Source organism: Azolla caroliniana, unplaced genomic scaffold (genome assembly GCF_043228905.1).
Source record: "Azolla caroliniana isolate FFs.n. ecotype wild unplaced genomic scaffold, voAzoCaro1.0.p SCAF_2, whole genome shotgun sequence".
Classification (NCBI taxonomy): domain Eukaryota; kingdom Viridiplantae; phylum Streptophyta; class Polypodiopsida; order Salviniales; family Salviniaceae; genus Azolla; species Azolla caroliniana.
The window spans coordinates 26,332,715-26,389,496 of NW_028230437.1; the positions used below are offsets into that span (position 1 = coordinate 26,332,715).

At 38.2% G+C, this 56,782-nt stretch overlaps 8 protein-coding genes across 14 annotated transcripts in view; 3 read left to right on the forward strand and 5 right to left on the reverse strand.

Moving 5' to 3' along the window:
* LOC147867889 (uncharacterized) overlaps positions 1-3,675 on the reverse strand; it is a 16,152-nt gene extending 12,477 nt beyond the window's left edge. The window contains exons 1-5 of one of the 2 annotated variants that reach the window (XM_087315792.1): positions 3,442-3,675; positions 2,141-2,250; positions 1,489-1,561; positions 1,285-1,346; positions 210-351 (exon numbers count right to left, since the gene is read on the reverse strand). In XM_087315792.1, the coding sequence (XP_087171918.1) occupies positions 210-351; positions 1,285-1,346; positions 1,489-1,561; positions 2,141-2,250; positions 3,442-3,582 (528 nt within the window). In that variant the 5' untranslated portion in view covers positions 3,583-3,675. The remainder of the gene's footprint in view (positions 1-209; positions 352-1,284; positions 1,347-1,488; positions 1,562-2,140; positions 2,251-3,441) is intronic. The other variant, XM_087315793.1, reaches the window with a different exon arrangement.
* An 11,384-nt stretch (positions 3,676-15,059) lies between these two features.
* On the forward strand, positions 15,060-18,487 carry LOC147867890 (nudix hydrolase 11-like). The gene is made up of 4 exons (XM_087315795.1): positions 15,060-15,539; positions 16,613-16,755; positions 16,848-16,967; positions 17,797-18,487. The coding sequence occupies exons 1-4, from the start codon at positions 15,077-15,079 to the stop codon at positions 18,019-18,021; spliced, it is 951 nt and encodes a 316-aa protein (XP_087171921.1). The 5' UTR covers positions 15,060-15,076; the 3' UTR covers positions 18,022-18,487.
* A 5,406-nt stretch (positions 18,488-23,893) lies between these two features.
* LOC147867891 (uncharacterized) lies at positions 23,894-25,743 on the reverse strand. Its single transcript, XM_087315796.1, has 2 exons — positions 25,598-25,743; positions 23,894-24,973 (listed from the first exon to the last, which is right to left on the reverse strand). The coding sequence occupies exon 2, from the start codon at positions 24,730-24,732 to the stop codon at positions 24,031-24,033; it is 702 nt and encodes a 233-aa protein (XP_087171922.1). The 5' UTR covers positions 24,733-24,973; positions 25,598-25,743; the 3' UTR covers positions 23,894-24,030.
* A 5,052-nt stretch (positions 25,744-30,795) lies between these two features.
* Positions 30,796-32,511, reverse strand: LOC147867892 (uncharacterized). The gene has a single exon (XM_087315797.1). It carries the CDS (start codon positions 32,435-32,437, stop codon positions 31,106-31,108), a length of 1,332 nt encoding a protein of 443 aa, XP_087171923.1. The 5' UTR covers positions 32,438-32,511; the 3' UTR covers positions 30,796-31,105.
* A 1,703-nt stretch (positions 32,512-34,214) lies between these two features.
* On the reverse strand, positions 34,215-38,000 carry LOC147867893 (pentatricopeptide repeat-containing protein At2g03380, mitochondrial-like). The gene has a single exon (XM_087315798.1). The coding sequence runs from the start codon at positions 37,840-37,842 to the stop codon at positions 35,170-35,172; it is 2,673 nt and encodes an 890-aa protein (XP_087171924.1). The 5' UTR covers positions 37,843-38,000; the 3' UTR covers positions 34,215-35,169.
* Positions 38,001-41,819: 3,819 nt separating this feature from the next.
* LOC147867894 (O-fucosyltransferase 19-like) lies at positions 41,820-48,057 on the forward strand. The gene is made up of 9 exons (XM_087315799.1): positions 41,820-42,539; positions 42,695-42,763; positions 42,943-43,027; positions 43,113-43,183; positions 43,841-43,929; positions 44,271-44,403; positions 44,561-44,793; positions 44,926-45,402; positions 47,621-48,057. The coding sequence occupies exons 1-9, from the start codon at positions 41,877-41,879 to the stop codon at positions 47,826-47,828; spliced, it is 2,028 nt and encodes a 675-aa protein (XP_087171925.1). The 5' UTR covers positions 41,820-41,876; the 3' UTR covers positions 47,829-48,057.
* An 818-nt stretch (positions 48,058-48,875) lies between these two features.
* Positions 48,876-49,978, forward strand: LOC147867895 (plant viral-response family protein (DUF716)). Its single transcript, XM_087315805.1, has one exon. It carries the CDS (start codon positions 48,967-48,969, stop codon positions 49,837-49,839), a length of 873 nt encoding a protein of 290 aa, XP_087171931.1. The 5' UTR covers positions 48,876-48,966; the 3' UTR covers positions 49,840-49,978.
* Positions 49,979-51,458: 1,480 nt separating this feature from the next.
* LOC147867896 (uncharacterized) lies at positions 51,459-55,951 on the reverse strand. 6 transcript variants are annotated; one of them, XR_015529388.1, is made up of 9 exons: positions 54,170-54,705; positions 53,694-53,848; positions 52,895-53,364; positions 52,728-52,812; positions 52,314-52,434; positions 52,156-52,233; positions 52,002-52,036; positions 51,837-51,903; positions 51,459-51,760 (listed from the first exon to the last, which is right to left on the reverse strand). XR_015529388.1 is itself a non-coding variant. In XM_087315801.1 (9 exons), the coding sequence occupies exons 2-9, from the start codon at positions 54,426-54,428 to the stop codon at positions 51,892-51,894; spliced, it is 1,215 nt and encodes a 404-aa protein (XP_087171927.1). In that variant the 5' UTR covers positions 54,429-54,682; positions 55,782-55,951; the 3' UTR covers positions 51,459-51,891. The 6 variants fall into 6 exon arrangements, 5 of the variants coding, with proteins under 5 accessions (XP_087171927.1, XP_087171928.1, XP_087171929.1 ...); XM_087315801.1 differs by adding an exon at positions 55,782-55,951 and having other exon boundaries at positions 51,459-51,903; positions 54,170-54,682; XM_087315802.1 differs by having other exon boundaries at positions 51,459-51,903; positions 54,170-54,432; positions 54,514-54,705.
* Between the last annotated feature and the right edge of the window lie 831 nt (positions 55,952-56,782).

Sequence of the window (56,782 nt, forward strand, 5' to 3'; positions counted from 1 at the left end):
ATGTCCTCCCAAGCTTTCATCAATACATAACTTAACAGTCATGTTCCAAATTATTATTATCCACATGAACATTTGGAAAATAAATTAAATAGATCACACAGTCAAAGAAATCATAAGTACAATCACAAACAGAGTGTAATAGAGTACTCCAAAGTCATGGCAAGCAGAACCTCATTTCTTTCTAGGAAGAAAAACCCATCAATATTCACCTCCATAAGATTTTTCTGATCTGCAATCAATCTTTTGGTAGACAATTCTTTCAAAACTTGGTTCAGCACCATATACACCCTTTCACTCAGAAGAACATCTCCCGACTGAAGCTTTTGTACCAATACTGCAAATATGTCTGGCCTGAAGAAATAACTCCACAGATGTAGTAGATAAATAAAGGAAAAAGAGAAATAAATAGCTCATTTACATCATTTCAAAAATGAAATTGATAGTCATGTGATCATCATCCAAAGATTTTACATCAAGCCAGTCCTTGTTTCATGTAATAACATCATTGACATGTCACGACATAGACAAGTGTCATCACAATCTTGTAAAAACTGCCTCTCTAAGTAGACAAGAAGGTGACCTTGAAAAGTATGTGATGAAAAACAGGTTCTGGTGTCCTGGTTTTTGTAAACGGTGTTGGAATTAAATATGAGTCAAAGAAAGAAGACAAAGGACATTGCTCCTTGTCATTAGAAGCTCTTACGAAGAAGTTTTGCAAGAAAAGATGCATTATGGAAAGAACTTTGATGCACCCTTTCTTGCGAAAATTCTTCATAAGAGCTTCTAGTGACAAGGAGCAATATTCTTTGTCTTCAAGTGGAGCACACAGCCCAGGTGTATAAGAAATGTATGGTAACTACATCACAAAGTTTAAAGAAATTTCAATAGATCAAACCTCTCAAGAATGAAGCAGAAGATCAAGAAATTAAAACTTTGAAGCTGCTCGAGAAAATGCTATGACATTTGGGAGATCCATTCAAAATTTCAGTGTCATCAATTGGTCAAGCTTTCATACATCAGCATTACATTAATTCTATCCAGCCGTTTGGTGATAATGTCTTATAAATTCAGTAGACATCACTTCAAATTTATTACCAGCATGTTTGGCTATTCCAATTTTCTCCTAGATACATGAATGTCAGTCATTGCAATGCCATAGCTCTCTATATGGAACAAACATAGTCAAATTCAAAACAAATTGCTCTTCAGCTCAGTATGTAATATGCTATTGCAAAGGTTTCAGTCAAGAATAATTCATATTTAAGGATTTATTTGGGATTTTACCATTCTTTTGGATAGTCGATGCGTGCAATCTTAGATATCACTAATGCCAGCTGTAAGGCAATCTGAGATCAATGAGCAATACAATGCATTCAGAACTTTAAAGCTGATATTGATATGCCATAAATGTTTATAAAGTAATCTCTTTTATGTACAGAATAGAGGAAAATGCCATAATGCTAAACAAGGATGGATTGTTGATGTGACCTGATTGTCTTCTTCTCTAATGAGTTCCAACAGCTTATTTCGCACATAAGACCTCTCGGAATCACTTAATGCCCTGGAAATCAAGCCCATACATCACAGATCAGTTGTACATTCACTAAAACAGTTTCTCAGCATACAGCATCATCATCTAACAAGATCCATGTCAGAGTCAAGAACGTCTCATATATACAGCATAAATTTTGATAAGCATACTGGATTCAGAAGTGCTGGGGAAAGACTTGATGATAGTATACAAGTTTAATAAGTAATTTCTCCTTGTAAATCTTCATAAGTCTGGCTGAATCTTGTAAAGGTACAAAGGGAATCTCCAGTGTTCAAGAAACAATGGATGTGTTCACTAAAACAGAAGTTCAAACATATTTGAGTTTCCAAGTGGAATAACTCATTAAGAGAACGAAATTCAACGTAATTATATAACTCTTCTACTAGTTCCCTTGGTTTTGTGGCATTTTCTATAAATTTCCTCTAAATTAATAAAGACAAAGTTTCCCAAACACCATCTCGTACTCATAAAACATTTGCTCTTCCCATTTCGTGGCTATTACGAGAAATTGGATATAGAAAAAGTACTCCATGGCCAGCCAATAATTGAAAAACAGATTTAGAAGGTGAAAAGGTTTCATGAACTTACGAAGAATCTCTCCGAAACCTCCAATATCGATTGATGCTATTCTTGAGATAAACAGATGCTAACCACCTGGCACTGCGTTGAACACTGGAATCTCTGGAAGCTATGATCTCCTGAGTATAGACCAAATGCAAGGCTGGGTAAATAATCAATTAGCACCTTTCAACTTTCATCAGGAAACATCTAAATTCTATTCTAGATAATATTTCCAAGACAATCATATCAACTTGCTTACCAACAAGATAGAGTAGGCACAGTATACTGTCCAGATCTTGGTTACAAGAAATCAAGATCCAAAAGTATACCTATCACATCTTGATTTGATAAAACTTGAAAAAATTAAGTTTCATACTTTCATTAGAAAATATGTCACATTAGAAGCTTGCTTGGTTGTCTGATATCTTACATCCATAGCCTACTTTAGATCATCTTTCCGTACAAATCATATCAGCTTACTTACCAGCAAGATAGAGTTGGAACGGTGTTACACATCTTGATTATACCAAGCAGTATATCTTTAATTATTTATTAGAAAACACATCAAACTAATATAGGAGCTACTGTTGATGCATTAACAGCCTACTTGAGTTCATCATTGCAAGAAAATCACATAGAATTAATTACAAACATGACAGAGCTGAAACAGTATACCTTTAGTATCTTCATTACTAAACATCTTTTACTCTTTTGAGTGGAAAACACATACAATTAACAGTTTCCTTCATCTTCTGAAGACTAATGTAGGTCATGTTCACCAGACAAATCATAGCAAAGCTTACTTAGAAGCAGGATAGGGAAAACATGGTATAACTTCTGCTCTTTTGAAAAGAAGACACATTAAACATGCAGTCTTCTTCAATTTCCATGGCCTAATTTAGGCCATCTTTACTAGAGATTTCAATATCACTAACCAGCAAGATAGAGAAGAAATCAAAAAACGTCAAACAGTACACTTTTCACTCTTCTGACAATAAAATACATCAAAAAATATGTCTGATTCTTCTTCCATAACCTAATTTACATCATACTTCCGAGAGAATCACACCAAACGTACCTACAATCAAGATAGAGCAAGATAGCATACAACTAATGCGACTAACAGTCTGGTTCTTCTGCCATGACTAATTTAGGTCGTCATCTTTACGATATAAATCACATCAAAGCTCAGTTACCAGAAATATAGAGAAAGTAGCAGTATAATTTTCCAGTCTTTTGAATAGAAAACATAACAAACTAGCTTTCATGTACATATCAAACAAATCTAGGTCATTTTTGCGCGAGGAATCATACCAAATGTTACTTACCAGCAAGATAGAGCAGAAACCCGGTCTGCATTCACAGGCCACCATGGCAGCTTCAGCAGGCTTACGCAAGGACTCGTCCTGGCTCAATGCATTCTCGAGTAGGGTGTAGATCGCTACGAGGTCTGTAGAGGAGAGCGCCATAGCTGAGCTCCGATCGTCTGAGAGAATCAGAAGAAGAAAGGAGGAGGAATGGCTTTCGCTTTCTTCACTCTCTTTCTCATGAGAATTTGGTTTGTTCGATGAAAAATACATATATGTATGTATAATGTACATAATACATATATATGTGCCTTCCTTCTCAACGAAAAAAGATGTTCCAAACTCATTCTCCTTCTTTAAGCGAGTTGTAGTGTGTTTCTTCGCACTCCGTAGGAGAAGGAGAAGGAGAAGTGTCATTTTCTGATGTAGTGCATGATCATCTCAGTTGGTTGGGGCCCCGTTGTCACACGAAAGAGATTGGCTTGTATCGTCGACACAGAAATGGCCGGAAAGATGGGGGGATGGATGTTGATGTGATCTAGAATCACCCCCCATCAAATATGCTAACTACATGATCTCTCCGGCCCGAGAATAGTGCGATGAGATATTCTCCATGTATGGATTGCTTAGGGATATGTGTGCTTAAGAGGTTGGGGTGGGTGTCTTCAACTTATGGAGAAAGACATTGATAGATAGATAGATAGATAGATTATATTATCATCTTCGGAGGTCAAATATGACCTATGAGACCAAAAATATTACATTTCACGTGATACGTGTGAAAGTGAGTAGCGACTCTCGATGTTCAAGAACTTTACGAATGAATGCTGCAATCGAGAGTGCACATTGTAGTTGTGAGAGAAATTCGTGCAAGGATTGGGCTCGATCAAAGAGATGTGGAAAGCATGGTCGAATATGATCAAAGGCAGAGCATTGTATCCCAACGTGTGATACTAAGACTCGCGAACTTGTTTAGGGCAATGTGTGCATAGTCGGCCATTCTCATCACTTGTGTCCCAACGCCCCATCTCACATTGCAATGCATGTGAGCTAAGTCGCATGGAAGCAATGGTTTGAATGGCAGATAACGGGATGGGCTCTAACATGTATCTATCTGTATGGTTTCCCTGTTCCGCGAAGAATATGGTTTTGTAGTTAGGTGCAACATGTGTAGTATAATGCGTGAAGCGTGAGCTCCCACATTTGTCCCATGTCATGATACATTGGCATTGCAAAAACGCCTCATTTACTAAGGAATCTAGTGATGCATCATGAAACAAGTGTCTTCCATCCCATCTACCAAACCATTCTTCTATATATTGCATCAAACCGGAACACAAAAAATTGCTTTTATGCACCTTTTGGATATTTTTTCTTGCTTCCCATGCAATTCTAGGAAGTTGATGTGAGGAACTTTTTTGAACCTTAAGCATGTATTCAACAACCCTTTCCATGGCCATGATATCAATGGGAAGCAATCTCGTCTCAAGGAGGAGGGTGTAGGGCATTTGTTTCTCAACTTGTCAATACTTTGTAAGAAAAAGTTTTTTGACATTTTCAAACTCGTTCCACGTAGATTTAGGGATGCTACTGTCAGGAACTCTATTAAGGCAGAGAAGGAATTAGTACTAAAAGAAGGATTAGTACTATTGTTGGGGAATAGTACTAAGACAGAGAAGGATTAGTACTATGAGAGGTGTCGAACTTTGAGAGAAGGAATGAGTGAGTGAGAGAGAGAGAGAGAGAGAGAGAGAGAGAGAGAGAATGATGATGCGAAAGATATATGTATTATATGACGGAAGATATACAACAGTAGTTAGAAGGCTTAAGACTGGCGTTGAACCGATTTGGTTCGAACTAATGCCTTGCGCCTCCTTTTATAGTGTCTTCAGGAATACTCCTGAAGTTTCTAGAATGTTCCAGAGAAATCTGGAATATACATCAATTTCCTAATAAAACCTAAATGAAAATAATATCCTTCAAATTACAACTCATAACCTAATGGTAAAGTCTCGACCCGTGTAACAAAAGGTTATGGGTTCGAGTCTAGTTATGACACTATCCCCCCTTTAAAACGACGAGTTTCACGAGTCGTTTTGGATTGAGGACCCGGTTTCTCGGGATATCGTCGATGGAAGTCTTCTAGAAGAGCACGAGCATTGGTCACATTCTTGATCGGTTCCCAAATACGCTCGCTGGGACTATATCCTAGCCAATCGACTAGATAGTAGAGCTTGTTGCGAACAATCTTGGAATCGAGGATGGCAGCGACCTCATACTCAGGTCCATCTTCGAGCTCGATAGGAGGTGGAGGTTGTATAGTACGTCCTGGGATAGTGCTCTCGTGATAGGGTTCGAGGAGAGAACTATGAAACACCGGGTGTATCCGAAGTTGCGGAGGTAGCTCGAGACGAAAAGCGACATCATTAATCTTCCCGATAATACGGAAAGGACCTAATCGTCGATAATCCAACTTCTCACATGGGCGAGTAGTCTTGATGTGTCGTCGTAGCAGCCACACCCGATCTCCAATGTTAAAACTGGATGGAAGTCGATGACGATCTGCGTAGTCCTTGTGTGATTGTTGAGCTTGCTGGAGTTGAGTAGATAAATCCGCTTGTATCTTGCGTAACCGCTCCAAACGATCCTCCGTGCAAGGATTTGTGGACACTTCTGGGGTTTCAAGGACACACCACCGGGGATGATATCCCGTATAAGCGTAGAATGGCGTGACTTTAGTCGATGCGTGGATAGCGTTATTATAGGCAAATTCGGCGAACGGAAGAATATCTGCCCAGTCATTCTGATGATAGTTGAGAAAGCACCGCAGATACTGCTCCAGTGTTTGATTTGTTCGTTCGGCTTGACCGTCGGTTTGTGGGTGGTAGCCGGAGGAGAGGTTACAAGTGACCTTCAGCATTTTAAAAAGGTGCTTCCAGAATTTTGACACAAACTGGGGTCCACGATCGCTGATGATATTATCAGGGAGTCCATGATGCCGACATACTTCCCGCATGACAATTTCGGCGGTGTCTTCACTAGATATTTCTTTAGTACATGGTAAGAAATGAGCCATCTTCGTATATCGATCCACCACTGTGAGAATCGCACTGAATCCCTTAGAGACTGGAAGATCTGTAATGAAGTCAAGAGCAATGGATTGCCATGGCTTGCTTGGAATTGGTAATGGTTCTAATAAACCATATGGATGATGTCTTGGCATTTTCGCTCTGCAGCATGTATCGCAAGTCCGAACAAAATCTTCGACAAATTGTCGCATACGGGGCCACCAGAATGATCGTTGTACTAAATCTAATGTTTTAGTACTACCAAAATGTCCTGCTGTATATGTGTCATGGCAGTTTTGTACTACTCGAAGGCGGCAAGAACCATTAGGAACATACAAAAGTTCTTTAAAGAAGAGTAATCCATCACAGTATTTGAATTGCCGATAATCCGTACCTGGTGATTGTGATTGTGAACATGACGCTCGAGAGGGGTCAATTTGTGCTAGTATAGCTTGGGCGAAAGCGTCCGTCTTCAAGTCCTCACGTATAGTATTGGTAATGTCGGAATCCACGGGCATGTCAAAGATCTGTGCTGCTTGCAGTCGTGCTGGACCCAAGATTACTTGCTTCTGGTTATCGAAAGCTGGCTCACCGGGACGTGGTGTTAGATACGAACGCCGTGATAATGCATCTGCCTTCCCTTGGTGCTTCCCCGGACGATATGTAATTTTGAAGTCGAAGCGTGTGAGGAAATGGGCCCACCGAGCTTGACGTCGATTCAGTACACGAGCATCTTGAAAGTAGGCAAGGTTCTTGTGGTCACTGAATACAGTGACCTGATGAGGAGATCCCTCCAGGAAATGCCTCCATTGCATAAAAGAATCAACTATTGCTAATAGCTCTTTATCATGAATTTCGTAGTTGATTTCGGCGGCGTCAAACTTACGGGAGTGGAAAGCCACAGGATGTAGCTTCTCGTCGTTACCCTGTTGTGACAGAATGCTCCCCAATGCGAAATCCGATGCATCAGCTTCGATAATGAATGGTTTTTCCGGATCCACATGACCTAAAATTGGAGCTGATGTAAACGCCTTCTTAAGACTCTCGAAAGCCATGTCCGTCTCTTTAGACCAAATGAATGATTGTCCCTTCCTGGTGAGCTGTGTGAGAGGCAGCACAATTTTTGAGTAATTTTGTATGAACTTCCGGTAGAAATTTGCAAAGCCTAGGAAGCATTGCACATCCCGCACCGAACGCGGAGTGTGCCATTCTATCATCGTTTTGACCTTGGCTGGGTCCATAGATATGCCTTCTGAGGAGATGACATAGCCGAGAAACTCCACTTGGTTGCACCCGAAACTACATTTCTCTAACTTTGCATACAGACCATGTTCTCGAAGTCGTTTTAGTACTAATAGTACATGAGAATCATGTTCTTCTTGGGTCTTTGAATAAACCAGTAGATCATCCAAATAGATGATCAAAAAATCATCCAAGAGGTCTCGAAATATATCATTCGCCATGTGCTGGAAGACTGCCGGCGCATTAGTGAGTCCGAACGGCATGACCGTATACTCGAAGTGCCCATATCTGGTGCGAAACGCGGTCTTCCATTCATCTCCTGGTCGGATCCGTACGAGGTTATAGGCTCCTCGTAAGTCGATCTTCGTGAAGAACCTGGCACCGTTGATCCGTTCTAAAAGACTTGAGATAAGGGGAAGAGCATACCTATTTCTTACTGTGACCTTATTCAAGCCACGGTAATCTACAACGAGTCGAAGCGAGCCATCTTTTTTCTTGACGAAGAAAATGGGTGCGCCGGCTGGAGATTTCGAATGCCGAATGAAACCGTTCTCCAAATTCTCCTCTATATAGGCTCGAAGGACTTCTAGCTCGGTTGGTGACAAATTGTAGATCGGCCCCCATGGCGGCTCTTTTCCCGGTTGTAAGTCGATGGCGCAGTCGTACGGCCGATGATGAGGAAGTGTGTTGGCTTGTACTTTATCGAACACATCAGCATACTGACGATACTTCTCGGGAAGTTGAACGGTGGACTCCTCTTTGGTGGTGCTGGAGGGTTGTACTGATATTGCAAAGAGAAACATTTCCTCCTTGCGCCCTTCCTCACGCAACTGACGTAGCGAAATGGTTGCAACCTTCTGGGTAGATCCTTGGGTTTGTCGCAACCGGATTTCCCTTGTCCTCCAATCTATGTCTGGGTCATGTAACTCGAACCATGGTAATCCTAAAACTATGGGATGTTCTGGAATACTAATAATATTAAATGATACTACACATGTTAAGTTATCTAGGACAATATTAACGGGTTCCGACTCTTCTATGATATTACCAGAAGCAATGGGACGACCATCAATGACTACTACTGAGGCTGGACATGGGAGCTTTCTGAGAGATATCTGATGAGCTCGGGCAAAATTCCTATCCATGAAGCAAGAATTAGCTCCGGAATCTAGAAGGGCTAAGGTATGTACTGGAGGGGTTCTTTTAGTACTAACTGCTACTTGGACTACGAACACATCACTAACTTGCTTAGAGGGAATGGAACCACTAATGGGCTGCACAGATCTAGGGCTGTCCAACCAAACGGCTCCTATTTTGGCTGGACTTAGTCGTTTAACTCTTCTTCTAATTGGCTAAGGACATCAAATTTGTTTGCGAGATTCGGACTATTAGTACTATTAGGACTATTATGACTATGAGGATTATCAGAGATTCCTACTGACATAGACTCGGGTTTAGTATAGTCAGAACTAACAATGACTTGGTTTACCTGCCTTCTTGGTCTATGGGGACAGTTTATCGCGATATGCCCTGGTCCACCGCAATAAAGGCATAATCGGTTTGTTCGGCGTCGTTGCTTTTCCTCCTCCGATAGCGGCCCACGACGACGTGTAGTGTCAATTTCCATTGGAGTTGGAGTACTTACTGGAGGCGCATTATGTGACTCCCTTTGAAAAGGTTTCGCTACCATTGAGGCATAGGTAGGCTCGGATCTTGCCCTCGGCATCTGAAATTGTCGTTCCGAACGTCGCTCGAAGAGGCGGTTGTCACATCTGACCGCTCGACTGATTGCTTCTGTTAATGATTTTGGCTCTTCAGGGAAAGTCAAGAGTAAATCCTTGACATCGTTGCGTAGACCATAGCGGAACTGCTCCATCAATGCTTGATCATCCCAGGGGATATCGGCGGCGAGTAGGCGGAAATCTGCAGCATATGCGGAGGCTGGATGGTCACCTTGGCGTAATCGCCGGATTTTGTTGATTGCAGTCCTTATGCTGTCAGTATCTCCAAAACATGCTTTAAACTCACTTATGAATTCTTCAAAATTATTTAGTACTGGAGATTCCTTTTCTAGTAGCGGAGCGAACCATGCTAATGCTGAGCCATTTAACAACGTGCCTACTAAACCCACTCGTGATGCATCGGTGGGATATCGGGACGGATGCATTTGAATAACTAACCGTACCTGGTTAAGAAACCCTCTAAACTGCGATCGCGTTCCATCGAACTTCGTGGGAAGGCCAATCTTGGGTTCTTTATGAATCCCTTGTGCTCCGTGCCCTTGTTGTTGCATTGCTACGATGGTTGCTTCGAGTTGTTGCACGCGTAACGCAAGTTCCCCATGCTGTTGTTGCGTTTGCTGCTTTTCTAAGGAAATTTGCTGAAGATCCCCCAACAAGCGTTGATTTTCTTGTTCCAAAGCATGAAACTTCTCTTTCAAGCATTGAAATTCCGAGAAAACGGATTGATACTCTTCAGCGCTAACGGTGGCCATGGGATGAAGGAAAAGGGAAATAAGAGACTAGTAGGAAAGGAGAGAGACAGAAGGAAGAGGGAGACTAGTAGGGAGAAATCGGTTCAAACTGTCAGGAACTCTATTAAGGCAGAGAAGGAATTAGTACTAAAAGAAGGATTAGTACTATTGTTGGGGAATAGTACTAAGACAGAGAAGGATTAGTACTATGAGAGGTGTCGAACTTTGAGAGAAGGAATGAGTGAGTGAGAGAGAGAGAGAGAGAGAGAGAGAGAGAGAGAGAGAATGATGATGCGAAAGATATATGTATTATATGACGGAAGATATACAACAGTAGTTAGAAGGCTTAAGACTGGCGTTGAACCGATTTGGTTCGAACTAATGCCTTGCGCCTCCTTTTATAGTGTCTTCAGGAATACTCCTGAAGTTTCTAGAATGTTCCAGAGAAATCTGGAATATACATCAATTTCCTAATAAAACCTAAATGAAAATAATATCCTTCAAATTACAACTCATAACCTAATGGTAAAGTCTCGACCCGTGTAACAAAAGGTTATGGGTTCGAGTCTAGTTATGACAGCTACCGTCCCATACTTCCACCATAGAGAAGAACCGGTGTCACCAAAGTGTCAATAAGATATTTCTCAAGGACCCAACACTTAGTATCTCCACGATTGCATGTGTTGTCAAATGCATAGTATGCTCACTTACCCACCTCTAATCAGCGTGTAACACATTCATTCCATTTATGATTTGAAGGAACGTCGAGGCCAATATATTTGAAGCTTTCCACACATTCAAGTGGCTCATTGTTGTACATAATGCATGGTTCATCTCTTTTTTGGCTATTCACAAACATAATCTTTGTTTTAGAGCTATTGACACTTAATTTACTATGCATGCAAAAAATTTCCAATGCCTTCATAAGCTTTTGTGCATCTCCTAAAGTATTTGCAAAAAGCACTACATCATCTGCATATAGCAAAAGCATAATCACGACATTCCCAATGGCAACTTCTTCAACACATTCTACCTTTACAAACTTGGTAACCATTTCTTCCAATTCATCAATGCATAGAGAGAGACACAGAGCGAGAGAGGAGACTAAGAAGTTATAACAAGTTGTTTTTTCATATAATTGTGTGTTATTACCCAAAAAATACGAGGGGTGCATCGAGGATGTGATTTAAGTTATCACTCCATTTATCTATATCATTGATTATTTATTAGGTTTAGGTGATGATAGAACAAACAATGCTTGGGGTGGAGGGATGCCCACATGCATTGTTTTTTTCATAAGCAATTGTTTGTAGTTATTGTTTTGTCTCGCAATGTTAGGTGATTGTCTAGTCCCTCAAAATGGAGACTTTGTGGCATTATGGTTTATAAATGAAAACGTATACAATTTGATCTTATGATGATATTTCCCCTCTACGTGATTGTTGTACTTAAGCATTGCATGGTATAGATTTTTCATATGGATGGACTTTGTCATGCAATACTGAGTTCACTATACAAGTGGTTTTAGACAATGTTAGAGGCTAATGCACATTCATCGATTGATGTCGAGGAAGTCATATACGTGTTGTGCATATCATTCTTTACTCAATAATTGAGGTTTTAAAACTTGAGAACCATTATGACAACTTAAATTGGCTAGTAAATGTTTATCACCCAAAATAATCATTCTAGAGTATTACATTATTGTGGGAGAAATTGGTGAACAATATTGCCATTACAAAGATGATTAACATGAAAATAGTCAATGACTTGATTAACTAATGAATGGAATTTTAACATCAAGGAAAACAACGCAAGGCCCCCTAGTTATGTATACCTTTCTCAATGTAAGTGCATTTATGAGTAATTTATTTACTCCCCAAGTAGCAAGGGGGCTTGATTGAAATTTTAGTTCATGTACCACCATTTTACAATAGCACATGGTTTATTATGTTAATGGTCCATATAAAATAGCAATTTTGGTTTTGAATTTTAGCACTTTACACACGCACCTCCCTTGAAGATGTTTTCACAACAAATGGTGCACCATATATCTTGTTGACATGAGCACCCTCGTGTTATTCGTTATTTTGAATATCTTGGATTCGCTAAAAAAAGTGACCTAGTATGTCAAATTTGTGGTTTCAAATAGCCAATTACACACACCTTGATGAGTTGTGTTTTAAGCATTATGACATTTACTTTTGGGAAAGGGATAATGTATTTGGCCTAAAGTAACATCTCGTGGTTCTCTTTTTTGGCACTTGTATGATAGAAAAAAAGTGATGGAACATCCCAAGTGGACAAGGCAAATTGTTACCAAGGTAATATACCATGATGTAAAATATCCATCAAAGTGTTGGATTCCATATATGTTGGCCAAATTGTCTTGTAGGGCTCTTTTTTGTCCCTCAAACGCACACATGCCATAAAATTCCTACCCAAAGACAAGATGGCCTTGGTATGCATCGCGTGCCTCTTTAAAAAAACATTTATTGGGAACATTATTTGATTATTTACATATAATGTTGCATGTTATAGACACTCTCAAGTCTGAACCAAGGGCGCATATACATAATCATAGTCTGAAACATGGGTGGATACATTTATAAAAATGTGTAGCATATGCAAAAGTCATTAGTGTGGTGGTGACAATAAGTCAATGGGATATGGATAATAATTAGAATTGTTTTGGATAAACTGAGAAAAAGTGTATTTTTTGGGGAGTCTCCAAATTAAAGTGGGGGGAAGAATGAGCCATCATAAGACTATGTCAAATCCCAAAATGTAATATGTCAATGTATGATGATTGACAATTGGATTTCAAACATGGTACAACTTCAAAACTTGGATCCCGTATGCTTCTACTCTTGGCCATCCAAATGGAGAACATATTTTATAAAGTAATGTATAAAACAAGAAAAGTAGATATCATTAAGAGATCACAATAGTTTAGGATCATAATGATTAAACGATTAATGATAGCGTTGTTAAAGTTGAATTGTGTAATGGTAACCAACTAGGTATTATATAAACACTACCAAAAGGAAACTCAATCATAACATAAATTTGATACCATGAAATTATTATTGTTACTTTAGAAAATCGTGTAAGAATTGAGTAACATCTTCTCCTTTCTCTATTTTGCGTATCAACTTGTAATCATATAGGTTTATTGGTGAAAGAAATATATCTAATTCAAGCGAAAATGATCCACTATCCTTCAAGCGGTGGTGTTTGCAAGAGTTGGAAACCAATAGGTTCCACGTCAAGATTGACCAACAACATTATAACCTACTAAACCTCACTGTATTGCCCAAGAAGAATTGATGAGCTTTAGTTACTTGCGTTGTTTGTTAACGTTTCTATTACGTCCCTACTCTATTTAGACAAGTTGCAATGACACATGATGGCTAGGTGATATCGTAAATAATAAACTATGATTCATCGTTCAAATATCTATTGAGCACTACTCTTGGATTCTAGTTTTTGGTCTTCGACGCCCTCCCTCGTTGATCGCTAGTACAATATGTGTTCATTGACTTAGATTGGCTCTATGGTTGCTAGCTCAACGTCTAAAGGAAAATTCCATATTGATTTTATGGCTCTTAGGCTCCAAACTGGAGGAAGAACCCATATTTGTTCGAATGCTAAAAGGGGATGAAATGTCCACCTTTTATTTATTTATATACATAAATTGTTGTGTTCATATCATGGTTTCAACTATGGGTGCTTAAAAGTGGTACATAACTGGGCGAACTTTTATATGACATAAAACATGAAATATGCCATTATGCAAATAAAAGCATTAAAAGCTCGTTGAGGCATGATGACATGTCATTCTCCCACCATTCAAGTTACTTGCTTGTTGGGTCACGTAAATAGGAGCCATTTTCATTCCTTAATAATCTTGATTTTATATTGATGTTACAATTGTGGGATTTTGGTTGTTACACACTTGTTGGATGGAAAGCACTATGGCACAATCTCTATGATTGTGTGTTACATATTACGTAGACGAACCCAAACATTGGCATGCTAAAACTCTAGTGGCCAATTTAGTGATAGATCTTGATCTTTACTCAAGTGTGAGATCAATAATGTCATACACCTCTTCGAGAAGCAACACAATAAAGAGAATAACGAAAACTTTATATCATTGGTAAAAATATGGCATCCCCATTTTATTGAACTAGAAATGTTGGGGTTAAGCATTTGGAGGGGACGACGTGGCAATGGTCGGGATCACCTCATCACTCGCCACTTCTATCCAAGATGGACGGGGATCCAAAATCCCTAGTGATCAAAAGTGAGGTTGGTGACACCCAATCCAACACCAGAGGACTTGTTCTTCAAGCGAGTTATGTCATTATCTTTGTTGGTGTTAGTGGCGTTGTTTTGCTCCTCGAGGGTGGCCAACCTTCGATACAACAGATCAATTATCATAGCTACAAAAGTAGGCAATAAATCACTCTCTTGCAAGTATAGATACTCCTACATCTAACTCCTAAACAATAGGATGTAAACAATAGTGGATCAAACATGAAGCATTCAATCACAGACCGTGGCAAATCATCAGCTCCCATATAATCTTCAATATGAAATGAATTGTTGCCATGAGCTACACCTCATTCGGTACACACAAGGCACACTCCCCCAACCTTTCTCGCGACCAAACGAAATGGCAGACGTATGTGTTGTCCGTGACACTAGAGAACACGAGGAGCGGAGGATCACACATCATGGCCATGGACATGTCTACCACTACTTCAAATTTCTTCTTCTTCTTCTACTACTACTACTACTACTACACATATAATAAATATTACCAATGACCCATTTTCACACTCTGTTTCTACACTTTGCTTTTTATATGAGTTTTCCCTCAATTGAACTACCTTGTGGGTTTCTCAGAGGACCCTCTCTGAGCCCTTATACGTTGCCTCCAATTCTGATCAAGCCTCTTGGAATCAGAAGACCACTGATGGATATTAAATCCAACAGCAACAACCACAACAACAAGGAGAAGAAGCCACTGCTTGATGCAGAGCTAGATGCAGAATGGGGCACACCCAAGCTCAGAAAGGTAGCTACTAATCTTCTTTCGTACGAAGCTCCCATAAACTTTCTTGGCTTAGAAGAAGATGAAGATGAAGCTGATGGTTATGTCGATGGGCGTGGAGGAAAAGCTTGTATATCTGAAGAGATCCTCAAAGTTTTGCCCAAAAACATAGGTAAAAAGAAAGCTGCTGTTTTAGTTTGTCTTTTCCAGGACGAAGAAGGAAAGCTCAGAGTCATCTTGTCAAGAAGAGCAAAATCTCTTTCTTCACATTCAGGTATGTTGTGCTTCATTTCAGTATATACTTATAGAATTAGATTTTTTTGTTTTGTCTTATGTCAATAGAAGGAAAAACAAAACGTGAATAGAGAGACAGATAGACGAATTACAAAGGATAAACAAGATTAGGGATGTAAACAAAAATATGGAAGTAGCGAAAGAAAGAACGAGAGTGGAAACACTCACACACATAGGTAAACATGACCATGAGAGACCACAATATTATCCATTAAGAGGCCATGGCAAGGATCAATCTTGTCTCTCTCAATTTGTTACATTCGATGCTGCAGTGTAAATCACACTGAGAAAACTGGTAAATAGAGAGAGGTAGATTTTATTGTTTTATTCTCTGGTCAAATATGACTGATGGAACCAAAGCAAGACATTTTCATATAGTATGTGTGGAGTTGATTAGTGACTCTTGGTGCTCAAGAATTTTACTGATGAATGTAGCCTTGTGCACATGCAATTGGCACACACACAATCTGACACTTCCTTGATCTGATTCATTGCTTCCTGAGTCAGGAATATCATTTCGACCCCTTTGATTATGCAAGTTGCAACGATCTCTTGGAATGGTCATGTAGGAATTCCTTTCCACATCCGTTGATCTGACCACCTGGTGACATCTTTCATTGTTACATATTTTTTCTTTCACAGTCATTAAACAGTTGAGCTCTCCAAACAGTCAACATACCCTTCTAAACTATGGCCCAATTGGCAAAAAATGCATTTGTATTTGCTTTCACTCTCTTAAATTCTCTCTTGATCCAGAAATCACAATTATATGTACCTGAAAATGATTGCAGCATGACATAGATCGGGGAAAAGGCCTATTCGATGTATATCTAGCTCTTGTTTCTCTAATCGAACAAGCACACGGCAATATATTTATTCCAGTTAGTAACAATTACTGCTAACTTATTTGTTCAGTTTTCCTATGTTAGTATAATTGATGGAACAAACACAAGATGATATATTTATTCTAATCGGTAACAATAACTGCTAACTGATTTGTTCAGTTTTCCTATATTAGTATTAATTTCTCACACAAGTTTTATTTATGTGAAGGCGAAGTTGCATTGCCAGGTGGAAAAAGAGACAAGGAAGATGCAAACAATGCTGAAACTGCTTTAAGAGAAGCACGTGAAGAAATCGGATTAGATTCATCACTAGTTCGAGTTGTTGCCTGCATTGAGCCCTTTCTATCGAAAGTAAAATACCTTTGTTTCAAAGAGAACTGATCTTTTGTCATATGCATTGTTTTTAAAGATCACTAATTCTCCCTCGTGTTTCGGTTATATAGCATTTATTAAGAGTGACTCCAGTTGTGGCTCTAGTGCCTGATAGGAGTAACCTGCAATTTACTCTAAATCCAAGTGAAGTTGATGCAGTTTTCGATGCGCCACTAGAGATGTTTTTAAAGGTAACTAATTGTTCTCTTAACCGTTTTTTCAGTTGGTATTATCTTCTATCATAAGTTCCTGAAGGTTGGACTTGCTCATGAATATAAAATTGAAATTATTGCTATTACATTTTGAAAGAAAAGATGTATGGATCAAGGTGAATCCACTATTTGAAAATCCTTCTATATATTGTGATGATTAGAAATTTAGAAAGCGATGAGTTTTTGATAAAGCTCTGTCTTTATATTGTACGGGTTGTAACTTGTAAGTTTAAACTTTTTGTAACTTCATGCATAGGGTTTGGGAAGGAAGTAGCTGAGGTAGGAGTATTACTCGCAACCAAGTTTGCCAGTTCTTAGCCCATTCTGTATACTTGTTTAAGAAATTCCATATGTGTTTATCTTGCTTGTCTCTCATGGATAATGCTGGAAAGGGAAGGGGGGGCTCCCTTGTGGGTGTTCTGCTGGTGTGATAAAGTGCCATCCTATACCCTTTGACTGTAGTCTTACGCAGAGTGTATGAGAGAATGAGGGTTAGCTACATTTTATATTAAATTAAAACTGTAGTTCTCTAAGCGAAGTTAGTCTTCACTTCAAGCCACTGAAATTTATCTGCATCTGCTCCTGCTGTATCATTTCATCTGTTTTAAAACGTCATCTGTACTCTACTATTGTCATTTTTCATGTTGCATCCTTTATAGCACACACAAAAATGTAGAAAATTTTGGAATTGTAGGCATTATTAAAAGCCAGTGAGATACATGGAAAATGAAAATTTATGTGAAACTATATGCTTTTGTTACAGCTTCAAAGTCTCGTTTATTAATAATATATATATTTTATTTGGCAGGATGAAAATCATCGGTGTGAGGAAAGGGAGTGGGTTGGATTGTCTTATCGGGTTCACTATTTTGACTTTGTTGTCAATGATGAAAAGTATCTTATATGGGGTTTGACTGCGTCAATATTAATACGGTGTGCATCGATCGTTTATCAACGATCTCCAGAGTTTGTTGATTCACCAGCATTTGTGCCCATCACCAACCATGTTCCGATACAATCCTCTCATGGATAACGATGACGGTTGTGGTAGTTCTTAGTTAATGATAAAAATATGATAACTTGAATCTATGAGCAAATAAAGCTATAATAAGTCACAACTTGCTCTGTTTGATCAAAGCAAAATGTGAAAGGAATTCGTAGGATAAAATTGATTGCCATCTACTTAATGTTCACAAAGAATATGTTCCTCTTAATCATGGATCATGTTCTTTAATACCAAGAAACTGTAACACTTGAATTTTATTCAATCTTTGTTAACATCAATGTTTATTTGGAGCTCACACAATCAAGTTCAAGACACTCCATGGAGGTTATCTTGGGATTTTTGTTTTTTATTAATAGAGATTGTATTTTAGAGTGGTAGACTCTTCAAAAAGAATCACCAAACAATGGTGTAAAAATTATATTGTAGTTCTCAATAAATATTTTGGTCAATGTCTAAGTGACCTTTTAATCGATAACCTTTGATATCGAAATGATTAACTAGTTTGGACGAACTAATCGCAGTTTGAGTGTTTTTTAATTATCAAACATTGGTGTAAAAGATATATCGCATTGCTAACTTTTGAAAAATCTATTTGCTTCAAAAAGGCAAGAATTGAATAAGAAGGCTATCATTGCACAATCTGACTTTAGAAGAACTAGAAAGTAAGATATACAAATAGGTAAAAGTCCGCACAATAAGGTATATATGTTCTCTTATGAGTCAAATACCTCCTTAAAATCAAGATGAAACTTCACCTAAGTTTGCTTGGATTCATACCCTTTGATAGTATCACATTTACCTTTATCCTTAACTATAATAAATTATTAGAGTGGAATTTGTAGTTTTGATGGCTTTTATTATGCTCATCTTAACTTAAAAGCTAATAATTACGGAATGCTTGATTTTGAGCTTCAAGCATAGAGGTAGCATCATTAATGTATTGATAAGTCGTAAAACTTTTGATGTTATTCAAAATGAAACTAATTAACGATTAGTGCGACCTTTGTTCTTCTAAAGAACTTTGTTGAGCATAAATTTCAGTATCAACACTTCCTTTATTGAGCATATGATACAATGTATGTTCTTTTTAAGTACCATTAAGGAATGCTTGAGTTGACACATCCATTTCGTATAACATGCAAATATCCTGTTCACAATAGTTGGTGGCTATATAAGCAAGTGTTTCAATGCAACAATTTGAATTGTAAAGTGAAGATTGTGCTTATTGCCTACTTTCACACTACTAAACAAACATGAAGAATGTTATATTCTCGAGTTTTGATCACATTTGTGTACTGACAATGTTCCATAACACCAATCTTGGAATACTTTTCTTCATCCATAATTGTTGTAATAATTTTACTTCACAAGCATATACATAGGAGCCCATTTCTTGGAAGAATGCACCTTTAACTTTTTATGATGCGTCATGATCAATTTTCTTCACATGGGATCTAAAAAATGTGGAGATTCAAGTTTTTCATATTAATATCTTTGGTATTGAGGAACTTGATCCTAGTTTACATTGTATTAAGTAAAGCAACCTCGGTAGGAGATACTTTAATTCGAAGGCCAATTTTTTATGTTGAATTCCAAGAATGGACTTGTTGGAATGATATATCTTTGAGGTTCCAACTCCTACAAGTAGCAATATTTGAACATCCATGGATGGAAAGGTTAGTAGAAACCTAAAGCTAGAATGTCCCATCAAACATGAAGTGTGTCTGCTAGAGGCGGAATTTGGACACATAAACGTTTGATACAAAAAAGTATGGGAACAATAAAACTTGTATTTTCTTAATGGGACAATAATCACACACATTTCTTTTATTATTTTACCACAAAAAAATTGTACACATTTCAACCATATCACTAGTGACATTATATTGTTCCAACTCATCAACTTGTGTTTTTACTAGAAATTATGCACTTAATGCTCCATTTCTAGTCATTAACCTTTTACACTACTTAGAGAATCCATCCAAAGTTTCAAGCATAACAAGCACTAAGTCTCCAAACATCATATTAAATTAGACATTCTATCAATCATTATGACTCTTATTATTATTACAATGCTATCCAAATGAGTTTGAATCTTAAATAGTCCATTCTTGAGATACACATGTACATTGAATCTCATGTTTTTTGGGACTAGGAGTCAAAGAAACTCTGGTTGAATGGAGTGCTCAAAATATGAGCTCCAAAAAGTTCTGATCTCAAAAGTCTTGTTTAGAGAATTTTTTTTGCCCAACTTAAGGTTGACATCCATTGTCGTGAAGATTTCCGACTACGGTGAGAAACTCGGGTAGGACAAAAAAAATGGGGATGTGCAACATTGCACATGCACTTGTAAATTTGTATAATGAGAAAAAGATAACAAATGTAAGGGGAAGGGTAATAATCTAAGGTGCTAAAGGTGCACCATGAGGTTCGTAGAGGCATAAAGGTAATGTGCACTTTGTAGAATAGAGGAAAGTACATGAAAAGAAAGGGTGGAAAGGATGTAAGAAGCTTGTGTAAAAAGTAAGAGAGGAGAGATAAAAGGTAGAGGGGAGTTAGGCTAAGAATTTATAGAGATAGAATTATATATTATATAAGAGAGAGTTAATGGGCTAATGGATAGTCACATTAAGTTTTAGCTGGAGGTGCATTGTTCGAATCTAGTCTTATAGTGTAGCGTGGTTTAAGGAATTTTATTCCTTTTTGCATTAAAGACGAAATTGGCGACCCCCCTTCTTCTTTTTTCCTATAAAAGGAGGTTGAGGGGGCTCATTTTCGGGGGGAGGACGCTTTGGGAGGAGGAGACTATCGCCATTTTTCCTTCGGAGCTCTTCATCATCTTCTTCACCACTTCTCTTCATCTCTTCATACCCCTTCATCCCCTCATCGCCATGTGCTCGTCTTCTTTGCATTGGCACTCGAAGTGCTCGTGAGCCCAAGCTTCGTTGGTTCGACATTGCTTCGCCCCGTTCGTCGTTGCGAGCCTGTGTGCTCGCCGTTCGGGTGGTCGTGGTTTGTTGGGGTTGGCATTTTGGTGGTGCTTGTGTGTTCATCTTCGCCGTGGTCGGTTTTGCTCTTGTCTCTAAGAGCATTTAGTATTTATGTTTTGATTGAGTCGGTGGTTAGCTAGAAGTTACTGTTGTAATCAAACCCTATTTATAAAGGGGCCTCTTGCGTTGGAATCGAACACGTATTTACTCCTTTGGCCGATATCATTCGTGTTCCTTCTTTCTTTCTTTCTTGTTCGTGTCTTCCTTGTACGTTCGGCTGTCTTGTGACAAGGGAGCGTTTCGGGCGTGCCCATGTACCTCTCCTCCTCATAAAGACGTACGGGCATTTGTGTTTGTGTTATTGTCCCCTTGGATTCGTAGAGTGAGGATTTGTAGAGTGAGGATTCGAAGAGAGGATCCGTAGAGAGGGTTCGTAGAGTGAAGATTCGTAGAGAGGATTCGTAGAGTGGGTTTGAAGAGTGCTTTATATTTATAAGATTTAAAATAAATAAATAAATATTTATCCCTTGAGTACTCCCTAGTCCAAGACCCTCGTGGTCCCACCCAAGTAACACACGCGCGCGAAACTTCGCGACACCGTTTCAATTGTTCTATAACAAGAGGCTCAATATTTTTATCGAACAAGAACTTTTAAATGTGTGGCTACTTTAATTGTGATGTCCCATCTCATAAAAACATCAGTTTCCTTTCTGCTTTAGTTATTTTGCAACTAGAATGGGAGAAGACACCTTAACTAATAAAAATAAAGGGAAAGCTTAGAGTTTGAGAAAGAATATATTATCATTCTCAAAATTATATTCATGTGCTTGGCCAAGAAGTCAAGAAATCTCTCTCACTCGAGAGATCAAGATAGTTTTGATCTGCACATTGAACCTGTGCTAGCATGCTCTTCTTATCATGGAGATGCTAACAAGCTCTTATCTAACATGGATCTAAAGTTGAGTAATAGTACTTGCATTAATATTAGATATTGGGAAATTTACGAGAGACGTGGTGCCATGGCATTGATGCACACATGCTCAGAAATAGGAAAATACGAACTTGGAATTGGTTGAACATTGAGTAGAAAAAGTGAACATGTGACCTATGGGCCTCAACGTACCAAAAATAGAACATGTTAGGAAAGCTAATACAACCTTTTAGAAATTCGATGATATCTTAGGACTGAATCAATGCCCACACCACTAAAGCATGTTGGTTGCTCATCTACTTGCCATGAACATGGTCCCATTCCATGTATGACGACTAATCTCCCATAGTCCAAACATTTTTTAACACCCATAGGGAATTGAAATTCACCCTATAGGTCTAGTTGATCCCATAACCAAGATTAAATTTGGGTTTTCTTCATTTTAAATACATACACATAGGAGGGTTTGAACTTTGTACTACAAATGCCTTTATCTAGGATGACCATCGTGTGTGAATTTCTCTAGGATGGATGAACTCTTCAATGATATGATTGAACAAAATAGAGTTTAAACATGTTTCAAGCCTAAACAAAGTAGTGTTCATGAAACAAGGTATAGTTCAAGGGCATGTAGTTAATTGTTTCTTTCAACATCCTGGGCCCTTGACAAAGTCAATTGTAATAGTATTTTGAAAATGGTAAAACACATACCTATATCTAGTCATTTGACGGTTTTGAAAGCACGCATTTATGTGAGAAATTAACATGCCAACTCAAAACAACATATCAGTTTTCTAATACATTTTTCACAATGGGAATTAATAAGTGTGTCCACTCTTGCTCGTCCTTGAGGTAGATAGCTTTACATGCTGTTTTAGAATCTGTGAGCAATATTTGGGCTCTCTACAATGACAATATATCCACCTGTGTATCAAAACAATACTGCAAAATTAATAGAAAAATTATGTGAAAGCAAGGTTCTGCTCATTCAAAATCTCACACCAAAGAGAAATTCTTGAGAACATATCTAAACCTGAATGAATATGAGGGCCACAAGTCAATGCTAGGAGAGAGCGGTCTCAAATTTATTGTTGAAAACATATTTATCATTAGAGCTAAAAAAAATTCATCATTCTGATGACAATTATTTTATATAACTTTGAGAAAAGACAGCATACTTTCTCAATATCTAGGAATTAGAACCATTTTGTGTTCAACTTCCCCTAATATAAAGTGTCGGTGCAAAAGTCTCAGTTGTAATGGAAACCCTTATTCATCAAGACAACATAAATGACAGGAATTTTCTAATTAATAACACTTTCAGTTGAACCCGTCATTGCAGACTCCAACCAGATCCAAGACTCTGATGATGTCATTGAAACTCAAGAAAAAAGGATAGGGAAGTAAAGATATGTATGATTATAAAAGAAAAAAGTTGCTACACAAGAGTATGCATATCTAGCCCCCAATGAAAATGCAAAGTAAAATTGGTGAAGTACATGTCACACCATAAGTTTATCAATATACATGTACCAAGAAGTTAATGAATGACAAGACATACATAAATTGAAATACTATATGCACCGTAATGTAGCAGTAAAAGAATGTCTTGACTCTTACATGAAAACAAGATGTCATGAATCCTATATGCTATTTAGGTAAATTCAAACATAAATGATGTCGCTACCTAACATGTGTTTTAAGATGCAAGTTTTCGGACTCGACACATGTGGAGAAGGGTTTGAAACCCAGCAAACAGCTACATAAAAGCAAAAACCCATTACCTACCATGTTAATATTTCCGAAGGTTCTCAAGGGGAAAAAGATCCAGAAATAAGGCTTTACTTGTACAAAAGCATTGAAAATGGAAATGAAAAGAAAAAGCATCCTGTCCCTTACAAAAGCATTAAAACCAAAGTGGTGGGCATCAAGTGCATGAACTCAGGTTTCCATGTATATACGAGATAGCCACTGGACAGATACAACATATTCATTCTTCAACCGGAAAGAGTCTCATCATAACCAATACTCATTTGCTTATACATATGGATGGATTGCATTCTCATAGGCAATCAAAAGTCATAGAAAAGAATAAGGATTTCACATCTATAAAAATCAACTAGTGACAAACCTTCGTACAGGGAGACTTTCCGATATCTTCATCAAAGAAGAGATTTTAAGCTCAAGCAACTCCATCCTATCTTTGAGACTACTCTCTGACATCTTGAGTTTTCCAATCTCCATGTCTAGCGAATCTGTTCGTTCTTTCTCCTTTTGGACTGCTCGCAGAAGCTCTCTCACAAGGACATCTATATTACCCAAGTTGTTGCTATTACCATCAATACTTTGGGATATCAGCTGTAGAGAATTAAAACTTGCTTTTGGGGACTCTACTGCTATGTTCCTATCTTCCACCATTTGTATTCTCTCTTTCAAAAATCTCTCAGATAACTCTAATATTCTCACATCATTCTCTAGCTTCATGGTTCTTTCCCTCTCCATTTGCACTGCTTTTTGAATATCCATTATAAGAGATTCAAGCACATCATACTTACCATCGGTGAGGTAAGACCTTTGGAAAGGAGAATTAACATATGACTGGGGAGTTGATGATAACGAGCTATCTTTGAAGGTCTCCTGAGATTTTGGCTTCATATCGTTACCGGTTTTCTTCATAGGGCGTTGAATCATACCCATCCATGGAACTATGTAAGGTAATAAAACGATGAAAACAACACTGAAGATGAATAAGTAGACCAAATAATTTGCAGGTGTGTTCGCTGGTGGAGTATTCGATGGTCGAGCATCCCTATTCATAATTCCCCAACAAGAAAGGTTCGATTTCTTACCGTCTTTCCTCTTTTAGACTAATTGAGATTCTTATCATTATCCTCAATATATATGACACTAAAGGGACAGATTTATGGCCAGTGGTAGGCGTTTCCTTTGCTGTTGTGGAGACAAAAGAATCACTTCTTGCTGAACAAAAACTTGTCTTGGTTGTGAATATACTTGTTGTATGTAAGAGAGTTTTCCTCAATAGTTCATCATCGTGTCCCTACATGAAGATAATCTGTAATGAGAGACCTCCAACAGAAACTTGGATCTACTGCATTTGATGTATCATGAAACCTTCGATCATTGCATTCAATATGGCGTAATGTTAATTTTCTTCAAATAATAAATTTGTTTTCCAGTTAAACAGCTTGTAACAAGTGTCTTACTATGAATATTGATTCTGTGCAACCATAGCCAGTTTCCTGTTCTTAAGTATAAAGAGAAAATGTTGGATACACACACACACACACAATGGCGTAATGTATTTTTTTTTTCAAATAATTAAAAGATTTTTCCAGTTAAACCGTTGGTAAGAAGTGTCTTACTATTAATGTTGATTCTGTACAATCATATCCAGTTTTCTGTTCTTTAAGTACAAAGAGAAAATGTTGGCTATACACACACACACACACACACACACACACACACACACTATACAAAGTGTCACACATACCTAGAAAGAGAGGTTTATACACAAGATCCTTCAGAAAAAAACACAACAAAACTACTCGAACTGAAAATACACACACGCTCTCTCTCTCTCTCTCTCTCTCACACACACACACACACACACACACACACACACACACACACACACAGGAACATAATGTTCATGATTGCTTACCTTTAAAGAAGGAAGCATATATCCGCAAAACTGAGCCGCCTGTTAGTTTAAGGATCTTCATCTGCAAGAACAGATTCCATGAAGACTCAAAAGAAAAATCCACAATGAAAAGGAGGAGGAGGTGAAGGAAGAGAAGACAGAAGAAAGGAGAAAGAAGGAAGACAGAGAGGAAGAGGGATGAGGAAGGAGAAGGAGAAGGAGAAGGAGAAGGAGAGTGAAGAAAGAAGAAGGTGAGAGTAAAAAGAATAAAACAAATGGAATTTCTTTTATTTGAGAATGATAGCGAGTTGCTCGAACAAGAGGAAGGTCGTATCTCGAAAAGCCTCATTTCTCGAAAGAGAGGTCGTGAGTTCAAATCCTACCAAAGCCACCCCATTTCTCATGGGCTAAATTTTGTCTTACAAGAAAACGTATCAAAATATATAAAGTTTTAGGAAGCCTTGAATGTGAATGTGAATGTGAATATGAATATGAACATGAATGAATTTAAAGAGTATTTATATATACTCTAACATGTCACAAAACGTGGTGCTTACGTACGTATTTGTTTTGACCTTGATTTGCAAGGGTTGTAATTGGTGGGATGTAGTATGTTTCTTGAATTTGCTTGGGTTCTTTATGCACACTCATACAAAATGCGAGCAATTATGTTGTAGAATAACTCAAATAAATGCCGAATACAAGCATTCACGAATGCAAGCAACTATCAAGATTCTAGAGAAGGACAAGTTTTGATGTTTGCATTTTTATTTTTATTTTAAAAATAAACAACACAAATATTAGGCTTCAAACTTAAGAACGATGTCTCTTCGTCTTGCCCAAATGAGAAATGGAAAATATTTTAGAGATGGTTTCAAGGGTTCAAACTCAAAACCTCTGTTGCACAAGACGGAAACATCAACATTGAACAAAGGTTCTTATTCTTTGTTTAGTTAGAGGCCAAAATTCCAAATTGTTGTGTTTTACCCTACAACATTGATGAATTTCTTCTTATGTCCATTCCATGACACCACACCTCCTACATTTCCCTTTGAGCCATAGATGCGCTTTTATTTTCTATCAATGTATATGTCTAACAATAATAATAAAAAGATAAACTATGATTGTCGTCAAACAAGTGAAGATTATTCTCTAACACCGCTTTTGTTGTTGTGTGCCTCAGAAATGAATCTTGAAACAAGTAAACAAGTAATGATTTTGGTAGGCTTTCCCTTAAGACATTTATGTGAGAAACGTATTCTCGAAGCATTAGATGGGTCAAAGATGCATATGGGAATAAAAAGGCTTTTTTGAATCACATGACTTTGTTATACACTTCCATAAGAATACACATATATCACACTCCATGAGAGAATAATGGGTCCTACATTCCTCAACCTATCTTACAAGTTACATCTCTTTCGAACTATTACCAATAAGTATATTTTTTATAAAATCCAAATTTGGCATATATGATATTCTTCTGATCATTCTTTTTAGGGAAAAGTACCAGGATACCCCTGGAAGTTCGTGTATTTACCAGAATGCCCCCGAAAGTTCCAAATTTACCAAACTACCCCTATGTCCAAAAAAATACACTTTATAAAGTAAGTACAAAGGACCCAAAGAATCTCTTAAGTAAAGAAATTTGTGTTTTAAGGGTATTATGGTAAATAGGGCTTGTAGATTTGAGTGTATAATTATTTTATAAAGTGTATTTTTTTGGACATAGGGGTAGTTTGGTAATTTTGGAACTTCCAGGGGCATTCTGGTAAATAGACGAACTTCCAGGGGTATCCTGGTACTTTTCCCTTCTTTTTATTTGGTAATCTCAAGGTACAATGGTTTTGTATTATCAAGTAAATGAATATATATATATGCCATTTGAATTGTGATGCCCTTAAAAAAGGGAGGAAATCATAGAATATTCGACCATGGTAGTCTAGATGTATGTGTATTTAGGAGACCAAGTATAGATGGAGTCAACCTAGGTTAGCTAGTACTCAAGGGTGTGCACTGTGTATATGAGAGTTTGGAAGTCAATGTGTGGTCCATCATGGATGTTCTACATGTGACATATTGGATTCAAGAAATCATCATAAAAAGTATGCCCTCGGTAGTTTGGATGGATAGATGAGTCAATATCTTTTTAACATCTATGTGAGACCAATTACAATCTATTGGATGGGGCCAAACCCATGGCAAGGATTGAACTTTTGGTGGACCATGTGGGGAAGTTAGGGGTTTTTCGAGACTTTCCTTTCATTGATTAGTTTGATGGAGCTTAGCAAAATGTTGGCATAAATTGTATCTTCACATTGTCATCCCTTGTAGAGCTATAGTATATCCTTAATTATAACATTTCATGCAACAACCTATATGGCAACATCTCCTTAGAATTTTTGCTAACTATTTTCCCACATTGGTTTTCACTTGGGGCATGGTGGTTTGGACATCACTTGTTCGTGATGCGTTCCATTATGACGTTGAATCTATGGACCAATGGACCATAGATTTTACACTAAATCTGGAAGTGTTCATGCATTACCATTGTTGTCATTACAGTTTCTAGGAATACGGAAGGAAGTCCAACCAATATGGGAGATATTGAGTAGTACGATTGTATATCACATCTAGAAGGCTCAATGATCTCTCGTTTTCCATCAACTTAAAACATCACTAGCTGAATTGGTTTCAAATATTTGGTTAGACATAGTTCATACTTTGAAGGGTCAATGGGATGGTATATTTGGAAATTCTAACGCTAAAATTGCTCAACAACGTGACTTTCTTATCATCTAGACAACTGCTCCATTCATGACATCCAATTACAACACTCCTTATTGGCATTTTCTACCTATGAAGTGGTTGTTTCCCTCACCGATCACATAAATTTTAAAATCTTGTAAAATGTTTACACTAATGATAGGATATCTTCTTTAAAATAAAACAAAACATTTCATACAACAAAGCATTACACTTCGACTGCATCCATTATTAGATACCTTGACAGTAAAATAATGCATTATACAACATCCTTGATCTTGCTTCTTTCCATGCTCAATAGACATATTATATAGGCCTCAATTATAAAGCTTTTACCCAAACATCCCACTTGTTAAATGAAAATCTCTAGAACCAAATCAACCATGTCTATATTTTGGTCATGAGGATTTATTGCATGCGGCATGCACATATCCCTAAGAAATTGTGATATAACCATTGTATACAACAAATGAAATAAGTCACTATGTGCGGAAGTGTAATGTGATGATGCATCTACTTTATGAACCACTTTAATAAAATAACCCATTCATATTTCAACCTTTTAGAAGAATCATCTAGTACATGAATTACACGCATCGCACATGCACCAAAAAGTTTTTGTTCTATTTGTATGTCTGTTTGTCTATCTTACTGACTCTCTTTCTCACACACATAGATTCCAACTTTCATAATAATCAACTATTTCATATGGTATAATAGAAAATTACAAATTTAATTGAAAATGCTCTCATGAGCAACATTCTCAAGTTCATATTGTATCCAAACATTGCACCGGGTTACCGGATGACATGGTAAATTTCATTTATGGATTTGGATTTCACGATAGAAAGTATCCTTACTCTAACGATTTGTGCCACTTACCATGTCTTCTCCATTCACAACCGTCTTTACTAATGGTGACTAAGGTCAAGTTGTAACAATGCATCAAGACCAATCCTTAGATGCATGACCACGTCTCCTAATAGCTCGCTCTAACCACGCAAAGAAACGAAATGTCAAGTTGCACAAGCTTTAACACATTTTACAAACTTATCCTCTCACCTCATAGAGAATATTTAGTTATGGTCGTGGAGACCCGTGGTTTATTCTCACATGCTTCTTGATTATTACAAATCTTAATCATAGTAGTAACACGTGTGATAAACGCATGGACTCACAGTTAATGTCAACTCAACCTTGCCCACAAGTAGTTCTTCTCAAGTCCATCCAACTAAGCGACGGGTTATCCATAGGAAAACACTATCAACATCCTTTGCTTTATGCAACTAGCTAAGTATTATATATAAGTATCCAATAAATGGAGATTTGGTGATGGAACTAGTAGGTATATAATATTAGCACCTATTGCAACTAGTTAATATATGGTATGCCAATCTAATAAATGGGGATTCCATAATTACAATATGCAAATTGGAATATGATATGTAATTATCCAATAAATGGAGATTCCGTAATGGAACTTTGAAGGGATACTAGAAGCATCTATTGGTAATACACAACAAGAAAATTTTGAACTCCCAAATTTGAGAATCAAGATTCTTTTATGTGTAGGTTACAAATGAAAACGTGTTGTTTCGGTTGGAAGCTTCCATAGGCCATAGATGGATGATAATAAAATCCATCATCTAATAACTCTAAGAATTCAAAGATGGAGGATATCTATGATGTCAGCTCATTTCACATCTATATTTATGATTATGTAGTCAGGAAAAGGAGAACTAATTATTCCCTTCCTACTATTTAGAACTATGAAGAGCCTAGAATCGTGCTAAATATGCATTGGGAGCAAATTTTCTAGGGTTCATGTTCTTAAAATTTTGAATCCAACAAGAGTTCCCCTCCATAATGGGAGTGCAATTCAATAAATGATTAATGTGTCTATGAGGAAATACCGTAAAGGTCAATACAATGTGACAATAGGTTCTAGGTGCAACATATCGTATGTTTGCTTGATCTTGATCTAGCTTCAAGCTCAAGACATAGCCAAAGTATCGCAAAACTCATATGAAAACCATTACTCGGATTCGATCGTCAACCACAATCCATCATAAAAGAACATTCACCCATGGTAATCAACATGAAAGCACCACACATTGAACAACTTATTTAATAAGGAGTACATTATGGTGTAAAATCAACACAATTCCCATATGTGTAGAAGTGAACAATGTGCGTGAGAGCTCCCATAATAATAATTCATAGAGGCAAAAACATCAACAAAAATGCTGTGCAAATTTCCATCATATTGGAAAAGACAACTAGGTGTTTACAAATTTTGCCTCAAAAACGAGTATGTGTAAAAAAGGATTCTCTCTCTTGAATCTTGAGCTAGCTACTATATATAAGACATTGATTTGTCTATAAGAGACTGACTACATATATGAAGAAATTCACTTGGACCTAAAATGAAAGGAGATGAGGAGAGGGGAAAATGTATGAGTATATCCTTTATGATTCTAAGGTGTGTGTCAAAGAGTTATATTCTAAGGTGTAAATGTATGAATATATCTTTTACGATTCTACGGTGTGGCAAAGAGTTATATGTCCTTCTTTCAAAGGATGTGTGTGTGAAGTTTTCTTTTTATGTCTCTAATGTTGCAAAAAGAGGTGAATCCTTCGTGGGGGATGATTGAATGTACAATGGACGCAAAATGAAATGGGCTCCCAAGACCCACCAGCCGGACAAAATTTTTAGAAAAAAAAGGACTGAAAACAAACTACACCTTGTTAGTAGAACTGAATTCAGGTGGGGATGAGGTAACGGCGCGAGTAAGGCGAGGTGACAGTGACGGACGATGTAGGGCGGACATCGCCATTGCCATTGGGATTGAAGCGCGAGAATCGGCAGTCGGAGTGCAAGAGGCCAGAGGCCAGATAGTCGGGGGTGCTCCCATCGAGGTACCCTTCCCCGTTAGGCCCGTCTACCTGCGCTTGTACCAGCAAAGGGTTCCATGACATGGTGTACGAAGATCCCGAGCCGCGCACGACCCGACCCCTCGCGTTCAACAACGTTTGCCCCAAGACCCCGTGGACACCGCCCGTGAGCCACTGGGACCCGCCTACGACCTCCACCGATAGGTGTAGGAATGCATCTGTCCCTCCTCCGCGCCTCTCTTCGGGAACCTCGGGCCCCGCCTTCACCCTCATCTCCATCAATCCCCCCAACCCTAACCCTAATTCTAGATTGTATTCCTCATAAGCCATATCTACTCCTTCCCCTCCCTTCCTTCCTTCATAGCTCAACTTCACCAATCCATCAGTGCTTTGGTACAGTTCTTGCATTGTCTTTTCGCCATCGATTTCGATCAAATCCATGTATTTCCCACCTGCCACACCACCTCCTCTGACCTTCATCACTATTCTGTGCCCTCTATGCATAATCCCTAATGATTTTATCCATGTCCTCTTATTGTAAACACCACTTCCTTCTTCTTTGCTGATGATGCTATCGTAAACCCTAATCCCTGCATTCTCTTTCTTCTTCATGTGCTTTTGAACTCTAAATCCTCCTTGCATCGCTTCTTTTTCCTCTTTCTTGATGTGCTTGTAAGCCCTAATTCCTCCCTTCATTGCTCTCCCGTCTTTCTTGATGTGGTCGTAAACCCCCACTTCTTTCATTGCTTCTTTTCCATCCTTCTTGATGTGTTCTTCTTTCTTCATCTGATTGTACATCCTGATTTTTCCGAATTCCATACCTTTCCCTTCTTCTTTCTTGATGTGATTGGGAAGCCTAATTTTTACTTCCTCTATGCCTTTCTCTCCTTCTCCTTCTCCTGCTTCTTCTTTCTCACCTCGAAGCTCCATATTGACATGAAGATCTGGATCAGAGATGATGCAATAGATGCCTCCGGGCTCACCAGTGAAATCGAAGTTGACGCCATCCCATCCTGTGAAGTGAGGATCGCCATAAACACCAGGATACCTCTTAACCTCCGATAGACCTGCACGGCAAGGCAATGGAGATCTCAACAACAGGAAGGTAGTGATGAGGATAGTGGTAGTGATGGTGAAGAGGCCATGGAAATTGCTGTCGTTGAGATTGGTTGTATTGTGTTTAGACATCAGGAAGGCCATAGAACAGAACAGAACAGACAGAGTTGATGATGACTGGGGTGTTTCTTCTACTCGGGTTTTATATGGTATGTATGTATGTATGTATGTATGTATGTATGTATGTATGTATGTATGTATGTATGCATGCATGCATGCAAGTATTGTATGTAGGATAGGATAGGCATGCATGTATGTATGATGATCATATGTGCGAGTGTATGTTATTGTGTGGTGATGTGAGAGTGTATGTATGTATGGTGATAAGTATGTGTACTTGGAGATGAGATGTGTATGATGGATGATGTGTTTAAATTTAGTATGTATTTAGATGAGGAGCAGGGGAAGGCGAGATTAGGGCAAGATTTGGAGGAGGCCAAAAGAATGGGAACAGACTTCACCTCCCTCCTTTTTTTTAAACTTCCTTCTTCTTCTCTTTTTTGTGTGTTTGTTTGTTTGTTTGTTACCTCTTTGCCTTCTTGGCATGTCTTTGATCTTCCACATCTGGTATATGTGATATATATCTAGAGATGGATCATATCCCATCTCCATGGGTCCAAAGATTATGGATGGTGCCGACAAATCTCCTTGCAACGTCCATGGCTTGGGTACTCTCGGGATTTGTAGAGATGCCATCCCACTGGAGTGGGGCCAAAGCAATATATATACTATTAATGCCGATTTTCTAATGATCCAATCTATTGGGCGGGTTGTATCCCATTGCAAGGATTAAACTTTTGTGCATGTAGAATCTATAAAGACATGATCGCAATTGGATATTTTATTGTCCATTGGATATCAATGTGATCTATTGGCATGAGCCCTAGCCCACTTCAATGATCAAACTTGGGCTTCTTAAAATCTATAGAGGGAGTTAGAGATATTTCCCAAATTTTCTCTATTTTTCTTTTTTTCATCTCATCATGACCTCCTCTCTCCCCCCCCCCCAAAAAAAAAATCTTGGCAAACCTCTTTCACTGCCATCATATCCTTCCTTTGCATTCCTATAGGTCATAATGCTCTACTCTACAATTATGAGGACGGGAAAGTATGTACAAATGAGAGACGAGAATTCTAGGTGTTTTACAGAAGGAAATTGTACCATAATAAAATCCATCTATATTTACAATGATGAGAATGGGAAACTAGGTACGAGTGAAAGAGGAGGATTCTAGGGGTTTAGAAAAGGAATGGGAGATAGAGAGTAAGTGAACACGTAAATACAAGAACAAATGAGAATCATGATGATATCTTCAGGTTCTCGAAGCCCGGGGAAATAGCATATTTGGTAGTTTCGGAACTCTATCAACATTATACAAGTGTTTATGGTTAAATTTTCATTTTATATTATTCTTTTCCAACATTTGATGGTGTTCACATTGCGAAAATAGTGAACAACTTCTAGGAATACGTACACCTCATAGGATTGAAGTTACACGTGCCCAACAAAAAACCATAATTTTATTTTTACCAAGGAAGTGAACATTTGCAATTTGAGCAAAGCAATTGTATTGTCTTGAATCCTAGACTTGTGAAGTTTTAATTTTTAAAGTCATATATGCTAAGAAGACATTGAGATATATTTGCCATGTGAACTACTAAGGAAAAGTGTGACGGCACAATAGCCATTGTCAACTCACCAAGTTGAAAATGTTGGTTGAATATATTAAGCTATACTTAACAATTTTCCATCTCAATTTGTAGGACCTCATTGACCTAAAAACGTATGTACGCAATGAAGTACTTGATGTATAAGAATAACTTTTAAGTATAGGTTACAAACACTCCATCACGTATACACTGTAAATTTGATATAAGACAATAGAAATGGCATAGACAACATGATGATCATTGAGGGGCCTCTCATCTATTATTCAAAAACCTCAACATCTCAATTTGTAACATGCCCCAAAGCCATGTTTCACGTCGAACAGAATGAGAAGGAAATTAGCTAAAACGGAAGTTGCAATTTGCGAATGGGTGATTTTCACATAGTTTGGTAATATGAATGGAAGTTTTTTTATGCAAATGGTGATTTTAAGCAAGTGTTGCTATGTATGAAGCATGATTTATGGCAAGCCCTGATACATTGGCATTGTGTAGAGCGTATCGAGGCATCATATGACCATTGACTAGTATCCCACATCCTCATCTTCCAATTAGAGAGTTCCACTCCTACGAATTGGATTTGTCATATTGATTGATAAAGCATTTTGTAATTTGTAATACTACACACCCTCAAGGATAGTGCAATCTCCGGAATCTTCTTTATGCATTGGTAAGTGCATGATGAGCATATTCACTTCCATCTTCATTGCATAACAGATACTGAAGCAAAGCAAAACATGTTATCCTCCCCCAGTTTTTTGTAGTCCACCCGAAAACACCCTCAATAATTTTTGCATCCTTAGCATATTGCTTCGTCCCCTATATATCAATAATCAGCATCCACATAAGGGATGCAACTATTGAGCATGAAACCATACGTTTATATGCCTTCATCTATGCTTGAACGAATGATTTGTCACATTTTCTTTCGTATTTGAGGATTATTTGGAGATAGACCTGAAATTACTGCCACCTTCGACCAATGATAAAACATGAAAGATTCAAATTGCTTCCCAATCGATCATAGAAGCATAGCATACATCCAAAAGGCCATGGAATCAATCAATCATAAAGGTCAATATGATAGCATTTTTTGAAACCAACACTATCCGATTGCTTTGACTGTGTCAATAAAGATCGATACTTTCTCACTCACTGTCTTCTCGAAATTCTGAGTTTGCAAAAATGTTTGACATGATAATATAAGCACCTGCCTGAGTTGGTTTCAAATCGATGGCATTAGCAAAGGCATGTTTCCCTAAATCCTTATTACCATGCATACGACACGCACCAAGCAAAGGCAACCATATGCTAAGATCTGCCTCTAAAGGTATCCTCCCCAGCATACCCTCTAACATCTTTAAGTCACCCGCCCTCCCAAGGAGGTCTATAATAGTACTGTAATGCTTTAAATCTGGTATAATATTGAATCTCTTACATAATTCTTCAAAATGCTTTACACCCCTCGCTACTAAACCACCATGACTACATGCTGAAAGCACCGACGCTAATGTGACCCCGTCAGGTTCAATTCCTTCCCTATCCATTTCATCAAGCAATCTCATACTTTCCTCATAGTTCCCATCTCCTGCATACCCTGCAATGCATGCATTCCACGATACAATGTCTGGGTGTGAAACACCCTGAAACACCGATCGTGCATCTTCCATGCTCGAACAGCTCCCGTATGCATGGATTAACGTGGACAATAACGGTGGATTTAGATCATACCCTGCTGAGACGATGCTAAAATGAATTTCTTGGCAAATTTCTAAGCTCCCAGTTGCACCACATGCTTGAAGAAGGCACAGATGTGTGACATCGTTCATGATAGCATTCTCATTCTTCATCCAAGTATAAAGCTCTAGCACTTCCTCTCCTTCATTGTGTTGAATACATGCGGAGAACATTGCATTCCATGATGTCGTCTCATGCTGTGACATTCCTATAAATACATCCTTTGCTTCCTTTAGCTTTCCAAGCTTTCCATAAATCGCTACAAGCGTATTACCAATAAAGACATTGGTTCTGAAACCCCATTTCCAAAGATCGGCATGTAGTGCTAAGGTAAGATCAAACAGAGTGGTTTTCTCATTCGGTAAAACCACATCTGCCTCTTTCTCTACTAGTATGCTACAAGCATTAAGGATAATCACAAAAGTTTTCTGATTTGGGTTCATACTTCCCTCGAGCATCTTTCTATAAAGCTGCAATGCCTTGTGACCATAACCTTGATTAACATAGGCAGTAAGCATGGCATTCCATGCCACGACATCACGCTGGGGCAATGCATCAAAAATACTCTCGGCTTCGGTAATAGTTCCACAAATAGCATACATACCCAAAAGGGAAGTGGCAACAAAAACATTTGAATCAAATCCCTTCTTTTTAGCATCGGCATGAAGAGCCATCCCTATTTCTATTGCTGAAATGGCATAATGATTCTCTTCAGCAAGAACCCCACACGCTTGAATCGCTACTACATATGTTTGTTCATTTCCATCTACACCTTCATGTTGCATTTGCCTGTAGAGAAGAATTGCATCCACCCCTTGCCCTTGCTCTAAATATGCTGTAAGCATCGCTGTCCAGGAAACTACATCTCGTTTTGACAAGTCAAAGAATACATTCTCAGCTTCTGATATCATGCCACTTTTCGCATACATTCCGAGAAGAGTAGTTCCGAAAAAGGAGTTTGATGCAAATCCCTTCTGCTTTGCATCACTATGTATGGCTCGGAAACATTCCATAGACATTATTTTCATCGATTTCCCCTCTATTAAGAGTTCTTCTTCCTCTTTGGCTAACAGAACACAAGCTTGAAGAGCCATGACAAAGGTCTTTTGGTCAGGGGGAACCCCTTGCTCTTGCATGTATTTATACAATCTTAATGCCATTCCTCCTTGGCCCTCTTCGATATATGCACAAAACATAGCATTCCATGCCACAATATCACATTGGGGTAATCCAGTGAAGACATTCTCGGCCTCGTTGATTCTACCACATCGTCCATAGATATTCATTAGAGCAGTAGCGACAAATACATTAGATCCTAAACCAATCCTCTGAATTGCAGTGTGCAATGCATGAACAATATCGAGACATATTAGCTTTGATGCCATATGTTTGGATAAACCATAGCATGCTTGTAAGGCAACACCAAAGGTATGTTGATTTTGATGAATATTCTCTTCTAACATTTGTCTATACAGCAAAAGGGTCTTTTTAAACTGACCAAGCTGAACATAAGCCGACATCATCGATGTCCATGATGCTAAATTCCTGTCCAACGTCCCAGCAAATACTTTCTCAGCTTCTCTGATGCTTCTACATTTCCCATACATACTCACAAGACTATTGGCCACTAACACATCCAAACCACAACCTCTTCGATCAGCCTCATCATGGAATTCCCTTCCTTTCTGGAGATCTCTAGTATTTCCACAAATCCTAATAAGGCTGACAAACATATAGCGATCGGGTTCAATTCCGTGCTTTTGTATCATTTCATACATACTAAATGCCTCTTGATTTAAGCCACGTTCATGATAACAAGAAATCATGGCGGTGTAAGAGAAGACGGTACCTGTGCGCAATCGCTTCAATGCTTGGAAAGCTTCTTCCAACGCACCACATTTAGCCAAAGTAACAACCAAATAGTCTTCAAGAAAGGGTGAGATTTCCATGGTCTGTTTCTCCATGTGAGCGAAGATGAGCTTTGCGTGAACCGTGTCTTTCTTTCTGCCACAGGTTTTAAGGAGAAGATGGTATAGTTCTTCTGAAGGCTTTGTTTGGGATTGGAATAGAGTTTCCATGGCCATGGCAAGGCGGCCTTCAGAACAGAGGTCTTCGATTCTGCCATACTGCTGGTCAGGAAGGCGATGATGAAGAGGTGGATTGAGGGGGGGTGAGGTGTTTAGAGTTAATTTCTGTGCTCTGTGGCGAGAAGAAATGGAGATGGAGGTGGAGGTGGAGGTGGGGGTGGGCTGAAGGTCGAATTGGAAGGGTGGGGAGGGGTTCAGAGCTACCACCATATTCGTCGTCTTCCTTCATTTCTTATTTCTTACTGGTTGGTGTAAAGACATTATTGTTAGCCTGACGAAGGAGAGAGAGAGAGAGAGAGAGAGAGAGAGAGAGAGAGAGAAAGGCCATCCATCCATCCACCACTCTGTCTCTCACTCTTCTTGTCTTCACTCTTCACGACTTCTTTATTGCCTAGGCTCGTGTTCGAACTCTGGATCTCTTCCCCTTTGGCCTTTTAAGCCATATAATATCATATACTATGAACCATACGTGCATTCGCGTTCGAGAATGTTTCAATCATTCTAGTATGGTAAACACCCTCGACGTATGGTAAATACCATACTTTTGTATTCATTATTTATTATAAGGTAAATTTTTTTTTTTTAAGGTAAGAAAGTTCAGGTAAAAAGTGTAAAAAAAATAACATAAGAATGTTTCGATAACATACGCATTCGAGTATGAAATAAGAATGCTGTCCAATGCATTCGAGTATATTACGTACTATGGCCATATATATGACACTATAAATATATCTACGCCTTTACTCGTTCTTTAAGCCGTATATGTACACATGTGTATACATACATACATACATACATACATACATACATACATACATATATATATATATATATATATATGTATGTATATATATATGTGTGTGTGTATAGGTATATCTGCATGCATGCATGCATACATGTATAGATATATCTACTAACTCCTAAATACATACCTCTTTTTCGTTTTGTCCTTACACCCCTCGGATCTCTTAATGTTCCGTAAATACATACCCACGAGTCCACCCTCTCTTTCTCGATCATATATCCTGAGCTAATCGTTGTATGACCAATTCATTCCTCTTCTCTTATCGAGGGCATTCGTGGGAGAGAAACCAAAACTTGGAGGAATTTCAAGGGATATATTATTTATATAGCCCCCCCCCCCAAAAAAAAAGGAACCTCATAATGAGGTTATATGCTTCGCCAATCATAATTGTACTTCGTGTATACATGTAGTTAGTGTACACATACGATCGACCTCTCAAATGAGACTATATACCTCATTGAGCGAGTTGAGGGCAATTTCACATGTCTCATAAACCTAGACTTCTTCCTAACACTCTCAAAATGTTTTGTATTTCTCCACCCTACCCCCTTCAGTTCACACTTGGCTTCTTAGCCCTCTTACTTTAAAATAATTAACTTCTTTGGCATTGTCAAATGAAACGTTTAGTAGTTGTCCAGCCTAGGGTTCACTCTTGACTTCCCAATAAAAGTATAACTTGTTTAGCATGGTCAAACCAAATGTTTGGCAATTGTCCACCCTTGGGTTGACGATTGACTAAAGTTAATTAACTGTTTTTAGACTTCATAATGGTCAATAGAAAAATAAACTTGTTTGGCCTCCTCAAACAAAATGTTTTGTAGTTCTCCACTCCCGGGCTCACACTTTGGCTTGCATTTTATTAAACAAAATGTTTGGAAACAAATGATAGGAAAAAGACAAATTAGGTTGATTGTTCCTCCTCCAATCTAAGCTCGCTATGACTATTCCTTGTGGGAAAACTACTAAGAATATGCCGCCTATCAAATATTGTTGCAATTCAAATGTAGCGGTCACCCACCGTGTGACTTCATAGATGCAAGCCATACTAGATCCAAGCTTTTGACACTTTTCCTCTCTCTCTTTCTCTCTCTCTGAAAATGTCAACCCTGAATGTTGGTCTCAATATAAAGCAAGAATGTCTATTGATCGTATCCAACCTTATCGCATTACCAATATGAGTACCAATATGGACAATAAAAATTCTAATTCTCTCTCTCTCTCTCTCTATATATATATATACCACTAAGAGAACCCAAGTTTGATCCTCGGCATGGCCCATGGGTTAGGCCCCGTCTCATTAGATTGTAATGAGTCTCTCATGGGTGTGTTATATATATATATATATGTATATATATCAATTCAACTCCACCTCTTAACACATGCACATACATAGAGTTCCCTTTGAGGATGCCTCCTATGTTATACACATTCCCTCTTTGCATAAGAAACACATACAGAATAGCCATCACACGAACAATTCGATCCTTGTGTTTCTTACACAAGATCACAAAGAGCTCATTCGTTCATTCTTCTTCCCTATTGAAGTTTGCGTTTCTCGTTTTGAAGTAAAATTATAATAAAAAATAAAAAAACAGCACCACCTGGAAAACGAGCGAGAAGGCTTAGGGATTCCCTACGTCCACGGCCCAATAAAAATATCCAAATTCTCCATGTTTTAATTATTATTATTATTGGCTAAATAAAAACCGCACTTAAATATGTAAAAATATCCAAATTCTCCATGTTTTAATTATTATTATTATTGGCTAAATAAAAACCGCACTTAAATATGTAAGGAAGCTCTCTCTATTATGTACTGTATGTACAACTAGAATAATATTATGGGATATTGTGGTTATTATTATTATTATTTTGCTTCCTATATGTACATAATAAATAAGTCCTTCTCCTCTTATCATTATCATTATTATTATTATTATTAATGTCCATGTTTTATTTTTTTTAACAGTTAAAGAACAAACTCAGAAGAAAAAGAAAAAAGAACAAAACACATACAAAAGAAAGAAAGAATGAGAGAATAAAGAAAAGGCTAGAATAGTAGTAGTAGTAGCAGCAGGCCTCTAAAGAAAGAGAAAGCTCTGCCATGGAAGCTTAGCCAAAAATTCATCCTCTCTCCACCTCCACCTCCCACCATTTCTTCTTCTTCTTCTTCTTCTTCTTCTTCGATTTCTGCCTCATCCCTGTGTAGTAGGCTTTCCTTCCTTTCTCTCAATCCTTTCGGAGCTCCCACCTCCCTGTGTATGTACAGTACACTTCTTTTGATCTGCACCTTGTATTATAAATTTTTATATATATATATATCCATCAGCCCTAGTATGTAAATTACTTACTAAACAATTCAGTGTGCGGAAGTTGTTCCCTTCCATCCTTCAACAGATTCTCTCTGCGGTCTGTGTAATCTTGGTCTTCATCTCAATCCTTTTTGTGGATTTGGCTTGGTTTAGATCCGTTAACCCGGTGGTTACTCATAGTGCAGCATAATCAGCCCTAGTCTGTAAATTACTTACTAAACAATTCAGTGTGCGGAAGTTGTTCCCTTCCATCCTTCAACAGATTCTCTCTGTGGTCTGTGTAATCTTGGTCTTCATCTCAATCCTTTTTGTGGATTTGGCTTGGTATTGATCCGTTAACCCGGTGGTTACTCATAGTGCAGCATAATCAACTGTGTGTGTGCGCGCGAAGGAGATTTCGAATGTAAAGAACCAACCACACGACAGGGAATGCCTGCAGATTTTGGTCGATTAATTTTAATTATGTTGAAGAATTTAAGCAGATAGATAGAGACGACAGAGATTCTTCTTTCATTATCAGCCATCGCCATCGGCAGAAAAAAAGAAGGCTTCACGAGCAGACGTCCTACTTTCAAATGATCAAATTAAAGGGGCCATCGCCATCGTGTTCTCATTTCTTTTGATTCTTTTGTTTGTGGATACGCAGCGACACTACTCCTACTAAGATGGAATCCGCCATCGCTGCAAGACCGTTATAACACAAGGAGGGGAAGGAGAAACAGGAAGAATTTACGACTGCAAATTATGGACGAGATCCTGCATTTTCTACCTTAATTTCTGCAGAAGCTTCTTCTCCTTCTCCTTCATTATCATTGTCTTCTTCTTTTACTTCTGATCACCGTCACTATCATCCCCATCCCCATCAACAACTGTCGTAGGATCGCGATCTTTCCAGTCCTCACATCTCCACACTCATGAAAAGCTCTAGAAGGTCTAGAAGTTCTTCCTTCAGAAATACGAATTCGAATTCAAGTCCTTCCTCCTCCTTTCCGCGCCATAATGTCATTGATGTCGATAATCTTCTCCATCTCCCCTCTGACGCTTCTGACTTCTCTGATGAAGAAGAAACTACAGCCAATACCTGCAAAGCTAGCGACGGAGACATTGGTTGTATCCACAGCAAACGCTCCCCAGATCAACAGACAATTGATCTCAACCCTTATTGTACCGTGGATTCTAGTCTCCAACAAGCTTCCATTAACCCTAATTCTCAGTATATTGCGATCTCCACTCTGCAGCAAGCTTCCATTAAACCTAAACCTAATCCACACGGCCTTTTGAATTTTTTTCGGCAGCAAGCTTCCATTAAACGTAGCCTTTACCCTATCTCTTATCCTCATGATCTTGAGGATTCTCCACTGCAGCAAGCTTCGGTTAAACCTAATCCTAGCCCTAAGTTTAATACTGTTCTCACACATCTAATCCATTATTTTGATATCGGCCGCCCATTTCCTCGATTTATTGTCTCAAAGAGACGCCAGCTTCTTCTCCTGTTCTCCTTCTGCGTGCTCTATCTTCTCGTAGGAAAGATGGCCTTTATATCCCTTCTGTTCGACTTGAATACATATACTCCAAAGGTGAGAAATATCTTTCTGTCTTTCGTTACATGACCGTCAATATATCTCTGATTCTTTTCTCTGCTTCTTTAGGTCTAGTTTCATTTTGTTCTTCTTTCTTCTTCATAATTCTCAGCATGAAACAATTATGCGAATTATTACTACGGTTTGTGCAGGTTGATCCGTACATAAGAATTTACACAGGGAGGATTAATCACGTGACAGAAGACGAGATGTCCTCCCAGGTATTGTGTTTCCTCTGCTCTCTCTCTCTCTCTCTCTCTCTCTCTAGATCAGAGCTTTCTGATTAAAAAAACCCATAGCCTTGCTTTGCATTTTACTTTTTCACTGTTTCCCTTACAGGCTATGTATCTACTATCAATGATAATGTTTTTTTTGCGTTTTCCTTTTCTTTTGTTACTAGAGAGTTGAAAGGTATGAGGAACTATGGTCTAAGAAAAATGATCCCAACCATGAACAGTGCATCGAACCCACAAGAGATCATCAGTGTGAGAGATTGAATTTATTGAATCCATTTTTATATTTTGTGCAGAGTTTTTTGCCTCTTATTCTCTGTGAAATTGTTGTTGGCAGCACCAGAAGAGGCAACAAATGGGTATCTTCTTGTGAATGCTAATGGAGGGTTGAACCAAATGAGGGCAGGAGTAAGCATAGATTGTTGTGTATTGTGTCTTCTTGTTTGAAGATTTAAAGTTTAGAGGATTGAAATTGAGCTGGAGTAAGTTTAGATTGGCGTGTCTCATGTCATAGCTCTATGAATGTTTCGGCGTTAGAGTATTGTAATGGAGTTGGAGTAAATATAGATTGTTGTGTATTGTGCCTTAATATTTGAAGATTTAAAATTTAGAGTTCTGTAATTGAGTTGTAAGTACATCTAGATTGTTGTGTATTGTGTATTTGAGAATCTAAGGTTTAGGGCATTGAAATTGAGTTGGAGTAAGTGGAGATTTGTTGTGTCTTGTATATTAATCATTTAAGATTTAAGTTTTTAGAGTGTTGAGTTGGAAGATGGATAACAATCTACAGTGTCTTAATCGTTGAAGACGTTCACATTGTCTTAGTATGGTTGAGAAATTTAAATGAATGTTCTTTTTAACATTGATTGTCATGTCGTGTCTTAGAATTTTTAGAAATTTCAGAGTTTGAACCTGAGGTTTTTTACGTATTGATTGTTGTTCTGGAAGTTTTCAAAGCTATCAGCTAATGTTCTTTCTAGTATTGATTGTTGTATTTTGAAACTTGAGCTTTTGAAGCTTTTAAAGTTTAGGGTTGAACTAATTAACATTCAAATTTGTTGATAGATATGTGACATGGTTGCTGTGGCAAGTATCATGAATGCTACCCTTGTAATACCCTTTCTTGATCATACATCCTTCTGGGCTGATCCAAGGTTTGCCATCATTTTCTTTGCAGAACTATCAGATATTTATGCACTCATTACATTAAATTTATGTTCCGTCCAGTTGATCTCTTTGATCTTTATCTGAACATTAGGAAGGCCCCTTTATCTTCAGGCAGACCTCTTCATTCTTTATTTTCCCAAATGCCCTTGAATTTTTGTAACCCCCTCCGTGGAAAAAGGGGATGAAGTGACCATATAATTTCTCTCAGGGTGTGGTAAGTAAAATCTCGAGGCATATGGGGAAATAAAGAAAACCTAAGTATTTTTCAGAATCTTCCATCCCTTTGAATGGAATTGTTTTTCATCTTTGATTTAAATGGAATTTCCAGTGAATTCAAAGACATTTTCGATGTGGAACATTTTATCCACTCTTTGGAAGATTATGTACATGTAGTGAAGTCTCTACCACCATCATTGCAAAATGTTGAACCTTTCAAAAAGACTCCTATCTCGTGGTCTCAGGTACATCCATGCCTTCTTTCATAAGTGTGGTGCATCATACATTACAAAAGGTTACATAAGAACTTACAGACCACATTCTTTATCAACATTCAAACCTGTTTCTTCTATCATTGTCACGTCATGAAGTTTGCATTCTCACATGTTTTCTATAATGCAGGCAACCTACTATGAAGAAGATGTGCTTCCTTTGCTCAAAGAACATAAGGTGCTATATTTTACACATGCGGATTCACGGCTAGCCAACAATGGCCTAGCTGATTCAGTACAACGCCTGCGTTGCCGAGCGAATTATCTAGCACTGCGTTTTGTTCAACCCATTCAGAACCTTGGAGAGTCTCTTGCTGGAAAATTTCGCCAAAGAAATGAACCCTACATTGCTCTTCATCTTCGGTACGTTGAAATGCTGTCTTTCTTCTAGTATCTTAGAAATATATGCATGGACCACATGCAATACAAACTTTTCTCTGCGTTTTATGAAAGGTATGTATTCATTATGTTTTATATAGGCGTTTTTTGCTTTAGTTATGAGAAGGATATGCTTGCATTTACGGGATGCGCCCATGGATTGAGGGAGGATGAAGCAGAGGAGCTCCGAGAAATGAGGTATCGAGTACAACATTGGAAGGAGAAAGAGATCGATGGTGAGGAAAGGCGTCTCTTGGGTGGTTGTCCCTTGACTCCTCATGAAACTGGGTTGCTGCTTAAAGGTTTAGGTTACCCATCATCTACAAAGATCTATATTGTAGCTGGTAACCTCTTCGGAAATGATAGTATGCTTTCTTTGAAGAAGCATTTTCCCAATGTGTTTTCACATTCAGATTTGGCATTTGAGGAAGAGCTTTACCCTTTGAAAGGGTATCAAAACAGATTAGCTGGACTAGATTACATTCTTGCTGTGGAAAGTGATGTGTTTGTGTACACTTATGATGGGAATATGGCCAAAGCTGTACAAGGCCACCGGTTCTTTGAAGGCTATCGCAGAACAATCAGTCCTGACAGGTAAGATATGAACTGTTTTCTCTTGGCCTAAGAGTCTCAGCATATGTACATAATTGGTTTTGTTTTTCTCTTACTCATTTGGATTTATTCAATCTATTCACGAATACTGTAGAGAATGAACATCCTACAGTGAGATGTGAAACAGAGAGTTGAGTCCATGCGATAGATATGTTTTAGTCTGCCATTTTTCTCTTGCCTTCCTTAGGAATAACTTATAAGCATAAACCAGCATGAATAATCTCCTGAACTCCCAAGGTATTTTGGGTATTTTTGCGCCTTTGGAAAATTTGCAATTCTCTTGTCATTTGTATGTACGTAAGGTCAATAAAAATTAGGAAAGATCAAATTCATGTGATACAACATTTGGAAGTATCCAAAGTTATGAATGCGAAATATTGATTATGTGTGAAAGGCGATAATATAAAAGGGAAGTAACTTGTACACACAGCATAAAAGTTCCAATGCTGACATACCTTGGGCAGAGAATACAGGAGCTTGTTTGGAGCAATGGAAAACCATGGTATGAAAAAAGGCTGTTTTGTAGCCCTGAAAAAGAGATGAAAAGCCTTTGGAGATGGAGGCCTTCACCCTGAAAAAAGAAGATGAAAAACCATAGAAAATGGCTGTCTTATAGTCTAACCTTTCACGAAAATCAGCCATACAGTCCCAAAAAATACATTTGCAACCTAATGTGAACATTTTAATCTGAAACTCCCACTAAAAAGAAGGTTTGGTTATCCCGCATTGTGTGAGTGTGGTGGGAACTACAGGTTGTACCTTTGAATGGCTTGGGGATGACATTTATATCCTCCAGAGTCCAGGGTAAGATGATGCCTAAATGAATGTGCTTGTTTGTCCATGACAATGCTCCAGATCCTTCTTTGCAATTGCCATTTATTTGTGTGAAGAGCCAATAATGATCAAGCATGATGTCTGGAGAAGTGCTCGCCGCCAGGTCTATTTGAAGAAGTTATACGGATTCCCAACAGAAGTCAGCGATCCGTCTTTGTGTAGTATCTCCATGGGTACATCCACCTCTCATTATGAGGGTCTCTGTATACTTTCACAAATCTTCTCTAAATAGAGCCCATGACTCAACTACTAAAAAGACAATGAAACACCATCGAATCTCATACTAGGCTGGGCAAAAATGCAATATTCGTCTAAATCTGGCTCTTTTACAAATCTGGCATATCCTTTTTTGGGGTAATATGGCCATGTATCCCCGGCCTCAATATCTAGCTGACGTGAGAAAGTACCCATCTGACCAATCGCATGTTCCAGCCCAGATTATCGATAAAAATCTATCTTCATCTCTAGTGTCTGAGAGACTCTACCCAAGCTCTACGGATATTTAAGTGAACCAGATCTGTTCCTATGACATTGTCAATCTCCGAGTGATTTATCCTATCTATATTAGATCTCGTGCAGCTCAAACCGTGATGGCATCTATGCATAACAGCATGAAGCATCCCTCGCCATGGCAAGCTGTCAACAAGACTCAAAGGACCAATTGTCATACACCTTAGGTATGGCGTCGTCTGAATGGTTAGTTCTAGAAACTGTTTTATTCAGAAAGATTATTAATCACCACAAAAGACCAAAAATCCCATCTCTCTGGACGAGCCCATGGAGATGATTCTAACTTGGGTTCTCCCAATTTTATGGTTTTCAATGCTATATCTGTCTAGAAGTTTAATGATTCGGATTAAACTCAACAATAAGTATCTACAGAGTTAGAACTATCGCTAGCTCTATAGATAGATACTTATTGTTATAGATTTAACAAACAGGCCTCATCTCTGTAGATTCAATGATCCAAATCCCATCTGTCTGGACGAGCCCATGGAGATGATTCTAACTTGGGTTCTCTCAATTTTATGGTTTTCAATGCTATGGAGTAAACCACAAAGCCAGCAGCCAAAGAGAGAGATGCAGAATGCGTCAATTGGAACCCCGTTGAGATGACTGTGTGTGGAGTGTTTTGAGACCGGGAGATCATTAGATTGGCACAGTGGTATGACCTCTAGAGTGTAGGAGAAGTGAGATAGATACATGGTGTAACGATAAGGATTTGACCCCACGACCTTGAGAAGTGACTCATACATGGTGTAGTAAAGATGTGTGAAAGCATAAGGATTTTAAACCCATGACCTTGAGTGAGTTGACAGATCACTAGTATTTGAATTAAGTAGTGGATTTAATCTTTTTCGTACAGGCGGAACTTGGTAAGACTTGTGGATGCATATGAATGTGGAAACATAACATGGGCACACTTTCAGACGGAAATGAAGGCTCTGCATGCCAATCGGACTGGTGCACCCCATACAAGAAAACCAAGGGAGTCCCCGAAGCTAGAAGAGAGCTTTTATGCCAATCCTTACCCCGGTTGCATATGTGAGAGAAATCAAGCAAACAGTTACTAAACACTCTTGTTTGTTTTGTTTTCTTCTTCTTTTCCATTCTTTCCATTCTTTTTCACAAAGGAAATGCACTTTGAGTACGTAGTTCTCTAAGCTCTTTATTTGCTACACACACAAAGCAAACACAAAAAAGAGTGGGAATAAAACCACATGATGAGGATGTTCTAAATGTACAGGCCAATATTGTTTCAATGATGAGATGTTTTTGAAGGGTTCTTCTAGTGGAAAGAAAGCATGGGTGTTTCATCATTGATTTTTGGATGAAGATATTTGTTGACATAAAATCTACAATTGTTTTAAGGCATTTCAATACAAGCTACAATTGCTCCATACATTATTTCTTGATTGAGATGTTTTAACATATCATATTGACAATAATATATACTACTATCTCCATGATATCCCACAACCCTTCTATGATCTTTTGTTATTTTGGATAGTAGACGGTGAAACCTTCAAATAGATTAAATATCTCTTGAAAATTGAGCATGTTCTCCAAGAAATAGCCATCAAATGAATCCAAAAGTTCATTAAGATCACTTTTCTACACTTATTAAGATAAACTTTTCTACTTAGGTCCTATGGGTCAATATTGGCCTCTCTATGGACACTAAAAAATCTCTCTCTAGCATGTAGCATTAGTATTGAAAGAAAGAAAGAAAGATCATGTGGTCGATCGAGATGGGGCTATGAGAGAAAGAGAGGTTAATAATTGGTTGGTAAGCGTGAAAAAAATGTCAGAAGGGTATATTTTAGTAAGAATTCCAAAAAGCAAAGAACTTATAAAAAGCAAAACGCAAAAAAAAAACAAAAGAGCTGGAAAAAGCAAGGAGGCATGACTCAAAAGCATGTCTGTATTTATTTTATTTATTCCATTTCTTGTCCAAAAAGCAAAGAACTTGTAAAAAGCAAAACGCAAAAAAGCAAAGAGCTGGAAAAAGGAAGGAGGTATGACTCAAGCATGTCTGTATTTTATTTATTTTTCCCCTTTCCTTTTTCGCTCCGAAGAGAAAGAATGAAGTCAGACTGAAGAAGAAGAAGAAGAAGAAGTCGACTGCGTAGATTATAATTACTGGTATGTCCACACGCAGAGAAGATCACAGAGATCCTTTCGATCCGATCGCCCAAGCTTAGCTTCCCCATGGCCTCTCTACCCCTCTACGCTTACGCATCGTTTCCTCTCATCCTCCTAAGCTTCTGGCATGCCCTCTGTTCTGCTCGATCATACCTTCGATCCCCTTCGCTCTTCCACGCACGCTCATGGCACCCTTTCTCTCTTCTTCGCCATGGAGAGCTCTATACAGAGATCTTATTCTTCCTCTCTGCTTCGATCTATCACGCCATAGCCATATCTTCCTTACCTTCAGGTTCAATCTCGCAGATCTACGCATATCAATACCTCTTCGTCCTTATTTTCTTCACGTTCTGTCTCTTCTTGACTCTGATCAGCGAATCGTCTCTCTCTCTCCCTCTTCCTCAGGAAGCCAACTTCTTCTTCTTGGCGATGGCGTTTGCTCTGGAAACCTTCGTTCTCTACAGATCTGCATCAGATCCGCAGTTATTGCTGGAGCGAGAGAGCTTTCATATTCTCTCAACCTTCGCTTTCTTCTCCTCCATCGCTTCTTTCCTTCTCTCGTGGAGACCTCATTCTTTCTTGGTTAGCATGTCTTTTTCTGCTTCCATCTTTATGCAAGGAACTTGGATTCTTCAAGTAGGACTTTCGCTGTTCTCTGAGCGTTTCTTGCCACAAGGATGCCATCGACTGAGCTCTGGAGTTACACAGTGTGATATAGAAGCAGCCAAGGATCGCGCTGTGGCAATTATGGATCTTCTCTTCCTCTTCCACGTGGGCTTCGCAGTGCTCGTCTTTGTTGTCTTGTTTGGATTTGTATCCAGAAGTGGTGGATACAGAAGAAATGGTGGTTATGAAGGCATGGAACTGACTACTGGCAATGGTGAATCTGATCATCTTCTGCAAATGAAGCCATCAACCACCAAAGTTGTCATCGATTGATGATAGTTGGCAATTGATCGATCGGTTCATCAACTGCTTTGATTAAGATGGGAAAAGAAACAAGAACCTAACATTCTGTACAGAATCCAACTCTTCAATTGTGATCTATATAACTAAAAAATCTACAGATGGTTTGCTCGTCATTGACTACATAAGGATTACATCTCAGTTGCTTAGTAATATATGTATATGTATGTGCTTGATCTTGGTGTTAGCAATGCACGTGTATAAGGAAATAATCATCAAGCGAGATATTGATATGTAGATGATATTAACATCCATGGGAGATCGAAAATGAACAATTAGGGTCACAGCCGCTCACATGACTGAAATTGGACTTGGGTTCTCACAATTTAATGACTTTCCGATGCTAGCGTCTAAACCACAGAGAGAAAGGAACAAGATTCTATTAATGTTCTCTCATAAATGATTATACCTATGAGAGAATGGGCTTGTGCATAGATGATTTATACATTGTTTTGTGAAATATTTACAACTGAAGGACCATGTGGGTTTTGAGTGAAATCAATGAAATGTGACTGTGAGGTTGCAAGGTCAAATTAATTCATGACTTTATTAAATGGTCTGAAGCTGGAGGATGGAATTGATCCTAGAGGGATTAGAATTATGCAAATACCTACCCATGTCGAATATGAATTGGAGGTGACTGATCACATCTATATATAGGGTTTGTACCAAGTAACTAGCAATCATTATCCAAGTTTGCAGATAGCTTTAAATTATAGAGAATGCTACAATGGCAATGAACTTCAATACAGATACAAATTGCTAAGCACATGTGATCACATATACAGGATTGGTATTTTTAGACATTGGGTATGAGGGAAATATACGCAAGAATTTGAAGGATGTGCATTGGAAGGTAATGTGGATGGAGAAGTGTGTGAACAGAAAATGGGCCAACAATTCAAATGCTTACAAGTACATGTATCCTCCAATATGGCTCAAACCAGTTTTATAAAGGGTGTAGTTCGAATTTTCTATATTGCTTGTGAAAATCACTATGCATTGGTGTGAATGGTTTTACATTTTCTTCAAAATTATTTCAAAATGACCCAACTCCAATGTTGCCCTCAATCACCTCAATTCTTACCTCCTAAAGCTCGAATAGTCTTAGTTAAATACAATGTCTACCTAGAAAATGGAGAAGTGCTTATAATAAACAAGAAAACTTAGCTTATTATTATGACAAATCAACAGACTACTAAGCTTGGAAGGTCTCAATTCAAACCTATGGGTGTGGGAAATTTCATGCTAAACTGAATAACTATGAATTTATTAGGCATAGACTACTGTGTTCTTCCTTTCAAATGATGCATTGGATCACTTTTAACACTACATTATTTGCTGGTTTCTTACCCCTTATTTTAAAGGGCAGAAATTATAAACCATTATTTGATTCTTATGAAACAAGAAACCCCTTTCTGTTGGCATGGTAAAAAGAAATAAGAATTTTGAATGTCATTAGTTTTATGTTTTTATATCAACACTTTTTCCCTACTGAACTTTCCCGTGTGTTGACTACATTATACTTTATATGCACACTTCATGTTTTTGGCCGTTTGAGGCTTCAAATTCTAATAGATGAGCCATGGAGATCATGGACATATAAGGCCTATTACCATAAATCAAAGATTCAATTCTATCTGAAATCAATGTAAGGGAAAACCTTAAAATACTGTTTGAAGTAAAGATTGAAAACATTTATATAGCCTTTTACTTGGTAAAAGGCACTACTATGTATATACAAGTTAGTCGGATGACTTCAAAGAGTAGCAGTAAGGCACAGACAAAAGAGCAAACAATATAAGATATCGCAGGATCCACTGCAACCTGTTTCACTTACAGTAAAAAGGTTATAATTATGTGTTCTGGTAGGCCAAATACCAAATCTTCAGACCTGTAGAGGAGAAAAACACCGTTCTGCGACATCCATCACTTCCACACTTCGCTTATTAAATACTAAAGATTCAGACCTGTATGGGAGAATAACACTGTTCTGTGACATCCATCACTTTGACATACTCCCACTCATTTAAAGAGCTGCATCATACAGTTATAAGAACAATTCATCAATGTATCAAAGCTTCGCAGCACGTAATGCATTTTGAAACATAAGAAAAAAAGTGTTTTAGTTTTACCTCCTTGTCTGTTTCAGTCACCTTACCAAATCGGCCTGGTCACATCCAACAATGTAAAACAATCAAAATATGCAAATAAGAGAATGTCTTTTCTATTATTTATTTATTCCATTTTGAAGAAAATTGAAACTTTCTTAGTGCACAAAAAACCAACCTGAGTTTGTCTGTGCATTTGTAGATGCCTTCAAAAAAGTATGATGTTCAGATACGCCCGAATTCTTGCCCCCATGTCCTGTCGCATAGAAACGCATTCATGTCCATGTCAAAACAAATATATGATGATGATTGTTTCCAGAAAAAATGGGACAAAACCTTCACTTCCAGACAGTGGCATGCTTGATTTTGATTGGGGAGAGTAAGTAGTTGACCAAGATCGACCATTTGATCCCGCCAACTCTATGATTACTTCTGCCTGCTCCAACAAGTCAAATATCTGAGGCATAAATCATTGCTTAAATCTCTGAAATACTCCTGAGTTTTCATTATTTCTCGAAATGCCCCCCCCCCCTCTTCAGCAATTATATGTGCTATTTGTGCAATTATACTGTTCATTCATCCTATTTGCTCAATTATATGTTCTCAATTCTATGGTCAGTTCAGTCTCTTTTTCTCTGTTTTGGAAGTGAAAGGCTCAGGTATTTTCAGAGTTTTACCCAAATCAATCATCATGGTACAGGGACTCGCAGCTAAAGACTCTGTGGACATATCATAAGGATGGAACCTCACCTTCTCAGAGGATATATCTTCAAAAACATGTGCCAGCCCACCATAAAATATTGTAAGCTGCCTTGTCATTGGTGCCAGATGATGACTGCAAAATTATAGGATCAGAACGAAGCTCTTGGCTTGACCAAGCATATATAATTCTGTATTGGAACAGATGAGAAACTAACCTCGTTACAAATGTTGATGATGATTCCAAGTCAAAGCCTTGGGACCTTGACTTTGGTTTTGTAAGGAATGCTGAATCCGTATTCTCTATAGCCTGATTACCAGACCTAGAATTCAGAAGATTTCCGACATTTGAACCTTTTAATCCTGTCCTTGAACCCTCGTCTGCAGGTGTAGTCTGCAACTGTATAGACATGGATGTATATGTGTCTCGCATCATGTGCTCTTCTTGTGTATTCTTTTGTCCAACTCTGGACGGCCCAAATAGTTCCATGCTCTGCAATCCTAATGATGAAACTTCCCGTTTCTTAGGCACCAATGCTGGGACATCCATCTTTGGTATCGAAGATGAATTTAAATTTGACGATTTGAACAGAACTCGAGGAGGTTGCATTGTCAAATGTAGGTCTTCATTGGCCATCTCTTGATAACCCCTTTTCCTATCATTTGATTTTTCCGTTCGTCCCATCTGCTATTAAAAAAATCGTATCTATTTTTTATATATATCAGAGCAGAAAGCAGAAAAGTCTCCAATACGCTGAGCTTTTCTTTTATTTTTCCAAGTGTGCCTAATTTTTTGTCATTTCCTCAAATGCCCTTGGTCAACTCCCTCCGGCGTATTTACATGTGTTAGTTGAGTAATTATATGCTCAATTTCTCTCTTTCAGTGGTTGACCAAGCGCATTAGCGGAAATACAAGAAAGGAAGTCAAGGAAAACTCAGGGATGCTGCAGAGTTTTCCCAAATAGAAGAGACATTGTTTTTTGTACATTTTTTATATCTTTGGACTTTTATCCCTACCTTAAAAGTGTGTGATGAATCTATATTCATCTCTAACTTCTTCTGTGAAAATTCTTTGTATCGAGTGGCCTCTGTTTGATTATGCTGTCTATTCGTGTACATAAAATTCTCCTTATGTTGGAAGTTACCATTCTCCCTTCTCCATAATGATTGGTCTGTAGATAAAATGATCCACGTGAACATTTAAACAGAGAAAACACAAAAATTAAGGGAGAAAACTCAGAAATTCTCTAGAATGTTTTTCTACTTCCTAAATACCCCTAAGTTTTTGTTATTTCCTTGGTGAACTCCTGAAAAAGATATGAAAGGAAGAACTAACCATATAAGTAGTAAAAATACCACATTTTATTGGTTATATAGGGAATTGACCAAGAGTATTTGTGGATAAAAGATAAATCAGGGATATTTCGGAGTATGTTATGCAAGAATTAATGAATACGTTATTACAGATATAGCACATCGGTTGTTGATGCTACCTGATGCAATTTCTTCTGAAGTCTGAAGTTCTACAGAGAATGGGCCCGACAAAATTGCAGGAGAAGTACTCTCTTCGATCTGGCTTGCACTCTGTGGAGATACAGCACATACTTGTTCAGTTTCTTCAACCAATGTTAAATGATTCCCCGAGCCTTTTGAAGAATCAATGTCTGCGGCAGATATTTGGTACTTTTCTTCACTTTTTGTTCCAACATATTCAAAAAAGTCATGAAATACATGTGGTTCTTTCCCGTTCATAGATCTGTTATGGCCAAAAAGTGCATCGTGGGAGGAAATTGATCATGTCACACGACATAAATTAAACAATAATTCTCAATCTTGCCTTTGTACAAATGACCAGATCCAGCGATGAATCCACCAGTTATTTGAAATATTAGCCAAGGCTCTTCAAAACTCTTGGCTTGTTTCGATAGTCTTAAAGCATACCAATAGTTTGTAATGGTACAAGAAGCTGGAATTTGTTGTTTTTATGCATTGAAGTCAATTAATTCCTTGATTGTGAGAAACCTAAAAACTTCAGACATCATAAAATGTGATTTGGTCAGAGATTAACTAAACTCTAAAGGAAGCATGCTGAAATTGATAGGAGCATCGAGTTGACTGCATACTAAACTGAATCTATCTAGAAACCATTGCATAAGCACAACAATAAGAATTACATGCATTCAAAGCTATTCAAACATGAGAAATATTCAAAGAATTGCTCAACGAATTTGCGCAATATGACAGATTATTCAATAAGTATTTCAGATTACTTTTCTGCTATGACAGGGTTAAATTACAAAGGAAAGTGTCTGAAAGGAAATATCGAATGAAAACAAAATTCAGAGTTTGAGGGTCTTTGACAAACACTGTCTCTTGATTTCTCTAATGAAAGTGTTTACATGCAGACAAAAATATAGGGCTCAATCAGAGAGAGATGAAAATCAAATTGAAATATCTAGAGACACCAAGTATTTACTTGATAAATTTAAAGAAATTAATTATTTCAGAATTTTGCAAGATCTAGACAGACCAAGTTCTTTTTTCTGCTGTGAAACAACCATTTTTGAACCAGAAAGAAATAATTGATGAAATCTATGGCCTTCTGTGAATTTTCTGAGAATTTGATAGGATTTCTTCTGGAAATTCTGTCCTCTTCAGAGAAAGAAAGATCATCACACAAAAAACGTACCTTCACAGAAACAAACTCGATGTCGAATCAGAGAAAGGTGCTGACGAGGAAACAAATAGAGAAAGGTATGGAATTCGCAGAGTTCATGGAAATTTTGAACAAACTATGAGGCGTCTGTAAATTGGATAAATCTACGAAATTTCTGTGATTAAGCAGGATTTTCACTTCTGAGAGAACAAGAACAAAACGTAGTTCGCAGAAACAACAAACTCGTTTGGATCGGAGAAAGAGCGAGATTGTAATTTGCAGTAAGGAAAAATACCATCAATAGAGGGAACGAAATAGCTACGGGCAATAGAAAAAGAATAAGATGCAAAAAACACAGAGAAACACGAAATCTGCTGGAATTCGGATACGAGCAAACTGTTGTGAATTCCTTGCAAATCGAAACAAACAAAGAGACAAGAGAATCGTACCTTCGCAAGAAGCAAACAATTTGGCTTGGAGAAGATCAGAAACGGTGGTAAGGAGAAAGACGTACGTCCGATCATTCGAAAAGGAAAGCTATGGCATTCTTCCTCTCTGCGTTCTGCGAAAACCCTAATTTCGTTTGGCTCTGTGTGTGTGGGTGCGCCTGTGCGCGCGTGTCTCTCCTGATGCACAAAGATGAGACTGGTGCCACGTGGATGCCCACGTCAGCAGGAGCTTCCCGTTTTCCTTGTTAGCCTGTCCGCTTGGCGAAGGCTGCGGCATGTGAGCTTGCCCGCCACGTCAGCGACGTGGAAGCCACGTCAACATGGCTTTGGCTGTCCATCCGCCACGTCAGCACCACTTTCTCCTGCTCTCTTTTATAGGATGAAAGTTAGTTAGTTAGTTACTAATCGTTTGTGGGCTCTCTCTTTCCTCGTAATTAGCTTACCCTAGTAGTAAGTTGTTACACTATTAGTGTTTATGTCTTGGGTTCTAACCTTGCTATCACTCATACATGTATAAATCTCTTAATTTATTAGATGCCATTGTAGAATGTAGGCGTTGAACCCATGACCTCATGGTCTCCATTGGAGGGGCAACCTTACCAAGTGAGCTCGAGCACTCGTTCTCTTTGTCTTTTTTGTATCGTAACTAGCTTATTGTAGTGGTTAGTCATTAACATTAGTAAGACTACATCTTGGGTTTGAAACCTAATTATCTCACCTCTCTATTACTTCATAGATATCGCTTATTTCACTAGATGCCACTGTAGAATGTGGGGGTTGAACCCATAACCACCTAGTCTCAATTGGGCAACCTTACCAACTGAGCTACATCCATCTGGGCTCTCTCTTTCTCTCTCTCTCTCTCTCTTTTGAGAGAACTCTGAGAAAATTGATGATAAAATTCTTGGATGGGGCGAGTGACCAACTGCCACTACATGATATGGAGATCTTATCAACGTAAAACTAACATGTTTGGTGTCTTTGTTAGGCCTTGCTTCTTC

Bases quoted from the DNA above. Each gene is read 5' to 3' on its own strand.
- LOC147867896 (XM_087315801.1), bottom strand. From the start codon at position 54,428: ATGAACGGGAAAGAACCACATGTATTTCATGACTTTTTTGAATATGTT. The intron at 53,849-54,169 runs GTAGCATCAACA...TTTTATCTACAG, and splicing joins TTCAGAAGAAATTGCATCAG to ACCAATCATTATGGAGAAGG. The intron at 53,365-53,693 runs GTAGGGATAAAA...TTTTTTTAATAG, and splicing joins ATTCATCACACACTTTTAAG to CAGATGGGACGAACGGAAAA.
- LOC147867891 (XM_087315796.1), bottom strand. From the start codon at position 24,732: ATGAATAGGGATGCTCGACCATCGAATACTCCACCAGCGAACACACCT.
- LOC147867890 (XM_087315795.1), top strand. From the start codon at position 15,077: ATGAGTTTTCCCTCAATTGAACTACCTTGTGGGTTTCTCAGAGGACCC. The intron at 15,540-16,612 runs GTATGTTGTGCT...ATTTATGTGAAG, and splicing joins ATCTCTTTCTTCACATTCAG to GCGAAGTTGCATTGCCAGGT. The intron at 16,968-17,796 runs GTAACTAATTGT...TTTATTTGGCAG, and splicing joins CACTAGAGATGTTTTTAAAG to GATGAAAATCATCGGTGTGA.
- LOC147867894 (XM_087315799.1), top strand. From the start codon at position 41,877: ATGAAAAGCTCTAGAAGGTCTAGAAGTTCTTCCTTCAGAAATACGAAT. The intron at 42,540-42,694 runs GTGAGAAATATC...CGGTTTGTGCAG, and splicing joins TGAATACATATACTCCAAAG to GTTGATCCGTACATAAGAAT. The intron at 42,764-42,942 runs GTATTGTGTTTC...TTTTGTTACTAG, and splicing joins AAGACGAGATGTCCTCCCAG to AGAGTTGAAAGGTATGAGGA.
- LOC147867895 (XM_087315805.1), top strand. From the start codon at position 48,967: ATGGCCTCTCTACCCCTCTACGCTTACGCATCGTTTCCTCTCATCCTC.
- LOC147867893 (XM_087315798.1), bottom strand. From the start codon at position 37,842: ATGGCCATGGAAACTCTATTCCAATCCCAAACAAAGCCTTCAGAAGAA.
- LOC147867892 (XM_087315797.1), bottom strand. From the start codon at position 32,437: ATGGCCTTCCTGATGTCTAAACACAATACAACCAATCTCAACGACAGC.